The 72,089-nt window shown below is 39.5% G+C and overlaps 3 protein-coding genes across 6 annotated transcripts in view; all 3 read left to right on the plus strand.

Moving 5' to 3' along the window:
• tyro3 (TYRO3 protein tyrosine kinase) overlaps positions 1-1,817 on the plus strand; it is a 26,338-nt gene extending 24,521 nt beyond the window's left edge. The window contains exon 19 of the mRNA XM_008398721.2: positions 1-1,817. This exon is cut by the window's left edge and continues 1,849 nt beyond it. The gene's annotated coding sequence lies outside the window, so the exon portion shown is untranslated.
• A 9,031-nt stretch (positions 1,818-10,848) lies between these two features.
• Positions 10,849-48,662, plus strand: mgaa (MAX dimerization protein MGA a). Of its 3 annotated transcripts, none has more exons than XM_008398720.2 (29): positions 10,849-12,501; positions 17,122-18,274; positions 20,071-21,790; positions 22,526-22,643; positions 22,805-22,903; positions 23,383-23,511; positions 23,672-23,791; positions 24,742-25,475; positions 26,411-26,687; positions 26,801-26,928; positions 27,019-27,096; positions 27,693-27,807; positions 27,920-28,284; positions 29,211-29,915; positions 30,296-30,614; positions 32,321-32,599; positions 34,391-34,675; positions 35,367-35,974; positions 36,801-36,894; positions 37,799-37,890; positions 38,767-38,918; positions 39,076-39,130; positions 39,883-40,005; positions 40,115-40,226; positions 43,259-43,379; positions 43,563-43,617; positions 44,287-44,401; positions 46,306-46,605; positions 47,416-48,662. In XM_008398720.2, exons 2-29 carry the CDS (start codon positions 17,175-17,177, stop codon positions 48,045-48,047), a joined length of 9,030 nt encoding a protein of 3,009 aa, XP_008396942.1. In that variant the 5' UTR covers positions 10,849-12,501; positions 17,122-17,174; the 3' UTR covers positions 48,048-48,662. The 3 variants fall into 3 exon arrangements, with proteins under 3 accessions (XP_008396942.1, XP_017157946.1, XP_017157945.1); XM_017302457.1 differs by having other exon boundaries at positions 27,923-28,284; XM_017302456.1 differs by having other exon boundaries at positions 20,074-21,790.
• A 4,681-nt stretch (positions 48,663-53,343) lies between these two features.
• mapkbp1 (mitogen-activated protein kinase binding protein 1) overlaps positions 53,344-72,089 on the plus strand; it is a 38,277-nt gene continuing 19,531 nt past the window's right edge. Inside the window, exons 1-3 of one of the 2 annotated variants that reach the window (XM_008398725.2) lie at positions 53,344-53,844; positions 67,172-67,263; positions 71,559-71,621. In XM_008398725.2, coding sequence (XP_008396947.1) covers positions 53,728-53,844; positions 67,172-67,263; positions 71,559-71,621 — 272 coding nt within the window. In that variant the 5' untranslated portion in view covers positions 53,344-53,727. The remainder of the gene's footprint in view (positions 53,845-67,171; positions 67,264-71,558; positions 71,622-72,089) is intronic. The other variant, XM_008398726.2, reaches the window with a different exon arrangement.

Genomic DNA, 72,089 nt, shown 5'->3' on the forward strand with positions numbered 1-72,089 from the left:
AATACGGTTACTGGAGGAGAGGCTTGGAACAGGAGGACATACAGGGAGGCTGCACAGCTCTGCACCTGAGCTTCCTCATCAACAAGCAAACAAGCTGAGGAAATGGCAAGCGTCGGCATGTTTCTTATATTCTTCCTTGATAACCAGTGTACCAGCTAATCAGGCTGGAGTACGAGGCAACAGCTGCTGCCGTGGTGACACACTGCAGGACCTAGGCAATGAGAGAGATGGTATTAAATGCATAGTCAGTGATAACTCAGCAGTCAGAAGGGACGGCCCAGTTAGACATGCAGAACTTTAACAGGCAGGCATTAAACGTGCCTCAGTATCAGCAACAGGTGAAGAACGGTAATGTTGCTTTTCATTATTTTATTGATAACATTTCACACACTGTATTTCAATGAGTTGTCAGTAAAGCTATTTAATTATGGCAGCACTAAGAACTCTGGGTAAGCTTTTATTGTGTAGCAGAAGGCAATGAAGGTCTGACATGCCACTTTAAAACTAATAGTTTTTGTTTTGCAAACAGGTTATTTCACAATAATCAAAACGCTCTAGCTAGCTGTTAGCATCTTGTAAATCAACTTATTTGCATTCAAAAGCTCCCAAATCAGACCTTTTGTCCTGGGGACTAAACTGCTTTGGTCAAGTAGTCAAAGCCTCAGCAGGTGACTAGAAGATGAACCAGCAGCTGTTGCCTTGGTGAAAATGTGCTGCTCTATTTAACATGCTAATGTTAATATGCTGGTGTTGACTTTATTAGCCCCTCTGGGACATGATGTAGCACATGTGAATAGGCTTTAGACGTGTTTTTAACCTGAAGCGTGTTCAGTCTGCTGATCATGGTGAACTGAACACTTGCAGTTGAAACCAGGAGTTTACATAAATGAATAAAAAGACACATTTTAAATTTTCTCACTGTCTGAAGTTAAATCAGATCAAACTTCTCGTTTTAGCCTTATCAGAATCACTGCATGTCTACTTGATAATTGCCAGTAAACAAAGTGAGGAAAATGTTTTTAGAGATTATTTTGTAATGTTTTTCATTTTCAGAATTTTACATTTCTGTTGTAAGGGATACTTGTATTTTGAAGTGTATGACTTGGGTCAAACCTCTTAGGTTTCCTCTCAGATGTTTCTCACAGTAGTTTACTGGAGTTCTGATGGTCACACCAAAACATTGACTTTGTCGACTTAAGCCACTTTGGCCAGATGCTTTGGGTTATTGCCCATTTGGAGCTTTAGCTTCCTGGCTGATGTTTTTAAGGTTTCTACATCATGTTCTTTATTCATAATGCCACCAGTTCCTCCTTCATCAAAACGGCCCCACCACATGATGCTGCCTCCCCCATACATCAGTTAGAACGGTGAGGCTTCCAAGTGTCGGCCTTTACTTCCAAATAAAGTTTCCAAGGCGATGACATCATCATCTGGGCTTCCCCTTGTTGTTTGAAGAGATAATCATTCTGTATGTAAACATCTGATTTCAAAGATATAAATAAATAAATCTGTTTCATTCTCCTATTATTGTGGGATTTAGTTGTTAGAAATAATTTTGGTAATTCTAACTGACCTAAAGCAAAAGCAGGTCAGTCTGATTAAACTTCACACAGTGAGGGAAGAAAATGTGTTTTTATTCGGTGTATGTAAACTTTTGGCTTTAACTGTAGCAGCTTTAGGTTTTCCTAATGATGTGCTGGTTGCTGCATTGCAAGGTTTTAACTACCTTTTCTTAACCTTTCTGTAAATCACTGACTTCAGATCTGTGGGGAATACTGAGGTGGGCTGAACTTGTAAAAAATAAAGTGTTACTGGTGGCGCTGGTGTCTGAGGATTTATGCTGGCAGCAGCAGACTAACGATGTAAACCCTTACATCAGTACTGGACTGTAGGCGTGAAATGATAAGTGTGCCATAACACTAAAACATCCATATATAAAATAACTACAAATCATGTTATCACAGTATTCACACACTTCATCTTTTATTTGAAATGTACAACCAAAAATTGAAAGCAGTATGACGACTGCAGCAAAAGTCATCTTTACATTAATTACACTTAAAATATTGATTGTTTTAACTTTCATACAAATACATTAAATTCAGGTGAAGGTTTTAAAGTAGAAAGATTTTGGTAACACTTTATTTGAAGGGGTGTGCAAAAGACTGGCATAGTGCTCTCATAAACATGACATAGCATCTGTTATGAACATGAAGGAGCCTTTATGAATGTTTGACTTGTCATCAAGTGTCATTTGGTAAATGAGACTTTTAATGCAACGTTGTACTAAAAGTTGCATTAAAAGTGTAAACTCTGCACTAAAAGTGTCATTATTTACGAAAAGACACTTAATGACAACAGCCATAAACATTCATAAAGGCTCCATGTTCATAACAGGTGCTATGTTGTATATATATCTTGTATATATACATATATCTTTTTATGCTATGTTACGCACACCCCTTCAAATAGAATTACCAAGGTTTTTTTTTTAAACTTTTTTTTTTTTGCAAAATGCGTTGCTCCTTTTTGCCATTCCGATGCACATATCGTAAGTCTTGTTAAAAGCCAAATTTGTCTTATTTTTAAGCCAGGGAAAAGACCGTTCATTCAGCCAGCTGACCTGCAGTGTGCAGCAAATGGTGGGATTGAGGGGAAGCACAGGGTTACTTTATGCTTCAAAAATCTGAAGTCATTTCTGTTCATTCCGCCATTGTATTTTGTCTCACTGAAGCACATTTTGGTCTTGTATGTGGCCAGATGGTAGCAATGAGCAGACGCCTGGTGAGTCGGTGAAGGAACTGTTGGTATAGAGTACAACTTGATGTACCTGCTAGACTAGCGGTTCTCAACGTGGGCGGTACCGCACCCCAGGGGGCGCTGGCGGACATTTTTACAAAAGGGGGTTGCTGGGATGCCTTTGGGGGGCGTTTGGTCGAAAGTAAACTTTACACCTTAAATGCACAACAATGCCAGTTTAGACTTTGAGCAACTTGGTAAAACTATTGTGTAACATTAAACCATTCTTGGCTGCAGGTGTATCGATGGCAGCTCTTCTTCTATTCAGTGTTTGTTAGCTTCTTGGCGCAGCTCCATTCTGCTACTTTAGCTTCATCGCATCAGTTCAGCGTTAAACCGGCTGATGACGTTACTGATTCACTTTGTCTGGTATTTATATGTTTTGGCAGTTATGTGATCATGTCAAAGCAGCAACTTATATTAAAAGGTGTTTTATTTCCGTCTGGATGCTGCCCGCTTCCATGGAAGGCTAACAGACAATCGCTCTTACAAACATGTAATTACTAAAATCTCGATACCCTCACTGTGTGTCTCTGAAAAATGAACCCATATAAATCAAGAAATCCCTCCATGGGCGATACCACGATAGAGAGCGTTCATTTTATAGCGTTAACACCGGTGCTGTAAGAGGTCCGGTTTGAAACGGGGTGATAGTACAACACACACAGCACTTTTAAATTTCAATAATCAGAATGCAGAAATAGTTTCCGTTGTTTTAAAACGGAAAACGGAAACTATTTCCGTTTTAAAACAACATTTTTGCCTTTTCCCCATCGATATGACAATGACAGTGTAACTAAGTTATCACTTATTTATGTTTTTAATTAGATTTGATATATTTATTTCTTCAATATTATTTTTCATGTCAGTGTTAATGTCATGAGGCTGATGACTCCATGACACTTTCAATTTGACTCATTAGGATTTGATTAAGAACCAGATTTGTTCTTTGTAATTTCTGTCCAGTAAAACTATTAATCTATAACCAGTAGACGGGTCTATATAAAGATATAATCCATGTTTCTGTCTCATATTTGTATGGCATTAAAAGGAYCTGGAACTTTWGTTTTTCCACTGAAAGCTCTGGTTTACACAATAAATGCCATGTGGGTGAAATTTTATGGATGATACTCTGATGTCCCATTCTCCTGAAGGCAGCACAGAGCTGCACCACCAGAAACTGACAGAAACACTGAAGAGAAGAAGAGTTATGATTAATGTAGTTACAGTTCTATCCATGTTTTAATGTTGCAGAGCTCAGTCGTTTTGCAAATAGTTCAAAGTTTAAACTGGCATGTTGAACATCTTTTATCAGGTCATTTTGTGGAATATTTAAAATGGCAAAGAATAAGAATATTTTTTCCACTGACTGGCTGCTGTTAGGTCTACCAAGTTTAACTTGAATGTTCATTGTATTTTTCATAGACACCTGTGAAAATAATTTCTATTCACATGGCTCTTTTGTTCTCTGGGAAATAATTTTTGATGATAAATACAGAAACAAGCATAAAAATCAAAACATCTACAATAGTGATAGTAATATTAATGATAAAATAATGGTCAGTGCAAAGTAGCCTGCAAATTCTTTGGTGGGGGGCGGTGAGGGACCTGGATAAGAGCTGGGAGGGGGGGGGCGCTGGCCCAAAAAAGGTTGAGAAACACTGTGCTAGACCATAAGACAACCCAGTTTCTTTGGGAGACGTATATCTGTAAAGGTGTTGTGGCAACGTTTTAGCAAGGGATGCACTGATGGGAAAATTTGGGCTGATATTGATATCCAATATTGATATTGCTGTTACAGCTATTTATATTTCACTGCCCTTTTGACATCAAGAATAAACAACCACACCACTGATGCTGCTTTTCTGCTTCAGTTAAACACCCTCCAATTCACGTGACACCATGCCAAAACCTACTTATTACAATAGGATGGAAATTAATACTGGTAATTAACATCTACACAATCCTACTTATCGTACCCATATCGATATACTACATCATCCGATACGATGTTAATGTAAATGTATCGTGCATCCCTGGTTTTAGCAGTTTTGAAACTTTAATTTTAATAAATTTAAATACCTATTTACACAAACGTATTAATAGAAGACGTCAGTCTTTCTTTAGGATGAAATATTCATTTGTCAGCCTTGGCCAATGATTTTATTTAATTTAAAAATGACAATGACAGAAAATTTAAAAATGCCTCAAAGCAGAATATGGGAAACTCCTTATAAAAATTTACATATTGTGTACCACACTGAACATGGGCCACAGGAAGCCAAGGAGATGATGGTCATTAGGAGAATGTCCTTCGGACAGATGAGACAGAACTGGGGCTTTTTGTCAAGGCATGTTAGTTCTTTGTTCACTGATGCAACACTGAAGCATACCAAGAAATGAACTCTTGGTTCAAGAAATGAAACATGGAGGAGGCTCTGTTATACTCTGGGGCTGCTGTGCTACATCTGGTGCAGGGCGTCTCGATGCGGGGTATGATGAAATCTCAAGACTCTGGGTATTCTGGACAGAAATGTGCTGCTTTGTCAGAAAACCTGACCTCAGTCACAGGTCATGGGGTCTTTCAATAGGATTAAGACTCAAATGACCCAAGAATCACCAAGAGCAAAACATTGAACTATTCCGAACTGGCCTTCACAGCTACAGAAATTGTTCAATCGCAGAAGTGATTTTCACTGGTCTATTTTCAGTAAACATTTATTCATTAGTACTTTTGTCAGTTTCAAGTTATTTTAGAGACCACTTTGAGTTTTCAGTCATCAACAGGCACCATCTGCCTCCTCAACACAAGGTGTGTTCTTTCACTTTTTGTTGCTGTGCCTCCATCTGTAAGCGTGTTCATCTTGATCTGAGTTGAACATTGCTAATCGCTACTTCTGTTTGGTACTTTTATATTAATTACACTGGGTTACAAAAAAATTTTTTTTGTTGTCGTCTATGCTTTTTCAGCTGAATTAGGACTATTTTGCACCACTGAATCAAAAAATGACATTGATTTTTCTCAGGTCAGGTCCTTATTCTAAATTCATTTAGAGAAATCTTATCTTCTGACTAAATTACATTTTAGTGACATTATCAGTTCATTTCCATTCATATTTCTCATCCAAGAAAGGTTTTAGGACAAAAAATATTCTAAGAGTGTATTAATTAAATGTTACAAACTGGGATTTCTATAAATTGAATAATAAACACTAATAAGGGTAAGTACATATAAACTGAACATTGTGTAAAATTCTCCGTCTCTTTCCTGTCCTGATGGAATCTCTCCTCCTGCTCATCACTCATTGATCAGATTCTCAGGAAACGGATCCAGATGTCAGAACAAGTCATGATTTTGATACTCATGTTGCTCCATAGTTCAGAAAGTTGACCTGATTGAGCAAAACCAAAGTGATTTTTGGATTCAGCTCATCAACATGACCCTATAACAGTTGGAAACCCCCAGACTATTCTTTTGGCTGTTGACCAGTGTAACTTATGCTGCAATATTGTAATTCTTTTTAGGAGATTTTGTAGGATGTATTTTAATAGCTGTTGTGCTCATTAGAAAGAACGATAAACTCGGAAGTGAAAGAGGGTGTACATCATTAATATCAACTTGAAATATATTCTCACACTGCGATGGTGATGGTGTTGGTGTTGAGGTAGAGAAGCTGCCCATTTATGGCATCTATAAGTCCTTGATGCATTCAGTTCCTGAGTCTGGGACTTTACTTGCTCTTTACCCATTTCCTATTTTATGTCTTACTTGCTGCAAATAAAGGTCACCTGAGCCAGAAAAACCTTCAATTTTTTTCACTAAAGCTTGATTAAAAGTGACATCAATAAAACTGGAAGATACAGTTTACAGATACAAAAGCTAAGGATCTATTCTAAAACAGCCTATATATAAAACGTCTCTGTTGAGAGAGACTCTCTTCCCTATTGCCACCCTCTGTATCTCAATGTGCGAGTGTCATTTTAATAGAACACCCTTATAATTGTGAGCCTTACTGGTGAAGTTTGTTATTTTAACTATGTCAGTTTTACCCATTTTCACTTTAATATGTTTAGTGCTTAGGGGTGTAGCGATACAATAATTTCACGATACAATACGATATTCTGGTCACGATATGATATGTATCACAACATTTGTTGAACGATACAATTCGCTATGATTCAGTGCATTTTTACGATTTTCCTGAAAGATTTTAGAAGGACAGAGTGATTTTAGTGACATTTTGTGTTCCATAGACATGAATTTAGTTCACTGAAAACTGATTAAAAGCACCAACTACACAATACCAGACTCTGATTGGACAGTCTAACAGTCTGCAGCTGAACAAAATGAATCAAAGTTGCAGTGAGAGAATTAGTTTCTGTCATTTAATTCATGTGGATTTGACATAAAACTCAAAAGTTTAAACGGTAATCCAGGAGCAGAGTGGGGAGATTATCAGCCTCTGTAGACTCTCAATATGCAARTGATTGCATTTATGTTTTTTCTTTTGGACACTGTGGCTGCATTTTGGAGTAAAAATGCAGCATTTTGGAGTAAAAATGCAGCCACAAATGCAGTCTTTTGGACTATGGGGAAAAGGCTTTTCTACCTTGGTTCCCGGAGTTAGCCGTGGCCGTAAACTGTTTACTACTAGCTGCTAAAGTAGTGGCTCCGCCTCACCCCGTAGTGATCGACTCCCTGCAGCTACGCAGCGCCGCTTTTCCCCTGCTTGGATCTCTGAGTAGCTGCCTCTCAGACTGCCAGGATCTCATAGTTCTCTCAGTCTGATACTCTTTGTCTGTTGCTAATAAGAATGATCGATCAGCCATTGTTACCATGGAAATCCTCACTGCGCCGCGGATTCCGGCTGGGGTTTTTCCCTCGTCTTCCTGCTCAAAACACAGCGCCGCTGCGCGCCCGCTTCGGATGTTATCAACCCATGTTCATTCTTCAGGTCCTTTATATATAGAACAGAAACCGCCAAACTAAAAACTAATTATGAAGTGAATGCTACCAGTCGAAATTTGCATTAATTTCGCGATCTCACTGCTTTTGCAGCTGCTCCGTTCCGCTTCTCTTTCACGGTTACTTTCGCAACTTTACTTCGTTTCTCAGCAACAAAATACAGTCCATCGTTATTTATTGAAGATTTTACATTTCCACAAACACATGAATCTAATGTTTCGTACATTTGGAAGCTCATTCCCTCACATAATCGGAAAAGCCGGGGAATGGCGGCGCTTTTGACATTTCTCTGACTTTCGGGAAAAATATGGTTTACTAATTTTAGCATAACTCGGTTATACTTGGCCCATTAACACAATTTAAAAACTGGTGTGTAGTTTATAATGTGCACTTTAAGCTCAAGTTGAAAGTGAGACTGAGGGAGGCGGAGTCTTGCTGCTACGCCGTAACAAACTAGACGTTAAAAAGAGCTATAAGGCTATGGACCTGGTTTAACGGATCGATACTCGCGAATGAAAAAAAGATACTTTCCTAGGGCGGAAAAGTTCGATATATTGCCGAATCGATTTATTTATACAACCCTGTTAGTGCTGTAAGAACAATTTGCCCCCTTACAGATTTCTGTTTTTACCTTTTTGTCATGTTTCAGATCATTATCAGACCATTCGTCCCATCCCATCCATTTTCTTACACCTTTGTCCCTAGTGGGGTCAGGAGGGGTGCTGGTGCCAATCTCTAGCCAGACATTTGGGGCGAGTGGTGGGGTACACCCTGGACAGGTCGCCAGTCCGTCGCAGGACCATTATCAGAAAAGTAAAATCTACATATGTATAAAATTATTTCATTTAAGGGAGACATCCAAACCAAACTGGTCTAATGGGAAAAGTCGATCTACTTTATTAAATTATGAATACACTGTAATTAACCATATTGTTAAAGTTAATTTCCACAGGCCACACTCAGGTCTGATTATTGATCAGACTTGTAGAATCAAGAAATCACTGAACAAGAACCGAACTGACAACACGAGGTAGGCTCAAGGATTTGGAAAACCAACACGACTGATTCAAACTAAAGAAATTCAAGGCAAATGTTAAACAGCTCTACTGCCATCAGTTTTCAAAAAAGTAACAAAACTGTTTCTAAGGTTTTGGAACTTCTTCCCAGAATTAGCAGGCCTCCAAAAAGTGTTACAAGAGTTTAATTTATGTGGTTGATGCAAAACACACAGCTAGCCAGTTCAAAGGATGGCTTCAATCTGATTGGCTTGCACATCAGAATCAGCTTTATTGGCCAAGGTTCTGTAAAAACAAGGAATAAGAAATTTGACTTTAATTTTACATGCTCTTTGTGTACAGACATTACATATAGACAAATCATTTTGGCAGAGATAAAATTTAAAAGGAAACTAAATCAATAACCCAGAAGAACTTCTAAAGTTCTGCAGGCCTCACCTGTCTAAGCTAAGTTCTGAGTTGATGATTAATCAACAAGACAAACTGGACAAAATGGCCTCCAAGGGAGGGTCCAAACCAGACTCACAGCTCGTAAAGAAAAAAACATAAAGACAGGCCTCTTGTTTACCAAAACTTTAAAAAAAAATATACATTTTCATGGTCCACAAAACGTTAGAGAAAATATTGTTTGGACTGATGGGGCAAAACATTCTGGAAGACGTGTCGGTCAGGCTATATGATTGCATCTGATGCTGGATGAGCTTGGTGTTTCATTACTTTTAAAATTAAGAATTCTGACCATTAATGTTCCCATTTTAATATATTTTGATCTGAAAACAGAGAAAGACGGCGGCTCAAAGAGCATGCGTATTACTCCTTGGAACCATGATCTCACAAGCACAAGATCCCAGGTTTAAATCCTGCCTGAAGCCTTTCCATGCTGAACTTACACCGTTGTCCAGAGGAAAACTGGAGCTTTAAATTTATGACAAGAAATGTTGAAAAACAGAAACCAACTGCTTACCTGTATTCTATGTGCAAATGTTTTTTTTTAACACATAGTTGTTACCATAACTGTGATAAGAAGGATAGTAGTTGAGCTCAGGATCTAAGTTATTTTAACTGGACTTGAATGACAATGAGATCTTGAAAATCAATTCCTTGTTAAAACAATGAAATAAAACAGGATCAGCTCAGTGAAACTAAAAAAATACAAGCATTCAGCTGTTTGTGTTTTCTGGATCAAATATTGATCCAGAAACTAGCCTGGTTCATGGTTTAAAATCTAATTAAAGAATGCAAGCAGATTTGTATTTTTGGACACCTTCAGTATCTTTAAAAAAAAAATAAAGGTAGATGGAAATAAGCAGGGGAAACAAAAGAAAATCCAGATCGATAGAGTGGATCTGGACCAATTAGTTCCTTCATACCTCAACATTTACTTTTTCCTCTTGCACAAACCATCTCATACTTAAACATGGTCATTTTTGCTGGTTCAATATTTTAGAGAATTATGAGAGGTTATAAAAATGTTCAAATCAAATTTATGTTTTAATCAAATTTTGAGAATTTTAATTATTTCACAGGATGTATGATGTAATATTAGTGTCAGCCTATGTTTGTGGGTTCCATTTAAGAAAATATTGGTATCGGTCCATAAGTAAAACTGTGCTGATATTAACCGATTTCCATCTTGGTCGTGTGGCATTAATAGTGATGCAGTGCAGGATTGAATTGTGTTTAACTGAAGAAAGAAGCAATAGTTGTGTTTACACCAACCACTTATTTGTGCAGTTTGACATTTCAAAAATGACTTTGATAAAACTTGTTCTTTGATTAGTTTTGGCACTACGATGATTGGCCGAATAAAAATTGGTTTATTTCACAAAATGCAATGAAAAAATGTAAGCAAACACTGTTTTTCGCATCACGAGTCACAGGCTCAACAACTGGATGGTACCACTAGAACAAACCAAAGACGACAACAGGAAGTAGTTGAGGGACTGTGCTACGGCACGTTTTATGAAGACTTGGCGCATGAACAAACTTTTTCACATGTGATTTTGTGTTTCTTATTTAATGGAAACATTGTCAAATTGTTTTTTTCAGCAATAGCGGAATATTGACAAAGTATTGCACACAGTTGTATTGGAAACACAGCTAATGTGGTTGTTTTCTCAATGTGTTTTTTTGTTTGGTTATTGGTCGCAGCAGCAATATTTTCAGATATCGGCCCAAATGTTCACATCTGTGCATCCCCAGATATTTAAATTTGAATTATGTATTGATAAAATATGATGCTTGCTCAGATCAAAACAAACATGGTCAAAAAATACCTTAAGTCATCATTTGTTGAAGCTGGTTAAGCTTAGCCAAGATTATTGGCAGTATGAAACATTTTGTGGCAAGCAGCTTCATTCCATTCCTGACTTTTTAGATCAAGAAAGATTAAACAACAAAAATGGGATTAAGGACCTCAAACTTGTAAATTAACAAATAGTCAATTAATTCAATTGTCAATTTACGTGGAGGGAGATGGCGAGTCATATCTTTCATTTTAGCAATAGCTGTTAATTACATCACCAGTTACCTAATATAAAGACATGAACCAAATACAGCTCCATGTCAAAGAGCTCTGCCGGTGTTTAACGTGGCACATCTCGCGTGCAGTTCACGTTCGTACGACACAAAAGAATACATCAGAATATAACTTACCAGCGCCATTTGTGGGCATTGCTATCCTCTACAACAGCGCCCCCCGTGGCTAGGTGTCTCCCCCTCCCAACTACAGTACAATCAAACTGACGTCGAAGGGTTCTGGCCAACAGGCCACGCCCATACGGCAAGCTTCGACATCCCATCCTGAATATCTTCAATATACACACAAACACACTTGTTATCAAAATATATGATTCTTTAACATGCAGTATGATTTGCAAGCAGCTATGCGGTCTTCTTGGTTCCATCCTTCACGGTCCATTTGTCCGGTTGGGGTCTGTAAGGGAGATAACAAGAGTCGAGGCAAATAACTCCCCCGCCCCGTGTGTGTTACCATGCTCCTAATCTCCATCTGCGGCCGCCATGACGGGATGACGGTGTTTAAACCCGGCGCAAACAACATGGCGGAGGCTAAACATAAGACTCGGACAATATATTAAATGCAGAACAGACCGAGGAGATGTCCACATCTCAAAGACGGAGACTATTAAATTAACTGTGTTCACACAACCTACTGTTAAAAGAACTGTTGAATGTCAAACCACGGAAACAATAAAGAAAGCACTATAATATGAACAAATAACCCGTTACAATCCAGATGAGTGATGCTTCCGTCGCAATTTCTTTAAGCTTTACTTCTGTTCACAGAAGAAAACATGGATCCAGATGCCTGCTGGTACTGATCTGAGAGAGCTCACCCTCGAGCCTCGAGTAGCTAGTGACATGTGAACCCCGAGAGGAAGGCGTCAGAAGGAGAGCAGAACCGCCCTAGGGTCTCTTCCTGTGTGTATCCAGCGTCAAATCCTGTACTTCTCCGTTGTTTGCCTAGCACGAACACGTTTCACGCAGGTGGCTTTTGTAAGATGGCGTCTGAGTCTGCGCAGTTCCGGAAGAAGAGGACGGTGATGTTGGTGACGTAACAAAAAAAAAAAGCGTGTTATGTTTTTTTTTTTTGAACAGTGAATGGTCCTCATGTGCACGCCAGACCGATGGAGTTATCGACGACACGGACGGATTTGATGTGGCATCAGGACACACTCCGTGTGTTCCTATAGGCAGAAGGTAATGTGCGTGCAGATAGAAGAGCACGTGCTGGGATATGTTTGATGTTTGGTGGGCAGCCATTACTGGGCTGTGACTATGGCCTGCAGCTAGCTAGGTATTTCTGGCTTAACAGCACAGTGATATATTTACTATCCGACCTACTGAGAGCACAGAACAAAGACAATCTCACTAACGTACACAGCATTTCATTTGACTCTTTTTATCAACTGCATTCTTCACCATCTTGCAGTCGCTGGCTAATGGCAGCTTTTACATCTGAAACATAATCAACAGAATAGTTAATAACAGAATACACGTGCCTTAGCAGAATGGGTTTTAAACTGAGCATACATTTGACCAAGTCTTCTAGGTTATTCATTTGATTGTGAAGGACTAATCTTTAAATCATTGTCCTTAGTCAAACAAAAGAGCAGCTAGTAGCTGTTAGCATTGATTCCAATATGGAAGAACCACAAAATCTGTTAAAGGTTACCTTCTTGGTTTTTTCTTAAATGTTGATATGTTTATTCTCTTTTAATAACAAACCTTCCCAAAAGAAATCAAGTTCATAATCTTAAATCAATGTCTAAGGTAGAAGACTGAGAAGCTAACCGCTATTTTGTTTGAACTTCTCCAGAATTTGACACAGTACCTGAATCATACCAATATTTAAGCTTCCTGTTGTGTTTCATACTATCCAGTTTTGTACCCCTGATTGTTCCTTGGGGATTGGTGCATATCTCCAGCAATCAAAAAGCAAGTGGCGGGTTCAGATCACCAGTCCATCACAGGACAAACAACCAAGCTTACATTTAGTGGCTTATTCTTAATGTTAAGAAAATTAAACAAGAGGCAAGTTAACCTACTATACATCTTTTTGGACTGTGGGTGTAATACCCGGAGAGAAACCACAAATGCATATGGAGAAAATGCAAAGTCAATACATAAAGATTCTGATTTGGGTTTGAACCCAGGACCGACGTACTGCACAGCAACAGTGATAACTGCAGTAAAATGCAGCCCCAACCAAGATTGTTTGACTTTTTATTAACTGTGCCCAAAAGTTGTAGCCTTCAACAGAAGGGTATTGAGGAAAGTTTCCTTCTACTTTAAAAGCCAATGACTTACAATAACCTTCTGTGATCTTGACTGATTCTTGATGTTGAGATATTCCAATGTTGTGAAAAGCCAGATATACCATCCAGTTTAAGGTTCTATTAATAGGACACCTGGATTGGCCAGTTTTCTAAATATGTTTAGATCGTAGTGCCCCAGGCGGGGGTGAGGGCAAGGCTGTTGCTGTGCGCTGCTGATCAGCTAGCTGGGAACCGGCTAAAGTTGCTTTCAGTTAAATTTGCCTCTTGGGTATTACTCTTTCAGTTGGAAATCTATTTGGCAAACGTCAAGTTTTAGGAAAGTTTGATGGCAAATATGTTAGAAAGTTTGATGGCAACTGTAAGCACATAGCTTGACTTATTAACCGACGTATAGCAGCTTGTTGTAGTTGTTACTATTTAAAGAACAGAATGATAAGAAGACATAATAAATATCATCACAATGTCTCAAACCGGGCTGCACAGTGGCGCAGTTGGTAGAGCTGTTGCCTTGCAGCAAGAAGGTTCTGGGTTCGATTCCCGGCCCTGGTCTTTCTGCATGGAGTTTGCATGTTCTCCCTGTGCATGGTGGGTTTTCTCCAGGTACTCCAGTTTCCTCCCACAGTCCAAAAACATGACTGTCAGGTTAATTGGCCTCTCCAAATTGTCCATAGGTGTGAGTGTGTGTGTGCATGGTTGTGTGTCTCTGTGATGCTCTGCGACAGACTGGCGACCTGTCCAGAGTGACCCCGCCTCTCGCCCGGAACGTTAGCTGGAGATGGGCACCAGCAGCCCTCCCGACCCCACTGAGGGACGGCTTGAGACATGGTTTGGATGTCTCAAACCATCATATTTAGTGGTTTGTTTGCAATTTTGCTTAAGTAAAAATAGTTGGAATAAATATATTTTTAGGACAATTTACTGACATGAGTAGGTGTGTTCTGTATTTCTACCTATTGTGACGCTCTTGTTAATTTGTCATGACATTTATTTCTGGCTATCCCACATTTTCTTCAATCTTTCTTTCCTGTCCATCTCCTCTCTCCCTGAATATTAGCATCTTGGTCACTAAGATTCATATCAGTTGAGGGAATAAAATGAAGTCTTTCAAACTCTATATTGTATTTGCAAGTAGAGTTTGAATGCGATGCTCCCCGAATTTCAGCCAATTTAAACAGTTGTGATGTTGTGCTAATTATGACTCCACATATTGTACAACTTTAAACTCTTCTGTCATCAGAAGGTCGGCTATGGTTGTTTTATTTAAATAAGGGGTTTGTCATATATGGTGGATGTAGAACCTGATTTTTTTCACTGTTCTTTTCCACACAACATGACAGATTGCTGGCTGAAAGCTGAATTCAGCCACTGTTTCAGCAGTGGAGACAAAATTTAACTGCTTTCTTTTGTCTAATATTGCATATACAGACATATTCATTACTGAAAAGTAAATTTTTTTCAGTATCTAAATTTACCAAGTCAAATATATTAAATAAAATAACTCTGCTTTTTTGTTACTCATGATGATTTTCTGCTTCCAGATAATGAAAACATGACATTTAAGAATAAAGTATTACATCAAATCAATAAAAATACGTTTTTATAGAGAAATGTGGTCTCAAAAATTAGTTTTATGTCTGCTTAATTTTCAAAATAAACAAATGAGAGTGTAACTAATTGAAAATGACTGTAGAACCGGAAAATGAAGTGCAGCTGGAATGCCTTCTCACCAACACAGCCATGTTGAAATTACAAGTTTGACTAATTGGGGAACATTTGCTTTGTAATATAGAAGAGTGCTATTAATATTTTAGGATTTTAAACCTTCAAACATTTGCTATCATACATAATCAATCAACCAAATTTTATTTGTATAGCACTTTCCAGCAACAAGGCATTTCAAAGTGCTTTACATCAGAAAAACTTAAATACAAAGTCATAGAACACACAGTCAACAATAACACAGTACTATGTGTTACTAAGATCCAATAGGAAATGCTAATAAATGTATTCATACAACTGTAATTAGATGTGCTGGGTTTTACAAGCAGTGGCCAGTTTACCAATAGTTTTTCTGGACAATATGTTTGGGTTTTTCTCCCCTAAAAACTACAAGACATGCAATATTATTTGTTGTAAAATATTAAATTAACTACCAAACCCGTGCCTCAGGTTTCTGGGTGGAGACGGAAGTTAGGAATCTGTGTGTGCATCAAAACCTGTGTGTAATGTTAATTTAGCTGACTGTGGGGTGTGTCTGTTGTTGTCATGGTTTTAACTCTGCAACCAGATTATAATTTTACGTAACAAAATGCCTGACTTCATAAACTACAGGGGCAGTTTACACACTCACACTACTGTTGTGCCTAGAAAAATTCATAAATCAACAAAATTGGCTTGGTGTCCAACAGTGAATGAGTTGTTTTTTGTAGACTGATGTCACATTACAACTATTTTAAGAGGGAAACCCGTTTCCCGCTGCCCATAAACGCAGCCTGATGAGCCACATTCCAGGTTGGAAAATAAGAAACCTGTCCTTTTTCAGAATGTATAAAAGTAGGGCTGGACAAAATGGCTTAAAATAACATTTCTGGGGGGGGGGGGGGGTCATACCAAAACCAATTTCTGATTACATTTTTTTTTTTTCAAATTTTCTTAAAAGAAATTACAATTGACAGAAAATATTTTCAAAAAAGGGATTCAGTCTCTGGCCTGAATTCAAAGTCCAAATATATACAAGCCGTAAAGCAAGATGGTAGGCCCAGGCTGAGCTGATGTCACTCTGAACAATGGAACCCCAAGAAATGTAATGGAGGGGGGGGAAAATCCAGATTTTTTCTCCAAAAATGAAATCATCATACACAGAAAGTTTGATTAATTGATAAAAATTTGTTTATTGCCCAGCTCTGTTTAAAAGGAAACTGCATTCTCTGTGATATATGTAGCTTATTTAGGCTGCCAGAAAGTGAGAGAGAGCAATACTTTCCACAGATAATGGCTTTCATTGTCTTTCATAAAATATGTAACTTATTGTTACATGCCAGTAACATATAATATAGAATATTATATGCTAATATAAGTATATTTAGAATTCAATTGCTCATTTAAAACAGTGGTGATATTCTGATTTACAGTGGCAGCTTCCACAGTAGCATAATTGTTCTGTGTTCCCAATATTATAAATTAACAACAGAGAATGAAAAACATTATTTGAATTTTGTTCTATCTTCATCTGATATTACAGTCATTCAAGAGAGATCCAAATCAGCTAACGTTGTTGGGATGAAAATGAGCTACAAAGTTCTGATCAGTTCTTCTTAACTGTGCAGTGTTGAGTGGGGTGCCTCAGAGTTTTTAGGGAGACTTTTTAGGATCAGGAAAATGTACGGTCCAACTATGTTTAGATTAAGACTTAAGGTACAGTTCATCGTTTACTCTGCTGCTCTAAGCTACACATCTAAGATTTGAAATATCAGTTTGCTGTATGCAAAATCTCACATGTAATGTCATGCTGTACTGACACAGTATGGATCTTGTTTTTCAGGATGCCATCTTGAAATATTATGCCGAGAAGTGGGATCCTTCAGGGGTCGGTCCATGGCCTCTTCGAAGACTCGTCAAGGTATGGTGATCCTGAAGGAAGGGGCGACTGCCCCTACAGCAGCTCCAACGGCTGATCATTCATCTGCATGCCTTGTGGCTGTGAGAGCAGGAAAGGTGCAAAACAGTGGGATTGTCCAGGGCATCTGTGTGTCTACTGGTGAAGCAAATATTAGTGGGAAACACAAGATGTACCCAGCCAAGGAGGCCATCATAAAGATGGGTGAACTCAAGCATCCCACCTGTATAAACTCTCCTTCTGATGTCCTGTCATCTGACTGCATCTGTAAAGATGTCAAAGTGACACTAGACAACAACGGCATGTGGAATGAGTTCTATAAATGTAGAACAGAAATGATTCTGACCAAGCAAGGCAGCAGAATGTTCCCTTACTGTCGCTTCCGTGTCACTGGCTTGCAGTCATCGAGGAAGTACTCGCTGGTCATGGACATTGAGCCTGTAGACAACAGTCAGTACAGGTGGACGGGTGAGAGCTGGCAAGTTTGCCGAAAAGCAGAGCGTCACGTGAGGAGTAAGCCTTTCGTTCATCCAGACTCCCCAGCAACAGGTCAGCACTGGATGCAGAGTCCAGTGTCCTTTTACAGACTGAAACTCACAAACGACACCTCAGACCAGGAGGGGAACATTATCCTGCATCCGATGCACCGTTATTTACCGCAACTGCATATGGTCCAGGCAGACAAAGCCATAGAAGACTTTAGACTGAACGGTCCCAATGTTCTCACTTTCACTTTCCCCCAGACTGAATTTATAACAGTCACCACATACCAAAACCCCCAGTTTACCCAACTGAAGGTGAACTACAACCCGTTTGTTAAAAAACTGAAGGAGGACCGGGTCAATACATGTGGCTTAAGACTCAAAGGAAACGCGGGCAAAGATTCGAACAGTTATGAAGGTAAGACGAACACTGAGCAGCATCCCGTGAAGAAGAGCTTAAAGATTTTGCTAGCAAACCACAAACCCAGAAATTTAAAAGCATTGGACGTGAAACTTCCACCTTCAAAAGAGCCTCAGGAAAAATCCACAACGAGCAACACCCAGCCAGCCGCCACCACTCCAGTGGAAAGTCCCAGGTAAGTTCTGACAGTTCAATGTGAAAAATATTTTACTACCTTTTTGCCAAATATGCCATTTGCAACTGCAAGAAGTCTTTAGGTCCAAGTAAAGATGTTATTAAGGCAGTGTTCTTCAAGAAGTCTCTGTTTCCACAGACACTCAAAGCCCTGAAGGTCTTGGCTGGTATTTTGTATAGAATGAATGGCAAATTTTATCTCAGAAACAATTCGCAGATCAGTCTCACTTTCTAAAATGTTTTCTCTTTGATATCTGGTGGTTCTCAGTGTTTTGTAAACTCCCTCTGATAGCATACCAAAATGGATTCTGTTTCTTGAGAAGACCTTTCTTCCTGTAGAATGGATCTGTCAGTTATTAAGTACTGACATTTGTCCCATTGTTGCCTTGGTTTTTAGCAAAAAAGCATTCTCTAAGCCTTTGTGAAACCAACCTAACATCGCTTTAAATCACCTACCTGCATTTTTTAAATATAACTGTACATTCCTCCTATTTAAAAGTAAACCCTAGTTTTAAAATTTAAATGAAAGATCCTTAAATAAAACATTCCTGCTTATAAAACATATATTTTAATACCCATGCAACAATAATTGTAATGATTTAAAATGTGTTTTTTTTTTTTTATTACAATTTTTTTCAGTTTGTCTTGTTTAATGCATCAACTTGTACTGACACTGCAGGTACCTTTACATTCATTTATTAACCATTCTACACAAGAACTTTTACTTCGCATATTAATGTGTGTCGGACGTGTTAAGGGTGTCATGAGTAGGTTTTAAAATGAAAATATGTATTTTGAACTGATGCATAATACATTTGTTTTCCTTATCTTCATTTCACCTTTTTTGGTACTATTGTTTACCAGGTTGTTATTAATAGATATTAAATAGCTTTATTTACAGTCATAAATAATAAAATAAAGGAGAATATTATTGCAATGTTCATTTATTTTCATAACTCCATTCTGTTGGTGGATGGCGCAGTTTAGTTAATACTCATTTAATACTCATTTAGTAAATGCTAAACCAAGACGTATTACATTTACTAAAATACTAAAATAGATTAAATTCAATGTATTTATATTGCACCAATTTACAATAAATGCACATTCAAAGCAATTTAGAAAAACAAATTCATATTCTTTTGTGTAGAAATATTATAATAAATTTGAGCTATTTCATGCCCACTATGGTTCAGCTTAATCATAATTATACTGCAGCACACTCAAATTCAGTTAATGATGCATTGACAGATGGTAAACAGTTAATTATTTATCTCTTCTTTATAACAGTCCCCCATTCAGTACTAATTTCTGTATTTCTTTGAGGTGTGACTTATCTATTTAAATTTTGAGTGATTTTGGTTTTTCCCCAACACACCTGCTTTTTAAATAGTCGAATGTAACCAGCATTGTCAATATACTCAGATACTCAGCGTCCCTCCACCAGAAATTAGCAGATTTAGGTCCAGTTACTGATTGGTGTATCACTGTTGAAGATAAAGATATGAATTCTGGATCTTTTTGAACTGTGCCTTTACAGAAACAAAACAACTACAATGCTAGGGATTCTATTAGGGGCGCAAGTGGCTCCAAACAAACAATTAAAGTTGTGCTTTTTTCTACTGTATGTTTTTAAATGTTTCTTTACCTCACTTTTTGTTGTCAGTTGTGTAGCAAAATGGAAGCGTACTTATCCGGTGCCAGTTTGAGCAAATTGACACAAGTAGCATCAGTAAATATTTAACAATAAAGTGTGCCGGTGTCACTAATGTGTCATTTCTTTCTGGTTTCCTTCAGCAGCAGTTCACGTCCAGTTCCGAAGTTAATTTCTGAGCTAATTTGTGAGGCTCATGTCTCACTGCAGAGATGTCACAAAGAGCAACGTGGCAGCAACCACAGCAACTCCTCCGGAGCAGCACAAGGCAACACTACGTCCACAACTTTGACAGACAGACTGACTAAACAGGATATTGCTCATAAGAAAAACGGATCTGTCACTACATTCACCAGGAAAAGTTCAACTGTTGAAAAATCCAGAAATATCAAAGACAATGAACATCTGTCTAACTCTATTGCCGATGTCAGAACAGTCTGCTCCTCTGCTGCTCCTATAGAAGAGGACGGCTCCTTGAACAAATCACACCAACAATGTAACGTAGGTGCCGAGTCGGATGGTGTGAAGCAACAGAAACGACCAGCTCGACTGCCCCTACCAGCACTAGCACTTTTTTTAAAGCAACATTCAACAAAATCTAAGAAGGCAAACAACACACCGGAGTCTGCTCCTCAAGCACCTCTGCCTGAGTCCTGTGGTTCTCCGAGTCCTGCCGTAGCGCCTCATCAGGAAACCAGCGTCAAACCCGTCATGGAGGACTGTGGAGGAAACCATCTTCTGCCAGATGAAAAGCTTTTAAATGTTACTGAACAGGCAGCTGAAACGAATCCCTCCCGCCCATCCGGTCCAGACCTTTTCACTGCTTTAGATGCAGCCGTTCCAGATACAAAAGCTAAAGATCCCTTCATCACTATTTCTGAATGTTTAAGCTCAGAGTCGACAGTCCTTGACCATAAAGCTTCGATATCCAACTCTGAGAATACATTTGACTCGCTTGAGATGTCTGCACTCACCCTGTCCTCATCTTCTACCTCTGGATCACCTGATTTGTCCTTGCATCTCAGTACAGCGTTGTCTCTCCCGGACTCCCCCAAAGCAGCAGCAGAGTCCTCCACACTAACTTCAGGCTCCCGCTCCTTGAAGATCGACTCTTTGCTTCCAGACCCTCAGTGTTCCTCGTTCGACTTTGACCCTTTGTCACCAGCGAGCTCCCCAGAACCTTTACCTCCTCTTCCAGCCTCATTAGCTTTAGAACTTGACTCTGCAACATCTGCTGCAGCGAGTACTCCGGACCCTCAACACTGCAGAAACTCATCAGTCTTTAAGTGGCATACAGTGTTACCTCTGTCTGGGACATATGCAAACCCATCTTTCACAACATTACAGCCCCAGCAGCAGTCGACTCCTGTAATGTCAATCACTTCGCCTTTGTTGTCCTGCCTTCCTGAGCCACAGAGTGTTATATCTTCGACGCAGACCACTCCAAAAGACTCCATTCCATCATTTCAAGACAGCGAACAGTCTCTGCCTTTCCCCACAGAGCTGTCTCCCCTTGCTCTCCAGCTCCCACTGTCTCCAACCTTCTCTTCACTGGACGAAGACGGCTTGTCGCCCACAACTTCCCTCGCAGAACTGGTGCACTTTTTCTCCACCGACGACGACATCGGGGTAGAGTTTTCCAATACGGACACTGCGGCCGTGACCAGCCAACCTTTGCCAGTTTCGGAACCGGCGCGGCCATCTGTGCCGGTCCTGCCAGTCTCAAGCACCAAGCCCTGCAAGAGAAAGAAGTCAATGAAGCTGGCCAGGTTGGAGGTGGGTCAGACTGGGAACGAGTACAGGAGTAAGCAGCCCAAAGTTGAAGAGGTTGAGGAGCAGCTTTTTGTCTCTTTCACATCAAAGGTAAAGTGACATTAAATGTTTAGCGGAAAAATGTTTAAAAAGGATAGTTCCAGATTCTTGTATTTGTGCTACATATGCCCTTTGGCTTTACCTTTAGTAGTGCTATGGGCTCCTTATGTTTTGATCTGGGAGATCTCAACCATCCACTGAAGAGAATTCCCTCTTTTTCCTGTGTCAGTTAAATACATGGAATCCTGTCAGGAAGCATGAACCAAATCCTAAACTTCCTCTGAACATTCTTCGTTTTTACTGCGACTTACTGGTGATATAGACTTCCTACACAAATTGATTTATTTATTTTCCAGAGGTGGAGAAACATCCATCCATTCATTGATTTCATCAATCTATCTCCATCTCCTAACTGTTTCAGTTGATCAATCGATCAATCAAACCTCACCATGAACTCTGCATACAGATGGTGAAAACATCAGAATTTATTATAAAAATGTCAAATATAATATGAACAAATCTGCATGTGATTAAAAGCAATGCTTCAAGCAGTCATGTTTCCAAACATCTGTCACTGCATAAACATTTATTCACAACTCTGTTTACATCAGTGGTATTGATTCTAATTCATATCATCAACCAATCATTTGTGTACATGTTATTTTATAGACTTAATAGTCACTGTTTGTTGTCATTAACATGTGGATTAATAATTTTACAGTATTTTAAATATCTACCCATTGATGTATTTTGAGAATAAGAATAAAAAGATTCCTATCGTTTCAGGAGGCCCTAAAACTCCACACTGCTGAGTCATCTGAAGAGCTGCTCCCTGACCCTCAGCTGACCTCTGACCCCAAACCTGATGAAGAGGCAGATGACAGGAGCAGCAGCAGCAGTAGGGGTATCACAACAAGCATCATTCTTTATCAAACCAGTTTGATTAACAATGTTTTCATCTAGTAAAGTTGAGGTTGTGTACCAGATTCTGGTTATCAGATGTTTGTCAGCTTTGGGGGCTGGGGGTGAATTCAGGTCTGACATGAACCTTCACAATTTCAACAGAGAGTCTGGAGGAGACAATCGCAGTTCATGAGGAAAATCTTCTTCGAGACTTAAAGCTTATGAAACACAGGCAGGTCATCCACCCTGTGCTGCAGGAAGGTATGCATTACTGCCTTCTAGGGGTGCACCGATAAATATGCCGGTCCATAAATCTACCCATGATTTCCTGCATTTTATGTGATCGGGGTTTTGGCTGTAAAACTGAACTTATACACTGATCTTATTTATCTGTGCTAAGATCTGAAGACGAGCCACTGTCCTCTTTTGCTCTACCATGAGACTGACAGACCTGCCCATTAGGTCACATCTACGGTTAATAACAGTCATCACAATTTTGCTAACTCATTAACTTTGTCGCTATATTTGGCAACATTTCAGACAAAAAAAACAAAACAACAAAAAAAAAAACGGTATTGGCCAAAATCGGAATCAACAGGTCAAAAAAAGAAATCATTAAAAATCATTGATCGGCCAGAAAACTACAGTCGGTGCACCCCTACTGGATTCCAGTGAGTTGACTTAAAGCTGTCATTGACTCTAAGATAATACTTTGTGTCTGGTGATGTTTGTGGCCTCAGTTGGTCTTAAGATGACCCTCCTGGATCCGGCACTGTCCATTGACCTGCAGTACCTGGGAGTCTCTCTTCCCATCCCCCTTCCTGGAGTCGTTACGGAGCCACTGACCCAGACGACCCCAACCTCTCAGGGTAGGCATCCTTCCAGACTGGGTGCTTTTATTCTGAAAGAGTTTCTGTGTTTTGAGACAAACAGAACTAACCATAAAATGTTTAGAAATAAATAACATGCTAAAGTGCCACTGATCCAGAATCTAATTACCTTTTTTTCTTATTATTCTTTTGTCTTTAGGGGTTTTTGCTTCATTTCAGTCCAGAACTGGAAAAACTACAGATTTGACCCAGATTAAAGGCTGGAAAGAGAAGTTTACCTCGTCAGAAGTCGAATCAACCTCTGCTCCAAAACCTGAAGGTGCTTCACATTATGTCCTCAGCTTTAGTCAATACAGCACAGTGCAGAAGTGTCCATAACTCTGGAACCTCTCCATGTGTATAACTACAAACGGATGCATTTTCTGAGGATTTTATGTCAGACACACAGACTAATGCATAAACTGTCAAGTAGAGAAACAACATACGTTTCCTTTATTTTTTTTATTTTTTTTTTTTCATGCAGTCCATTTGGAAAGTATTCAAAACGAGTCATTTTTTTCAGATTCTATGATATGTTATAGCGTCATTTCAAATTGTATCAACATCTTAGCTGTCATGAGGACTCTGGTCTCCTCATGGACCCGTCGTCTAACACATGAGCGGCAGTAAAAGTTTTACACACCTGAAACTGCTGCTCAAGTTATTCAGGTTGTTGCTAGGTAACCAAAGAGTGAGTGAGTTAAGTTGATGTCACCCATCTTGCATAGCTGACCCTGAGAGGCTGAGCAGCTAAAGCCTTTCCCCTGCCTTCATCTCCCAGCAGGCTGTGCGGTTCTGGATCAGAGTTCAGTGAAATTATTGAATATTCTATTCTATCAATGAATATATATCTCTTCATATATATATATATATATATATATATATATATATATATCAACATAATATATCAGGATAGTGAACATAATATCCTGATATAATGCGCTGAAGTTTGTAGTTTTTGCAAAAAAATAAAAGAACACTTATTTTTTACACATCTCGTAATTGATTTTGAGTAAATAAATATGCCGACCTATTTACATGAACTTAAATTTGTGCTCAGACAAGAAACAGACACAAGGGAGGGAAAAAGAAAAAAAACCCCAGCAGACACACCAACAGTACCAATCACCAGTTTGCCTTCCCACATGTTGAATCGGATATCATTTTGAACTAGAAAATGAACACTTATGCTTTAAATCCTCCTTAAATGTCTCACTCTGTATTCTGTAGCTGGCCCCAGTGCCGACCTCCCAAAGAAGAACCTGTCTGCGTTCTGCAGCGACATGCTGGACGAGTATCTGGAGTCGGAGGGGAAGCTGATCGATGAGCGCGCCTCCAGTTTCTCCCAGCCGCCAGCCGAGGCGCCGTCCTACCGGCTCCCTGTGAGCAGCACCAGCTATGTCCGGACTCTGGACCACATCCTGAAGAAGCCCTCAGCCAGCTCGCCAGCCTCGGACATTATATCCGGGTTCATCCCGCCTTCGAAGAGATCGCGACTCAAAGAGAGCGCGGCCTGCCGGAGGGCAGAGAGGAAACCCAGAGGTCCCAAACCGAACAGAATCAAAGCTGCTTGTGCTGCTTCGGACTTTCCAGCAGCTGTACAGTTGCAGTACTCCGTGCCTGGTTCTCTGACCTCAGAACCTCTGAACGGACCCGCTTTTACAAAGAGAAGGAGGCTGAAACCCAGAGCGTCCTCTCAGACCCTCAGTATGTCCACGGTGCTCAACATGTCTGAGGAGATGGCTCCGCTTGAGTCTGACTCTGAGCTCAAACCAGACTCTGTGAGGAAGCAGCCTTCTGATCACTCTGTGGATGGCCAGAGAAAGGAGAGCAGAGTCACGGTGACCCGGGCCTACGCCAGGCTCAAGGAGCTGGAGGACAGCGTGATTCTGGAGGGCCGCTTCCAAACCAGCATCACCACAGAGAGGGCCACCGTCGCTCTGATGTCCCTCTTCACCCAAACTGTGAGTTCCAGTTTGTTTACCAGGATGGGTCTGTGTCTCTGTTGTCTCCTTTTAAAGATGAGACCTGCAGCATTCAATATGTCAGAGAAACTAATGAAGGCTCTCTCATTTCCAGCTTCAGGGTTAAAAATGGAGTATGTAACTTTTATAAAAATATGTTGTTTTTTTTACCCGTTTGTTAGAACTGTCTATGTCATGACAGTTTGGTATGAGTCAGGTGGCCAGGGTAACTAGCATTAACATCCACAACAGGCTCTGCTAAGGGGAAGAAGCTGTAGCATAGCAGAGAGTAAGGGGGTGCGATCAGTCAGCCACTCAGCTCCTTCAGACTAGCCAGCAGCAGTTAGCAAACATCTGATGGACCAGCGCATTAGCTGAGTTCATTATAGGAGCTACTTCTCAGAGCAACGCTGGTAAAAATATTGATGAAGGGTTAATAGAGGAGCCATGTTGTGATGACTCCCTGAAAGTGGAGTTTTAGAAAGAACAGAAGTTTCTTAAATAGACAGAGGCCCAATTTCAAGGTGTCAAATTTCTTTCAAGTTCTACTTGATACATACAGCGTATTTATAGCTACTGAAGGTGACATAGTTATTTGATAGTGCTATAAAATGATACAATGTGGGTAGAAAACACATAATACTGCCCCTTTCAAATGAACAATATCTACTTTCTTTAATGTGCTTGACCTCAAATCATGTATAATTTAGTTTATCTAATTAGAGATGAAATGAGGCAAGAAAGGGTTAAAACATGGAATACATTGATTAGTGGGACCAACCCATTCCAAGTGAGAGTTGATAAACATCCTTGTATGAAATCTTTCTGATCTGTTCTGTAAATTGTGTGTCAGTCATAAAAAAACGTATGCTTCTAGCTGCAGCGTAAGGTACCAACCTGTCGGCCCTGCTGACTGTTTTCCACTCCCCACTCAGGGTTTTGTGAGAGAAAACCCAACAGCGCCGATCAAGCTAAGGCAGAGACAAGCTGTGACCTGTCTGAACGAGTTCTGCAGGCTGGGATGCGTCTGCTCCAGTTTGTCTCACTGTTCCAGGATCAGCCACTGCGGCCGGCCGCTCTGCATGTTCGGCTGCAGCTGCCTTAAGCAGAAGGTGGTTCTGCTCAAGAACCTGGACAGCTCTGACGCCAGCCCCTCCCCCCTGCAATGCAAACTCAAGAAGAAGAGGAGAAGGATGATGAAGATGGCCTATGGTACATTTTTCAATTCTGCCTTCATTGTTTAACCAGAACAAATTATTTTAAGTAGAAGCAGGTTGTTGTTGAAAAGATGTAAGCGCACTCCATCCAACCTGTTGAACTTGCAGTCCTGAAAGAGGCAGAGACCGTGGCCCACCCTGCGGAGCGGGTCCGGACCCTGTGGAGGAAAATCGCTGACTCCTCTGATCCAGAGCCAATCCATGCGCCGGATGTTGCCCCCTTTCTCCAGCCACCTGTAATTATTCTTTACAGAATTGATACTGGCACAATACGAGTAAAGGGGGAAGATATGGGCTGAAGTGAATGTTGTGAATTTTTTTTAAAGACTGTCCAGGTGAGAAGGAAATATCGCAGCAGCTGTGCCAGAGTTCGAAGTTACATCAGGAAGACGCAGAAACAGAAGGTAATGATGCTCAGATCAGTGGTGGGGACCACCAGCCCTAAAACACTGACCCTAAAGCACTGGGCCTAAACCATTGGCCCTACAGCACTAATCATAAAAATTAGTTCTTCTAATGCTTAAAAGCGACACCAACGTTGGATTTGGAGGAAGCAAATGGCAAATTTAATCATGTTGACACCCAACATGTGTTGGAACAAAGTATATCACTCATCAGGATCAAATTTGTCATTGCACACCTACTTGGACGGTTTGTGCTTCAGGAAGTGATTGGTATAGAACAGACCTTTCACTCATGGTTTTGATTGAGTTTTGCTAACTCTGATTTGGCCTAATTGACCTCGTTAGGGCTTTGGGCAGAAAAGACTTACCTGTTTAGTGTCATTCTACAGCAATGCATTGTGAGTAGAGACTAGACATAATTTTCTGCACCACATCGGGAGTGAAGAACATGAGGACCGTCTGTTTTATAGTTGTTTTTATACAATAGCATTCTGTAAGGATATGACTAACGTTTTCCAAAAAGACAGATCCATATCTGAACTTCTCTTGACTCATTCCTGGACCATTTGACCTGTAGTCCAATATTTACCCAACAGGAGGAAGAATCCAAAGCACTGATGTCATCCAGGCATACAGCTGCAGGACATGTCCACAAACATGGAGAACAAGCCCCTACACAGACTAATGTTGCCACACCCAGACCTCCTTCTGGTAAGTTCATGACCAACCCATCATGGTGGATGTTTTCCCATCAGCTTTTAGTGCTAGTTGTATTTTCAGATTCATGTCCTGAGCGTAATGGAGAGCTTTTCTCGTTCTTCAGCAGCAGATGCAGGTGAATCACCCAGCGTTAGTCCTCCAGGTTCTTCAGAAGCACTCTGTTCCAAACCATCCAAACGCCTCATGATCCTGGCCGACTGCAAGTGGGTGAACGACAGCGACCGCAGCTACGTGTTGAAGAAGCTGTGTGAGGCGATGGCTCAGGATCAACTGGACAGACCTTTCTGGATCAAAAACTACCTCATCACTCCAATCGACGAGACGGTGGATGAAACTAACGGAAACAGGTGCATCGAGTATAAGGTCCAGATCTCAACACCCATTCTGGACAGGAAAAAGGCACCAGCCAAAAAACCAGGGACTCGTGGAAAGAAACGAGGCATCAAACCAGCAGCTCAACACAGACAGGTGAAGAACAAGTTGAATGCTGGTCCACATCTGGAATGCTATTTCTAAGCAACAGAATCTTATATGTCAACTTGAAGAAGATTGTAGAAATAACAATCCTGATAATACAGCTAATTGTCAAAAATCATTAATAGGAATTTATTGGTGTCACAATGACTCACAGTTTTCGGCATGACAAATTTTTTTTTTAATAATAACGATAAATGCCCAGCTCTATTGTTCATCTCTTGTATGGTGGATACAACAAACGGACTTATTAGCCCAAACACATCATGTCATTGTCAAGCACAGTTGTAGAAGGGTGATGATGTGGGCTTGTTTCGCATCACAAAACTTTGACACCTTACTGTCATTAAGTTGACCATAAACTTCTCTAAGCCAAGGTATTTTAGAGTCAGGCATGAAGCCATGTGTTCAGCAGTCCTTGTCCAAACTGAGTCAACGACTGGTCAGTGATCCCAAACTGGCAATGCAATGATCTAGTTTAAGTCCAGACCTCAGCCTTATTGAAAAGCCATGCTCAGGCCTGATTCAGAGGCTTGTGTTGGGAGATCTCACTGAATCATTTGGTAGACTCCGTTTTTCCCATGTGGTTATAATACAAAAATTAATTTCCAAATATTAAAATACTTTCTAATCATTATGATTGTCATCAATATTTCCAGGAATCTTAGCCACTTCTAGGACACTTCAACGTCCATGCAGAGATGGAAAAGTGTTGTATTTTCATATTAAGAGAAACTGATTATTCCAGTTTGTAGCTTCAAACTGTATGCCACTCAGGAGTGACTGTTCATCCATTTTGTAGTGGTTGCTGGTGACATGTTATGCGTCCTTTTTTCCACTGTAGTTTAAGTTGAATGGAATCGTTTGATTTTCTTGTTATAATGTGTCCTTGACCTTACCCAACATGTTTTGTCTTTTAGGACAACCGCTCTGATTTAATTTCAAAAAATGACAAGGCTCCTAAAAGCTCGAAGAATATGATGAATCAGTCTTTCACAGACTCTGTGTCCGTAGAGTCTGTGGAAGACTGGCAGAAGGAGGTGATGGAGGAGGAGCCCGTGGAGGAATGGCAGAAGGAAATGATGAAGGAGGAGGAGGAAGAGCTCACGGAGGACTGCCAGATGGAGGTGATGGTGAAGGACAAGCCCATGGAACCCTGGCAGAAGAAGTTAAAGGTGGAAATGGATCCTATGGAGCAATGCCAGAAAAAGGTGCTGGAGAAGAAGGAGCTTATGAATGACTGGCAGAAGATGTTAAAGGTGGAAGTGGAGGCTATGGAAGACTTTCAGAAGGAGGTGACGCCTACAAAGAACCATCTAAACGAGGCAGAGACCATAAAGGGGTTCCAAAAGAAGGTGGAGTCTATAAAGGACTTCCAAAAGGAGGTGGAGTATATAGATGACTGCCAGAAAGAAGGAAGGGAAGATTATATGGAGAAGGATGGAGAAGGCTTCAGACGTTATAAAGCCAGGCTTGAGCTGAAAAGAAGCACAGAGGGATTAAATTCACATAAGAAGAGGAGGACTGGCATGTCTCTGCCTTTCCCTTTACTGGTGGGACTATCACCTTCCGGCTTTCTCTCAGCCAATAAGAAAAAGCCAGGAGGATCAGATGATGTGATACAGGTAAAAGCTCATCACTTTTTTTCTTCTGCATTTATTCTAAGTGACACTCCTGGTTCTGGTTACCCTGCAACATGGTTTTCTAATAGGTCTTGTAATGACTTCACTTCATAGCTTCATCTTTTCTAGCTAACTCACACTACAGTAACAAAACAATCGCAATCTGTCAAAGGTTAATCTGAAGAATGATGTCTGTTGGAACCTTTTGGCTGATGGGGGGAATCTCGTCACATTGCTGTTTTTTATAGTCTGGGATCCATCTTAGCACAGATGACACTGTGGTTTATCTGTTCTCTGTTTTATTTTTCTTCTCTCTTTCTGCTGGTGTAGAAGCAGATTTCTATTGTGTTACTTTGAATTCTCATGTTTCTGTGGTCGTGCAGGTCAATGGGAAGCAATACCCTTTAGCAAAGATCAAGTTGGGCAGGATGGGGGCGCTTCATCCAGCCAATCGTCTGGCAGCTTATCTGACAGGCAGAGTGGGGTCTACGAAGCAGCAACAATCTTCTTCATCGTCCGAGCCGTCTTGCAATCTTCAGAGTATCCCCCACGTCACATCTTCAGCTTACTGTGTCCCACCTGCTCCTGCAGCCTCCACTGTTGCCCCAGCTGTGGTCCAGTCACAGCCGCCAGCCACTCAGCCCACTCTTGCCACCCCTCTTTCCTCCTCTCTTCCTACTCCTCTTTCCACCCCTTCTGCAGGTAAGCACATATATCTGCAAATAAGCATAATTGGATGATGAAATTATGAGTAGTGCTATTACTACTACTTGTATTACTAATAATAGTCACAGTATTAAATAATATTTTAACTTAAAAATTTACCAACAGAAATTACATCAAGAATTGTTAATACTAGAGATGTGCCGATCAGGTTTTTTCCTGCCGATACCGATACCGATCACCCATGAGGGCCGATCACCGATACCGATCACATAATTTTTTWAATTTTTTTATCATAAACACTACCGGTTACATTATGTGGAAAAAGGAACCACATGAATTCACCTTAATTTAGACAAACACTTGTTTTTAATAACTTTTTCCAAGAAGAAAACTAAACAAAACAGGCATTGTGCAAATTGTACTGCTATTGGTAATACTGTCTTTAACAGACTGAAAACATATGAAGGCTCTGAAGAGGCTAAATAATGCAAAGAGCCAAAATAAAACCTCTCAACATTGCCAAAAGATTCAAGTATAAAACTTAACATTCAAAGGCAAATACAGGTTCCATTACTATAAACAATCCCGAGTTACTGCATGAAAACTTCCTGATAGCATGGCGGCTAGCTGATTACTGCTAGTTCTGATTGGCTGTTTCTGACTGAGCAGCGTAATTATGCAGAACAGGGAGGAGATCGGTTATTTTTTCAGATATTATCTGTCTCATGTTAGGACAGCGAAAGTTTTAATACGTATGTAAAATGTATTTTTTTAGGTTAGATGCTGCAGCTTTAAGCAGAGGTTCAGTGTGAGAGTCRCTACCAGGTGGAGTAGAAGCGGCGCTCTGTCTGTGAAATATTACTACATGTAGCGCGTAGCAGCAGTTCAACAGCGAGAGCAGAAGCAGCGTCTTACATCGCAGCTCGAAGACTTAAATAATTTTCCAGGTTATTTGTTTAGCTTTCTGACCGTCATGCTAATCCGGGTGAGTGTTTGTAGCTGTGCGCTGCTTTACCTCCTATCTGATCCTCCGTATGTCTTTTTTACTGCAGTGAGCCTCGATGTAGCCAAACTCTGTCAAGTATGGCATTGTTTTTATGTCGTATTAGCTTTGTTGTGTTGATSCATTTTGACATGCTTCAATTTTCCGCTGCAACACGCAAACGTCCCCATTCACTCAGTGCGTTATAGTTCCACATAGCTTAGGATTTGTTGCTGCACGTTTGCACAGAGTGAAGGAAAGAGGAGACCAGCTGCACAGGCAGACTGAGAAATGAGATGCAGGTGATCGGTATCGGCAACATGAGCCAATGATCACCGATTATGCACTTTTTCACGAAAATCGGCCGATTATGATCGGTGACCGATCGATCGGCATACCTCTAGTTAATACTGTTTCATCTTGTCTGTCATTCCGAACTCTTTCCCATTCAGTTTTGGTCTTAAACACACAAAAAAAAGTTTTCGGCAATAAAATTTCTTTTCGACGTTTTAATGATGTAATGTTTTTTTTTTATTTTTTTTTATTTTTTTTTATCTCTCTCTTTCTCACTGATTATTTCTGTTTTTATTTTAATTATGTAAAGCACTTTGAAATGCCTTGCTGCTGAAATGTGCTATACAAATAAAATTTGATTGATTGAAAATTCATTTATAAACATTTCTTAAACTTAGGTTTCTAAGAACTGCGGTGTGTTTTCTCAACCTTTGAATCAACCGTCTGTTGTTTCATGCACATCTAGACTCTGAGCCACACAACATGGTTATTGGACCTCCAAATCCACCTCAGAACTCGACCCCTCCTCAGCCGCTGCTGATTCAGGTTCCAAATCCTCCTAACGTGGCTGCTCCTTTGCTCCCGCCCCGGATCACTCAGTTCCCAGCTCAAAGGATGGTCCTGAAGCCAGTCCAGTCATCAGCGGGTGTCCAGTATTACCGAAAACCTGACGGAACCTTGGTCCAGCTGATTCCCACCAGCCAGCTGAGGCCTGGCAATCCATCAACAACCATCCATGGAGGAAGTGAGTGTTGAAACATGATGAGGATTTGTTGAATTCTGTCAAAATATTATTATAGAGCAGTGGTTCTTAACCTTTTTTGAGGTACCAAACCCACCAGTTTCATATGTGCATTCACTGAACCCTTCTGCAGTGATAAATAAAATATGATTTTTTCCCCCCCAAATTCAAGACATAGGGGTGACCCAACTAGAGTCTAGTTGGGTCACCCCAAGATCACCAAGTCTTCTTAAAAGGTAGAGTCTCTGAGAACAGTTCTTCAAAATATAATCAGTGTTTTCAGCAAAGTTGAGCTGACTGTCCAGGAACGACCCAATGTATTTAAAATTTGCCACAGTTTCAACAGGTTGGCCATCGAGAGAAACTGGAACCACTTTAAGGTCTTGTTTAGATAATTTAATTAGCTCTACATTCTTAAGAGAATGAAAAAATAATAAAGACTTGTGTTATTCTTATTTAGTAATGTAATTATATTAGTTGTGTTACCACCCCCACGCCACTAGAGGCAGTAGCAATCCCGAAAAGATGCGACTAAGGAGCAGATTTAGAAGTTCACCGAAAGCTACAGAATTTGGTAAAAACTGTGAACTTTGCTGAAGTAATTAAAGACACAAGTTCAAATCCATGCTGAGAGTGGAKCTCCTTCAATCAGGGCTCCTCCGCAGCTCTGATTGGCTAAGCAATGTAACGTGATCCTCTGCAGCAAGTGAGGGCAAAGCGGGGCGTCATCACGACTTTACACAAGTGTGTCTTTACCTCTGCGGCAGAGGCTCCGCCGAACCCCTGGGGTTCGATCGTACCCAGGTTAAGAACCACTGTTATAGAGTATTAATAGTGTTATATTAGTGCAGTTCAGCTCAGTAGGATGAACATCACTCTGTGTAGAATAAGATGCTGGTGTTGCAAAGAGTTACAGCGTCATGTTTAACTTTACCTTTAATTTAGTTTTAATCAGTGTTTTGACTAAAATGCTAGTTTGAGTGGCATTCAAGACATCTGTAGTCATTTTGGCTTTATTTAAATAAAATAAGTCATAAAGAAATGCTTAAAAATACCCCTCTCGTCTTTAAGGAGATGTATGTTTTTTTTGTCTTAATTTGCTTATATAGGAATAAATAGGGTTATTGTATTTTGAAATGCACATATTATCATTTATTTAAAAAAAATGGATTTGCTTTTCCCATCTGAAATACGACGTGCATTTGCTGTTGAATACATTCAAAACTGCTTATTAAATAAAAAATGTGAAGGAAGTGCGACAGTTTTAAAAGCATTCTAACTTTATATTTTTCTAATGGAGACGATGAAAGGATGTATAAACATTATTGAATTAAAAAATTATGTAGAAAGATGAGGAGCAAATCTAATGATACAAGTTTTTAAAAACAAATAAGTTAATCTTTGTTAGGATCTTAAGAAAAAGCTTGTTTGAACGTCTTCAGCTTCAACAATGTGAAATCAGAGGGAACCTGTTCCATAGAGGTCCAACAGTGAGGACAGAGCAGAGGTCAGACCACCTGAACCCAGTTAGACCGTGGAGTTTTAACAGTTCAGTAAAACGGAGAGGAGCTTTTTCATGTAGGGCCCTGAAAGTTACATATACTAAAATGAACAGGTAACCAGTATATTAATAACCAGAATATTAATTCAAATTTTTAAAAATGAAACATTTTTTAACCCCTTACAGAAATCTCTCTGCTGGCCGGGGTGCTCCAATCAACACATACTGAGAAAATAACTTTGTTGTCTTTTCCAAACCTTTAATCAACTGTCTGTTGTTTCATGTACCTCTAGACTCTGAGCCACAAAACTTGGTTGGTGGACCTCCAAACCCACCTCAGAACTCGACGACACCTAAGGACCCCCAGCCGCTGCTGATTCAGCTTCCAAATCCTCCTAAGGTGGTTAATTTGCTCCAGCCCCGGATCACTCAGTTCCCAGGCCAAAGGATGGTCCTGAAGCCAGTCCGGTCATCAGCGGGTGTCCAGTATTACCGAAAACCTGACGGAGCCTTGGTCCAGCTGATTACCTCTAACCTGCCAAGGTCTGACAATCCTCCAGCAACCGTTCACGGAGGAGGTAAGTGTTGAAACCCTGACAGGGCTGAATACTGTCAAAATATTGGTTGCAATATTGGTATGGGATATTATATCAACAAAGATCTGATCATACCCAGTTAAGTCCATTTGTTATTTGACTCGGTAAATAAGAAATTGTTCACATCCTAAACCCAAACCGTTCCAGATTCAGTCTGGACACTTTGCTACTAATGAAAGGAAATGTGAACAAGATAGTTGATCTTCATGGTTCTGGAATAGATTTCATCCATCCATCCATCCATCCATTTTCTTGCACCCTTGTCCCTCAGTGGGGTCGGGAGGGTTGCTGGTGCCCATTTCCAGCTAACGTTCCAGACGAGAGGCGGGGTCACTCTGGACAGGTCTCCAGTCTGTCGCAGGGCAACACAGAGACACACAGGACACACAACCATGCACACACACACACTCACACCTAGGGGCAATTTAGACAGACCAATTAACCTGACAGTCATGTTTTTGGACTGTGGGAGGAAACCGGAGTACCCGGAGAAAACCCACGCATGCACAGGGAGAACATGCAAACTCCATGCAGAAAGACCGGGGCTGGGAATCGAACCCAGAACCTTCTTGCTGCAAGGCAACAGCTCTACCAACTGCGCCAGTGTAAAGTAAATTTTTTTTAGCCCAATGAAGTTTTTCCCATCTTCTTCCTCCTCCTTCCTCTTCCTCAGGCCATTCTGCTTCCTGCGCCCAGCTGCCTCCTGTAGCGGGGGTGAAGAGGTCGGCTCTGACCAACCTGTCCTCTTCGTCCTCTGTGGTTTTACCTTCACCGTCTCCAGGAACCTCGTCTTCCTCCTCCAACCCCTCCATGCCACCATCCGTTTTTCTGTCCCCGCAGAGCACCTGCACGTTTAGGATCGTCCCCCCCCACCAGGTCAAGGACCCCATCTTTATCCAGCTCCCTTTCCTGCCCCCCACCCAAATAGTGGGATCAGAACGCGGCCTCATACGACTCCAGGGCCCCAGCCAACCTGTGAACTACACCCCCCTGGACCCCCCAATGTGTGAAAAAAAGGACACTCCAGTTGAGCGCCACGGCGATTCACCACAAACCCTGCTGACCGTCCAGACTGCCGCTCACAGGGGGCCCTCACCTCCGGCGCGGTCCCCCCTGTCCGAGTCCACCCCGGACTGTCACGGCCCTAAAGAGGAGTTTGCCTTTGACCCCATGGACCTGAACGTCGTGTTTGTGGACGAAGTGGTGGACTTGGTGTCCAGCAGCGAGACAGAGGACTCGTCCGACTTCAGGGAGTCTGACAGTGAGGACGAGAAGAATCAGGTGATTACAGACCAACGCAATGTTTTCATTTTGAAAGTTTCTTTTTTCTCTCATTAAAACAACATGAAGTTCTTATTAGTTCAGTGAACATTATTTAGATTTGCCCCCAGATGGATGAATCAGTCAGGAACAACTGGTCAGCTGGGGAAGTAAAAGTTACATCATTCTGTGATGAGCAGATTTAGATTCTGGTTAAAAAAATAAATTAAAAAGCTGTGATGCATTGATCAAAGGTTTTGTTACCGATTTCATTTTTGTGATGGTAATCTCACCTACTTCCTGGTTTTTTTTTTTGTTAGTTTGTTTTAAAGTGTTAAGATTAATAATGTTCATAAACTATATTTTTCTACTTAATTCTTTCATCCAACCATAACATAAATGTGCGATATCGCAAGATTACTATTTTACTCCAAAAAAATGAATTGACAGAGTCGATGAGGATATATTTGACTGGTGAGATTGATCCATTTATTTATTGTAAGACCAGAGGTGAATATCTGTGAGGGAGAGCAGTAGGTGCTACAAAGCTCTGCAGTAATCACATTATTACAGTGACATTTCAAGCATTATTTTCACAGATTATCTGTCTCATCACAAACTGTCACGACATGCTGACAGTTTTAACAAACATGGGGAAAAACCTTTCTGTAAAAGTTACATACTTAAGCTTTAGGACCTGATATTTGCAATTATTAGGATTAGCACAGCTAGCATTAAGACAGCATTATTTCTTTTTTTATTTTCACAAACCAGCTGGCTGTGTGTGGAATTTTTTTTGTTTCTTTTTTTTGCTCTGGTGACGATCACAGCATGTATTTTTCTGCAGAATGCAAAGCGCTGTAAAGGAGACCTGAAGAAGAAGAAGAAAAAGCGGCTGAGAAGTCGTGATGAAAACCAGTCAGTTCTGCCTCCATCAGCAGGTCTGAACACACATTTTATTATCCATAAATCAGAGTCTAAAAGCAGCTTTACTGCTGTAGATTACATCATTTGAATCAAACTGTGGGATCTAATGGGACCTTTATGGCAGCGGTGTCTCTTTCATGTTTCTGTGCAGAAAAGGTTGCAGTGAAAAATATTTTTCTTTCAGATTTTCATTTAGCTTTAAGCCAAATAAGACAGGCAGCAAAATTAGTTTTGTAAAAAAAGATCTCTGCTGAGAAATACAAAGTGAACAGAGGCACAAATACTCAGTCAGTGTTTTGTCCTTCATTTGTCTCAAAGCTGATGAATTGGTTCAGTTGCTCAGTCTTTGGTGTTTTTATGCAACTTAAAAAGTCTTAATACCCATTTGCAACTAAGTGTTTCCATCATATATCATTTCTGAACTTTTTCCCACCTTTTTTACGTGACCTCTGACCTCCAAAACACAAAGACAAACGTCAGTCTCTTAGAGAATAAGTGATCAGAGGCTGTGGCTGAACCCACCCCAGGTATAAGAGGTGATGGGAGGTCAAGCAGAGTTGTTCTGTTTCTTCCTCTTGAATGATTACAGTTTGGTTTCCACTGCAGGAAAAAGTTCTGAAAGGATTTTTATTTTCTTCTATACAAACCAGGCAGTCTGAGAGGACTGTGCAGACTTTTCATATCAACTTTAAGGTGAACGAATCACCAAATATTTATGTCCAAATGTGAAGCAAGGTTTTTTTTTGTTGTTGTTTTTTTTTAGTTTAAGTGCTTTTGCATAATTGGAAACAAACATTTTTCTGCTTAAATAATCTAAACACATTTAGCAGGTCTGTCGGTAGCAGGTGTGTGTTGGAACACCAACACACACCTGGCTGACCTGACCAGTTCTGGGTGTGTTCTCTGGTTCTGTGACAGTGGGTCAGGCTGCAGCTGCCAGGATGGAGGTCCAGGGTCTGATTTACGTCTCATCTGAGGAGGAAAGCCCCAAGAGGAAAACGATCACTAATGTAAGACATGTTTACACAACTAGAGTCAGGTTATCTGCAAAGAGTCGCATCTCCACAGCACTTCTACTTCCTACTTTAAATTTGTTTTATTTCATCTGTTAACCTGTTGACTATGATGCTTTCATCATTAAAGTTCCATAAAAATGTTTGATCCACTTAAAGATATGTTTTTGTTTTGGTTTTTTACTGTAAAATGTTTCACCAAAATTATTTTCATAACAATCAAAGAGAACCAGAGTGAATATAAAAAGCAGTTTTCTGATAAAGACTTTATTAAGAAAAAAAGCAATCTATACCTTATAGAATCTCACTTGATATTTGAAATGTTTTGAAAATTGTCCTGATTTTTCACATTTCTAGGCAATCAAGGCAAAGTCAGTCAAATTTGTTACATCCCAATTTTTTGTGCAAGAATAAAAATGTCTACTAATAGAATAAAATAAAAATAAAAAAACTTGAAAATATTTTAATATTTAGTTTTTATTTGCAGATAACTTCTAAAATTATAAGTAAAAGAAAATTTTGTCAGACTAAAGAACAGGCCTTGAAACAACTTATTTTTCTTTTCTTTTTCTTCTTTTTTCTTTTTTGCCTTCCTGTACATTTTTCTAGTTCCAGACACATATTTTTCTCTCTGCTGTCTTTACATCTTTCTTGTCATGATGGCCTTTTCACTGAATCAGATACACTACATTATTCAGTTCATTTAGTAAAGCAACTCGTGCCAGAAGTTCCGTTCAAAATATTTGCACGGTCACAGAATCCTCCTCTGACAAACAAATGTGTGCAGCCACATAAATACAGATGCCAGACTGCTCTGAAGCTGCAAAATGGCTGCTGACTTGACTGGGCTTCATCTGTTTCTTGGTGTGGCAGGGCGCTGCTGCAGCTGCAGCTGGTGAGCTAACAGGTGATGGCCAGCTGGGAACCGGTCAGCAGGAGGCTTGGAGCAGTACTTTGGAAAACCTGGAGGGGAACAGTGGATGTGGAGCGGCTCAGCAGCAGATAGAGATGGCCATTAATTCAGAGTAAGAAGTGAAGCCACATCACTGTGAGCTAACCAGACTGGTAACTAGTTGGTTAGTTGGTGTTTGACAGGTTCAGCAGGTTCTCAATACTTGATATGTAACATTTCTAAGACCTAAACTCGTCTTCGTGTGTAATCTGGGATTTTCTGTTTTTCAGCTTGGAAGCTGAAGTGGACTCCGGAAATTCTCAAAGGACCCAGATTAACGTTCAGGTGTGTAATACTGTAACCGTGGGAGACCAGCAGGTTCTGTGATGCATCTATTTTTAGTGAATCAGTTATCAGATGTAAAAAATATTGGAATTTAGTTTATTTGTGCAAAATAAAGGAAGATGACCATTTGCAGTTGCTGAAAGTTCTGGTTAGGAAACATGATTAATATATGTAACGTGATTTTTTTTTTCCCTTTCTCTCTTTATGTTGGTGTTGGATACCATTAGTGGTGAAACGATTAATATGATTAATTGATAACTGAAATGATTAACTAATTTAGTAATCGATTACTTGTTAAATGGAGTATATAGACTCTTATAAAGAAAAAGTCATTTTCTCAAAGAACAACAATATTGAACAAAAAATCTATGCATTTTGCAATTAAAATAAAAAAGCCTTTTTCTGTAAATATGTTCTACCCAGAACTAAAAGCAACTTTTAAGTTTTTCTTATTTAAGAAATGAATTGAAATATTGATTGGTGTTTTTAATATTGTCTATAATAACAATTTTATATCCAATTTAATTGTCAGAATAATCAATAAAATAATTGATTAGTAAAATAGTTGTTAATTGCAGCCATAAAAATGATAGGAAAAAACAGCTAAACAAAAAAAAAGAAGAAAGCTAGAAAAATCCCATCTGCAGCAACTTTGATACATTTCACTTTTCATTTAAAGACTTGTGAAGCTTACGGGTGTGTGTGCGTGTGTGTGTGCGTGTGTGTGTGTGTGTGTGTGTATTTGTGTGCAGCACCACAAATCCAATGCAAGTTGCAGAAAGCATCGAGCCCAGATGAAGCAGACGTTCCTCCAGTTGAGGAGGGAAGTGTTACCAGCTGATGACAGCATGTCCAGAACCTCCCTGCTGGAAAAGGTGTGCAATCAGTTCTCCAACCACCTTTGTGCATGGGTGCGCGCATGTGTGTGTGCGTGCACTCGTGTGTGTGTTGGTCTGAAGACGTTCACAGTGTGTTCTGCTGCAGGCCGTACAGGTGATCCAGGAGCTGAGGAGCTGTGAGGAAGACCTGAAGAGGAAGAAAAGGAGCCTGGTGCGGAGACGGGATGAGTTCCTGTCCATTCTGGCTCCCTCAGCAGGTGGAAAGACTTCTTATCTGAGTCTAAACACAACCTGGGGATTGATCTGGATTACATCATTTAGACTAGCGGTTCTCAACGTGGGTGGTACCGCCCCCCAGGGGGCGTTCAGAGGACGACGGGGCGCTGGCGGACATTTTTACAAAAGGGGGGCGCTGGAATTCCTCTGGGGGGCGTTTGGTCGAAGGTAAACTTTACACCTTAAATGCACAACAATGCCAGTTTAGACTTTGAGCAACTTGGTAAAACTGTATTGTGTAACATTAAATCATGCTTGGCTGCAACKRTATMGATGGCAGCTCTTCTTCTATTCAGTGTTTGTAGCTTTTGGCACAGCTCTGCTCCTGCTAGTAACTTCTCCTAGCGTTACAGTTCAGCGTTACACCGGCTGATGACGTTGCTGAGATTCACTATGTCTGGTATTTTTGCCAGTACTATGATCATGTTAAGCAGCAACTTATATTAAAAAGTGCTTTATTTCCGTTTGAAGGCTGCACGCTTCCATGGAAGAACAACAGAAAATCGCTCTTGTAAACATGCAATTACTATAATCACGATACCCTGACTTTGTATCCCACTGAAAAATGAACCCATTTAAATAAAGAAATCCCTCCATGGCTGATACGACGATAGAGAGCGTTCATTTTATAGCGTTAACATCGGTGCTGTCACGGTGTAAAACGGTGTGATGGAACAACGGTACCACAGCACTTTAAAATTTCAATAATCAAAATACCGAAATTGTTTCCGTTGTTTTAAAAGGTTTATTTCAGACTGCCTTTTCCCCATAGATACGTTTCACGACGGCCCTGCACCTTAGGGGGTTAAAAAAAAAATGACGCGCACATTGCGCAAAACTCTGAAACAGGAGAAGCGGGACATAAAACGGAGCGACGAACTAGATGTGAATTATGGCATAAAAACAGAGAATCCGACACTGAACAGTGAAAAATCAACACATGATGTGAAACACATGACGATTAGGCGGCGCAGCAGCTGATGAGTGAAGATTACTGATGGTGAGCGTCAATAAATGATCAAATAAATGTAGCAACAGGAAAGAAACTAAAACGGACATAGCAATAAACCAAGAGAGGATAAAACTAATCAAAGGAAACTAAATGGAACTGAAGGAAGAACAAAATGCAAGAATAAACTAAGAAACTAAAGTAAATACAGAGGAATAAACTGGTATGGCAAGACCTTTCACGCAATTATTAATACAGAGGACTGTCTGGCAAGAATAAACGGACACCATTTCCAGATAAAAGGCAAAATAATATGTTGAAATGTCATGGGTTTGTTGAGACCACATCTAGTACTGAGAATAAATATATTTTATAGACCATAACAGTAAAGAACTTATCACTTATTTATGTTTTTAATTAGATTTGATATATTTATTTCTTCAATATTATTTTTCATGTCAGTGTTAATGTCATGAGGCTGATGACTCCATGACATTTTCAATTTGACTCATTAGGATTTGATTAAGAACCAGATTTGTTCTTTGTAATTTCTGTCCAGTAAAACTATTAATCTATAAATCAATAGGCAGGTCTATATAAAGATATAATCCATGTTTCTATCTCATATTTGTATGGCATTAAAAGGACCTGGAACTTTTGTTTTTCCACTGAAAGCTCTGGTTTGCACAATAAATGCCATGTGGGTGAAATTTTATGGATGATACTCTGATGTCCCATTCTCCTGAAGGCAGCACAGAGCTRCACCACCAGAAWCWGACAGAAACACTAAAGAGAAGAAGAGCTATGATTAATGTAGTTACAGTTCTATCCATGTTTTAATGTTGCAGAGCTCAGTCGTTTTGCAAATAGTTCAGTTTAAACTGGCATGTTGAACATCTTTTATCTGGTCATTTTGTGGAATATTTAACAACTAGAAAATGACACAGAACAAGAATATTTCTTCCACTCTGATTGGCTGCTGTTAGGTCTACCAATTTTAACTTGAATGTTCATTGCATTTTTCATAGACGCCTGTGAAAATAATTTCTATTCTCATGGCTTTTTTGTTCTCTGGGAAATTATTGTTGATGATAAATACAGAAACAAGCATAAAACTCAAAATATCTACAATAGTGATAATTATATTAATAAAATAATAGTCAGTTCAAAGTAGCCTACAGATTCTTTGGTGGGGGGCAGTGAGGGACCTGGATAAAGACTGGTAAAGACAACCAAAAAAGGTTGAGAAACACTGATTTAGACGGAACTGTCAAATCTGATAGAGGTGCAGGAAAAAAAATGTATTCAATAGAGAATCGCAATTCCAAGTACTGGGAATTCTGAATCAATTCAAAAATCAATTTTAGCCTGCTTGATTTTCTGTAAAATAGTAAAATTGTATTTGTAATTTTTAGATTTTTTTTTTTTTTAAGAGAAAGTCAACCAGCTAAGCTAACCTCATACTGGTAATTTGAGTGACAGATTTTTACACACAAACTTCTGTTTTGTTTAAATATAAACTGATGGAATTTGATACAGTATGGAACTTCTTAGAATTGTTTTAACTAGATGGTTTATTTGTTTACAGTGTCTTTCCTCTTAACACTCAGATGGTTTAAACAGGATCTCCAGACCGTTTGAACAGAAAAGTCGTTTCTTAATCAAAAATTGTTTCAGATCTGAATATAGTTTCTGAATCAAATCATGACCATAAAAATCAGAAACGAATCTCTAGACGGTGACAGATTTGCATTTCTAGAATCTGGCATATCTCCTAGAATAAGCTGCCATATCTGTAAATGATGCCAGTTTGTCAGATTAAGTTAAAGGAGAATTGCGGAATGTCGCTTTATTTGCACTTTTACCACAAACCTGCATCATATCAGTCCACATCCTTTTAAAATGGAACAAACAAGATAAATCTTTAAGTAGTAACTAAACCACAAATCAACCTCCCCCCGATAAACTGTCTTAAATTGGTCCAAAAGGGCGCCATCTTTATTTCTGTGCAAATTTTGACATTCTTGTGTAAAAAAGTTTAATTATGAAATGTATTGACATCAGGTGATGGCCAGCTGGGAACCGGTCTGGATTGGAGCGGAAGTTTGGAAAACCTGGAGGGGAACAGTGGATGTGGAGCGGCTCAGCAGCAGATAGAGAAGATAGAGATGACCACGAATTCAGAGTAAGAAGTGAAGCTACATCACTGTGTGCTGACCAGACTGGTAACTAGTTGGTTACTGGTAACTAGTGGGTTATTTGGTGCTCGACAGCTTCATGTCTTCAGCAGGTTCTCAATACTTGATATATAACATTTCTAAGATCTAAATGTGTCCTCCTGTGTAATCTTGGATGTTCTGTTTTTCAGCCTGGAAGCTGAAGTGGACTCTCCAATCTCTCCAGGAACCGAGCAGCTTGGTCAGGTGTGTATTACCGTAACCTTGGGAAACCAGCAGGTCCAGTAGATAGGTTATAATGTTATTCCCTCATCAAAAACATACCTGGAGTTTTGTTTTGATTCTTTCATGCATGTTTGGGAAATCATTTAATCTCCATGGCAACCATTCAGTTGTGCAAAACACCTGAGTGGGCCTAGCCCCGCCTTTGAGACACAGCTCCTCCTCAGAGCTGCAGTTTTCAAGCTTCTGCGCCTCACAGAGCAGCCCTCCCTCACTCAGCTCCTTCAGACTAGCCAGCTGCAATTAGCAAACACCTGGAGGAACTGCACATCTACTGGGTTCAGTATAGGAGCTACTTCTCAGTACAGTGCTTGTAAAAATGTTGCTAAATGGTTAATAGAGGAACTTATCATGTTGTGAAGACTTCCTGAAGGCGCAGCTTCAAAAAGAGCAGAAGCTTTTAAAGAGACAGGTTTCAAGATGTTAAATCAAAARTAAAATTTTTAAGTCATATAGCATTTTTATAATAACTCAACATAGTAATTTGATTGTGCTATAAAATTGTACTGTGTGCCTGGAAAATGCATAAAACTGCCACTTTAACGATTAAAAAAAAAAAAAAAAGAAATTATATGAGCTCATGAGACGGCTGCTTTGTGGACTAAATGAACTTGGAGTGTTTGTGGGTTTTAGGCTCCTCAGGAGGTCCAGAAGCTTCCAACAGAGGCGGAGAGCCTGTTGTCCAATCAAAGCTTGAAGAAGGGAGATGATAAAGACGCACACACTGAGGACGACTGCAGCACACCAGGTCTGACACTAACCTTTTTTTACTTTACTTTGGCCTCTTAGAATGAATTAGAATCAGGGAAATCACAAACAATGATTGAGTTTTTATCTCTGCACAACTTCAGGATCATGCTGCATTCACTGTACCTCCAAAGTGTGAAATCAAACTACTTTTCTGCTCACCAGTCAGACTCGGTGCTTGACCACCAAACATGCTTGATTGTACAGTTGCATTTTAATTAGGACTGATCCACTTTTTAACTTCCAGTACCGATACAGAGAAACAGCTGAAACATTAGGTTTTTTTAAACACAGACATAAATTTACTGAATTACCGATTAATGTGCTAACTCTGCACCAGTACATCACACTGAAATACACCAACAGCTTCACTGGAAAAACAACTTTAGTTTAGTTAGTGCAATTAGGAGTAGAACAACCAATGGAAAATAAATAATAAAGAAACTGAAACTGACTAAAACAATAGATTGATTACTTTGGTCAAGCATGTAAAATAAATTTTAAAGAGGTTCAGAAAGTCCAATTAAGAATACTAAGTATGATGTAGAATAAATAATTAAGCATGATGGAGTTCAGAGCACAACACATAGAATTAGACTGAATGGATCTGGCTTTATGGATTGGGAACATTTTGGGCACAAAGCTCCTCCTCTGAGCTGCAGTCTCCAAGCTTCTGCTCACAGAGCTGCCCTCCTTCACTCAGCTCCTCCAGACTAGCTGGCATTAATTGGCAAACACCTGAGCTCATAATGCAAGCTACTTCTCAGTGCAACACTCCTAACAATGATTGTAAGCAGCATAATGGAATCGTGATGTTATGATGTTATGCTGAAGGAGGAGTGGCAGAAAAAGGAGGAGCTTCTTAAAGAGACAAAGGACCGATTTCAAGACATCAAATTACAAAGTCTAATTTCTTTTAAGTTATTTTTGATAAACAGCATTTAGATATTAATTAAGATAATAAGTCACCACATGTAATTTATGTTTGATGAAAAGCTGTGATTGTCTGTTAAGCAGTTTCTGCTTGGCTCCTCTGTGAGCAAGTGACATTTACAGAACCTGAGAGTTGGGCCAGTCAAGGATTTTTTTTTTTTTTTGTTTTTCTTCACCAAAGTAGTTTCAGTGTTAAACTGTTTTCATTTCTGCTGGTGATCGCTTTGCAACAATTCTTTCTTTTTCCCATTGCTGCAACCTCCGGGCCTGGTCAACTGAATCCAGCTCTGAGCCGGGTCATAGAGTAACAGCCGCTCTCATCAGCAGCTGGTGGCGTCCGATCAAAATGTTTGAAGTTTCTGACTTGTTTTTGATTTTTGATCTGCCTAATCAAATCAGTAAAAACACACCAGAGCCTCGCTGTGCAGGGCCGCTGGAGTCATTCATTAGATTTCCGTCATCAAACTGTCTCGGTTCACTGTGATCCTGTGAGACTGTTCTGGAAAACCAAACTGGTTCTTTCATAAAACCAGTAAAGAACAGAACCAGAAGCCGCCTGCCGGCCATGACTCGTGGATAGATACTTTTAAACTCTGGATGGGTAAACTGTGAAGGAGGAGAAGTGTAAATATTTATGGATCAGCTTGTCTGTCATGCCATCAGTGTGGTATTTGCTAATGTAAGCTCTCTCACTGGATGATGTGGTTCAGAGGACTTTTATAGTCCTGCATATTGCAAAAACAAGGCAGATTAGAAAAATCCTCTGTGGAGAAGCTGTTTTGATTTTGGTAGTTTTCATTTCCACACATTTACTTTGTAAACCTTCCTAAAGGCAGAACATTTTAGATGTTATGAGCGAAAACCTCCATAAATCACTTGGAAATATGTTCTTTATTATGGAAACATGTCAAGTAAATGTGATATGTCACATGTTTGGTGGTTTTCTTGAATCTGTTGTGTTTTTGGCTGCAGGGACGGAGACGCTGCAGCACCTGCTGACCAATCAAAAGCAGCCTGAGATGGAGAGGAGGCAACAAACAACCAATGACGTCTCAGTGGAGGACGTCCTCTGTGTAGCCATCCCTACAGGAGACGCTGGCCCCCTGCAGGCCCCGCCCGCAGCCATCCAGCTGAAGCCTCTCCGTCAGCCTGTCTTGCATGTGTCCGACGGCGCGCCGGCTCCTCCAGACACCAAACGGATAAAGACCGTTCCAAACATTCTGTCTCGCAGCAGGAACCGAGACCTGCCTCAGAAAACGTCAGCTGAGAAGAGTAAGACGGCAGCAGCAACATAACACGTAGACAAAACCACTTAACTGGGTCAGGAAGCGGATGAATGTAGCTGCGTTTCCATTAATGGTAAAATGGAAACGACGAAAATACATTCATTTGATGGAAACACACCAATGATGTGAAAATCTTTTTTGGAAAAAAACTCACGTTTTTTGGGCAAAAAGCTTTAGCGACAGGATGAGGTGGTTCCTCTGCCATATTGACATAGATGTATTTTGCAAAACTGCAATGGAAACATTTTTTTGTGATCAACATCTGGATGTTACTACTGGCGGAAACAACAAAGAGACAGGAAGTTGTAGGATATTTGATATGATATCATTTTTCTTTGGTACAAGCTTCAGTGAGACTTCAGAGGTTACACATGCCTTACGTTATTGATGTAGAAGGAAAATGATGGATAGGTTATAGAAATGAGGAGGAATGTAGTCTGGATAACTCCAATGTAAAAAAGGGGAGAGGTAAATGGGAATAACCAACACCAAAAATGTACAAAGGTTTTTAACGTGCACAAAAAAGAGCACATTTCAGCTACTGTACATGCTGAGCAAGCAATGTGAAAGATGAAAGGATGTCTAAACCAGTCAGAGTGAAGCTGGGTAATCAGTCCTGAAACACATCAAACCAAATCTCCAGTCAGTTCTCACCATGTTAGAGCATATCACTTTCTCCAATTTTTAAAAAATTTTTTGTTTTGACTGTAATTTTCCAAAATGGAACTAAGCTGTTATTTTTGTCTACCCTAAAAACCTCTAGTTTCCTGCTGCTGATTACTGTGTTTCTCCACAGCACCACCCATGGATAAAGTGCTGTTTGCCGCTCCTCCAGGAAGTACACCGCACCGAACCCAGGAGCTTCAGCCGCTGCTGGCTGCAGCTCCGCCTGCGTTTCTGCTGGTGTCTGCCGAACCCAGCCAGATGGGAGTCCCCCTCCCCAGGCTGGCCCTGCCCCCTCAGGCTCTGGCCCTGCCTCCTCAGGGTCCAGCTCCGCCCCCTCATGCTCTGGTCCCGCCCCCTGGTCTTCCTTACCCTCCCTTAGACGTCGGACAATCTGATCCTGCTGGACTGATGGCCCGACAGGACTCGGACAATGAGAGCCTGTCGTCCCTCCTTAACGAAATTGTTTTTCTTAACCAGCAGACTGTTGCCACGGCTACTACAGCAGTGATTGATCCTTCGATGGCGGGCAGATCCGAGGAACAGAAGCATGCCTCCGAGCACCCAGGGCCAATTTTAGGGAACGCTAATGAAGGTGTGCTGGCCCCACCCCCTCTGCTGCACATGAAGGTGGGAGGAGCCAAAGAGGCGGGACTAGGCAGTAATAACGAAGCAACAGTGGGAGGGGCTGGGACCGCGGGCGTGGCCTGGAGGCCCATGCCTAGGCTGGTTCCTCTGGGGCTGAGGGGAAACTCCCCCAGCTGACTTCACGTCACCTGAGCAGCGACCGGGAATGACTAGAAATGGATTTTCTTTCTACTCCCGAAGCCGAATCAGATGGATTTATTCAACACGGCTCTGATTTTTCTGTTTGATCTCTCACAATCGCCGAGTTCTGCGGCAAAGCTGCAACTTTTCTGCTTTAGACTTTGTGGACTGAGATGACGTCAGCCGCCTTGGAGCAGAGCAGAGAAGAGCTGATCTGCTGATCTCCACACATTTTGGTTTTCATCCTTCGATAGACAGAGAAATCCACATGAACTATTCAACAACCTTTCATCGTGCAGATGTTGCCACCCAAGAAAGTCTCAGCATAACCAGGCGCAGCAACCTTTGTTAACAGAATGAAAGGTGTTAAAGGAAAAAGATGGATGCTTCAAAATCAGACAGCAGAAACCTGGACTGGTTCAGAATCATCAGACTCTCATTAAAAGAAAAACTCAAACCAAGTTATGAATAACTCCCACTCCATAGTTACAATATCTGAGAGAATATAAGTTAATTTCCCTTAAAGAATATCTTTTTTTTCTTTTTTTTTCTCCTAAATTTTGACTCGATAAAGTTTGGTGTAAAATAATAAAAATTCCACTTTCTCCTAAATATTGTTTGCTGCTAAAGTTTCTACTTCTATCAGTCAGAGGTTTGTTGACATGCAGTATTCACTTCCTTCACACTGACCCACTCGTCATGTCGAGTCTTCTCCTGTCACCACCTGGGATGATTCCGGTGAACGTCTCCGGAGTAAGATGGTTCAGTTCGGTTTCTTTGTTTGGAAGTTCAAATAAGTGCAAATCGTTGTTCTTTAAGAATTCTGCCTCGTGTCGCTTAAGTTTGGAATTTATTTTTATTTGTGTTAAAAACTTTTGAAGTAGGTGATGTTACTTGTTTAACACTTTAATATTAATAAAGATTTTTTTTTAATAAACTTGTGTTTTTGGCTTTGATCTCCATCCATTTTCTTCCGCTTATCCGGGGTCGGGTCGCGGGGGCAGCAGCTTCAGAAGGGAGGCCCAGACTTCCCTCTCCCCAGCCACTTCTTCCAGCTCCTCCGGGGGAATCCCAAGGCGTTTCCAGGCCAGCCGAGAGACATAGTCCTTCCAACGTGTCCTGGGTCTTCCCCGAGGCCTCCTTCCGGTGGGACGTGCCCGGAACACCTCACCAGGGAGGCGTCCAGGAGGCATCCTGACCAGATGTCCGAGCCACCTCAACTGGCTCCTCTCAACGTGGAGGAGCAGCGGCTCTACTCTGAGTCCCTCCCGGATGACCGAGCTTCTCACTCTATGTCGAAGGGAGAGTCCAGCCACCCTGCGGAGGAAACCCACACAGCAAATTCAAAAGTGTTAAATGTTTTGGTGTTGGTAGACTTTATGCAAAAGCAGAGTTAATTTTACACTTATAGAGTCACATTCTGTTTATGTAASTCTGGGGTGTAAATTATTAGTAGTTAAAATCCAGTGTTAAAACAAAGTGTTTCCGTATCAAATCTAGAGGTGTTAAAATAGAGTCAATAACTCTTTACTTCTTAACTCTAAACTCCACCAGCGGCTCTAACACTGAAGGAGTTAATTATTTCACTGACTCCGCCCCAGAATCACAGATTCCCACCTAAGGAAGCGACAGAAGCCAAGTTATTTCAGGATTATTTACTTTCCACCTGTCTTGAGTTATTTACTGCGCTTGGTAAGTCATTTTTTTCTGAGATGGTTTATAACTATTATTTTGAGTTGAGCTCAACCTGTATGATAGACGTCACGTTCGCCACACGGCTCGGTGTTAGCATATTTAGCTTAGCATGCCGAATGTTAGCGGAGTATAAGTGTTGGAAAAAATCGAGTCGGTGAACATTTAATCAAATTATTGGCTAATTTGAACAGATCCGTAATAATCTGGAGTATGTTTTTTCATGATGTTGAACGTTTACATGCATGTTGGTCAGATTTATCAACCTTTCTGATCTTTTTTTTTTCCTTTGATAAAATGTAAAAGGCTTTTTCATGTTGAGAGCGTTATTCCCGCTGTTGTGTCTTCTTATATACGTTTTGCAGCATGTTTTAATCCTTTTATTGCCTTTTTGTATATATTAGATCCAGTCTGGTTGAGGATGAATCTCCAGTCGTCAGCCTAACCTCCCCCTCCCGATCCCTCCATGGATTCTTCGAAGATTCAAGCTCCAAAAATAATTATGTAAGTGTTAATATCTCTGAAACTCTACATTTCTGTAATGGAGGCTTGTTGTTAGAGTTGTAGTAAAAATGTATTCCTTCGYTCCATTCCTCATTGTTATGTTTTTTGTTTGTTATGATCCAGAGACCGACACTGACTGTCCTACTCAGAGACTGAAGACTGTCTGATGCAGTAGAGGAGAATGTTGGTGTCTCCGACCAAACTTCACGAACAGCCCAACAACCTGAAGACAATCTGTTAGTGAGTGGACATCTCTGGTGGAGTGCAGAGAAGAACTGTCTCTTATCAACAGAAACAGAAACTGGATAAGAAATGATGGATATGAATATCAGGTTGGTCTGTTATGTACTGTAATATCCAGTAATCTACCTGTTAAAAGAAAATGCACTCTATCATATTACATGAACTGCATGCATTGATAGTCTTTACTTTCTCCACCTTGTACTTTGAACAATTTCATGCAATGAAGAAAAAATAAAATTTTCTTCATTGTTATTGAAGAAAAATGTCTTAAGCATACTGCATTTTGTATTGAACAGCTGATATGTCAGACCTTTTAATAAGCAATATGTGAATGAAAGTTACATGTGAAACATGCACATTATTCCACATTGTAATATGTTTTGCAATTATGGTGCACGTTTTGAAATAAATGCATTTGAGAAAATCATTGCCTCTTTATTAAATGTTTATTTTACAAATAATTTTTTAAAGTTCAAAACAATAAAATACCTATTTAATATTAATTACAAATAACTCTTAAGAAGTTGAAGAAGAGTTAATATGTGAGAGTTAATATTAAGATCTAACACTGTATTAGTGTTAGTAAGTGTTAAATTATTAACTCCAGCAGATTTGATATTTGACACTTTATAAGAGTTCAGGTACCAACTCTCCAAAAAGAGTTAAATTAACGCTTTCTGGTGTGGACCCATATAGACACTTTAAAAGTGTTGAAATCAAATCTGACAGTGTCAATCTGGGCCTCCTGGATTTGCTGTGCATTTCGGCCGCTTGTATCCGTGATCTCGTTCTTTCGGTCATGACCCAAAGCTCATGACCATAGATGAGGGTCGGAACGTAGATCGACCGGTAAATCGAGAGCTTCGCTTTTTGACTCAGCTCTCTCTTTACCACGACAGAACGGTACACTTTAATATTAATAAAGTTTTTTTTAAAATAAACTTGTGTTTTTGGCTTTGATCTGCAGAATGAAAATGGGAAGATGCTTGGATGGAGTAACATTTAGCAGGGTGTCTGCACATCCTTAAAACATCTTAAATTTATGTATCTAATATAAAGGCCTTAAAATGTCTTAATTTCCATTTTTAATGTAAATTGGTCTTAAATTTTTGTCATGGCTGGACTATTTAATCTTTTATATTGGCGTTTATTTTTTTGTTCTCATGTCAGGCAAAGGTTTGAGTCATGCGCAGATATCTTCATATCGTTCTGTGACTTGAGGTGGTTATGATTACTGCTAAGTAGTTGCTAATATATCTAGCTAGCTTTTTCATGTCTATCATGGATAAGTGTAAATTTATCACCAGTTGACTAGAGGAAGTTTCTTAGCCACTGACTCACTTCTGTTGCCAACCCATACGATTTCTTTGTGATTTTATAGGTCTTAAGGTTCCATAGATGGTGGTTATAAAAAGGTCTTAATAGAACTGAAATTGGAGTTTTATGAAACCTGCACAAACCCTGCTTAAGTTATCATGCTGGATGTTTTGCATCCATCTGTTCAGCTCCATGGAGAAATTCTAGTTTGAAGTCTTTGGGTATGTCTCTGGACTTTGACTAGACCATTCTTATCACATTAATAGGCGTTTAAGTTGATATTTAGGGTGGTTGTCCTGCTGGAAGGTAAACCTCTACACCAGTCTTTAGTCTTCTGCAGAAACCAACAGGTTTTCTTCTGTATTTAACTCTTGTCATCTTCCAATTCACTCTGACCAGCTGCCCTGTCCCTGCTGCGTGATGCTGCCCCACCTTCTATCATTCTTAGATTATTGTACAAAATCATCAGATTTAGATTAATTCATTAAAAAGAGCTTAATTAGCTTACATCCAAAATGTCATTAGCTGCGTTTCCATTGACCATGTAATTGCCCAAATTGAATTCACAAAAAGGTACTTGCTTAATGGAAACACAAAGTGATTAAATGTTTTTGTACTTGGATGAGGTGGTTTATTGGCTGCCACGAAATGATTGTATTTTACAAAGTTACAATGGAAACACTTTTATTGGCATCACACTTACGATGTGATCAACAACAGGATGTTACTACTGACGGAAACCACAAAGAAGACAAAAGGAAATTATATTTATGAATAAATATAATTCAGTATTATCAGCATTACAATCCTCTGATCATTTCAACAATTGTTATATATAGCAAAGAGAATAGGGCCGAGAACAGAACCTTGTTACCACAAGGTTTTGTTCTTGGCCCTATTCTCCACAAGTAACCCTGGAGGGTGAAGATTTATCATTTACATAAACAAACTGGAATCCTAATATTCCAGTTTGTCCTAACAAACCAGCACCATGCTTCCTCCCTACAGCATGTTCAAGCATTTCTAAGAGAATACATATCCATTCAGTAAATTAGAAAATTCTTGAAAAGCCTACTTTATTTTAAATACTTTATCACTAAGAGAGAAACATTAAACACATTAATTATACAGAGATTGATGCTTGAAAGCCTTTTCTTACTGTGAATTATTTTTCATTTTCCAGTTATAATTAATAAAAACACATCACATTTAAAATTAGAATTTAACATCAGGCCAATAAATAGATTATTTTCAAAAACAAAAAATGTGGACTTAACGAAAAGTACAATGGTCTAAAGGTGGGAATTTTCAAAAAGTACTTTTAATCTGTACTTGCATACTAATTTATTGACTATCACTGTTGTGATCGACAGTGTCAAAAGCAACACTGAGATGTAACAAACAAAACTGATATGACAATATAATAAAAGTCTTATTGATTGTTAACAAAGTTCAACCAGAATATGCAGTTCGATGTTTTTTTTTTTGTTTTGTTTTGTTTTTTTTTTTAAGAAAAAAGAAAAATTTAAAGCAAAACAAAAATCTAACTGTAAACCGTTTGACATCCAGAGCGTACGTTAGTCATCTTATCGTGAAAAGCACTACCGGAAGTAGGTTGCACGTGCCGCATGCGAACTTAACGCTGTCGGAGAGTGGGTCGTCTCACTCCAGCCTGACTGGATTTACCTTTTACTGCAGCAGGAGACAAACAGGCTAATATGGTGAGCGCATTCGGACCGAATGAGCTTCAACCGAACCAGGCCCAGGCTCTCTGAAAGGCTCTGGTCCACCTCGGACTCTAGACAAGATGACCGCACCAACGGACGCTGGGGCAGAGCATAGGGCGATTTACGCTTGACCGTGAGCTACGTGAGAGCTGCCCGGCGCTGACAGACTCAACTAGCCGGCAGCTAACGTCGAGATGTCCGCGGAGGGAAGCGGAACGATCCGCACGCGCATCAAGAACCTGCTGCGCTCCCCGTCCATCAAGCTGAGACGGAGCGGAACCGCGCGGCACAAAAACGACCTAAGCAGCAAGGTGCGTACATGCCCACCACAGACCCTACACACACACACACACACACACGCACGCAGACTGTATAACGGTGTGTCTGCTGACCCGGTTACTGTGACGGCTGCTCGACGTGCTGCTACTCCTCCAGTAGTGTGTCTTCGTTTCTTTTCTTTATTAATAACCGTGGTATTACACAGTTTTAACAGATTATCCGACTGTCATTTGAGACTGTGAACCTTAAAGTGACATTCCAACGCTTTCAGGAATGTTTCACTCTAAAAGCAACATGTTTCCTCTGTCCCATTGTTCCACAGGCTCAGTTATTCACTTCCAAAACACATTCTCAATCCATTCTCTCTCTAAGAAAGTCTTTGGTTTGAACTTTTCTTGACCAAACGTTAGAGAGGCACCAATAAGGTTCTTTGCATTTATCCAATTATCCTGGAGATCTAAACAGCAGATTCAGATTTAAAGTGGTTGTATTTGTTTAATAAAGACACATAAAAATAGAAAACTGCTCCAGGAACCTTGATTAAGTTAGTAGCTTTGGATCCAATTAAAAATGAAGGAACTGCAGCCAAGCATATGAGCCATTTATTTCATTTTTATTCAACAGTAAAAGTGTGTTTCCATTACAAATGTGTTCAAAACTTTCTCTATATTCTGCTAATGTCAAAAAAGCACAATTTCGCAATTGCAGTGTTTCCATTATATAAGAAAGGCAATTTAAATCACACATGAATAAGCTTATTGAGGGATAAATGTCATTAAAAGCACATCATGCCATCATCCTATAAATACTTCCTGTCATCTTCTTCGTGGTTTGCGTAAGTAGTAACATCTGGTTATTGATCATGTGACTCATGCAATGTGGAAAAAATGTTTCCATTTCAATTTTGTGAAATAATCTTATTTCGATATGGCCGAAGCCCCCCGCCCACACCTCATCCTTGCACCAAAACGTTTGATCGAAAAGAGTTAGTTTTTTAAATTAACGTGTTTCCAGTCAGCAAATTTATTTTCAAAATGTCAAACTGATCAATGAATGGAAACACTGCTAATGCTCATGCTGCTAGTAGTTTAGCATACTGCTATAGGATGGTGTAATGTAATGTTTATATCCTGAAAATATGAGTTCTGAGATACTGTTAATCACTTGACAGATTGCCACTAACCCAATTACTGATCAGAAATGGCTGAGTAAATATTGGCCGGTTCCAAACTATGGCCTATCGCTGCAAAATATTTGTTAATCTTTTGCTTTTCAGAATCAAGTTATTGTTATATTTAAGCATAAAAAATATTCAGTGCTTTGCTATCCAGGACTCGGCTGATTAACCAAAATGCTTGTTCCCTCTCATTATTCCATTAACCACTCTACCAAGCTTCAGCTGCGCTCTGCACTCCTCTGAGCTCCTCTGAGGCTCACCAGACCTGTTTTACTGGTGTTGCGGGGACAAACATCTGGTCACACATAGCTGTGGGGAGAATTCAGCTTCCATGTGGGTACATAGCAGTCTTCAGGAAGTCATCCTTCCGTCTGTGCGTGGCATTGTTTTTTTAAACGAAGAAGCCGTTTGTCGTGAACATTCCTGCCTTCTGGAAACATTTGCGTGCTCATCCCTGCAGAAAACCTGTTAGACTGCTGAGATCAGATGTGCTGCAAGAGTTCAGCTTTCAGCCAGAATCAGTAGATCCTGCAATAAACAACTTCAGCATTCTATGCAGGTTTAGATGTGATTAAAAACATTTTTATCTGCAACGTTTATGTCATAAAGAGAGAAGGGCATCTCCTGATCTATTTAGGCCACTGTAAGTGTTTAATGATCTGTTTGTCAGTTGTCACTACAACTAATTGCAGTGTTTATGAGCTACACACATGTGGAAATCAGTCAAATTAATAACTGCACAGGACTATGGGCAGATTAAATCCGTTTAGGTTCTGTGGATGATTTTTGTCCTGATCAATTGTTGTTTTCAGTCTCTGCTGCCGCGTTGCCGTCCATCATGGCTCAGAGATGATCAGACAGATTCTGGTTCAGGAAGATCTGCTCTCAGCAGGAAGCTTCTTCTGTGGAAGTGGACGAAATACTTCAGACATCTGAAACTGTCGGGTACAACGAAGTATTAAGGCCATTGTATTTCAAAGGAAATAAAGAACATGAACATTGAGGAGTGCATTTCCATCAAAAAATCCCTCTAGATTAACAAGGAAGAAATTTTAATATTTCTAGATTAATTTCACACATTTACAAGAAACAAATTGGATATTTTGCATGTTGAAAAGTTCTAAATTTGCAAGAAATTTTTTTATTTTTTTTCATTATTGAGTGCATACATTTTAAATATTAAAAGTGAAATATTCTCTGACATTCTAAAGTCAGAAATTTGGATAAAAAAAAAAAAACTTCAGACATTTGCAACAAAAAATGCCAGAGGTCCTCTGAGGCTTAAGTAATAAATTCATGAGATGCACATCTGGATATTTTCCAAAGTGCAAGTTGCACATCCTGACTCAGAACATGTCCTGGGGGCAGACTCGTCATGAGCTCATCGAGATCTGGAATATAACATGGCCCATGGAGTCTGCTCCTGGGAAATGTTCTGATATCCAGATTGTACCTGAACTCACCACTTCAACCGGGCGTCTTCAACTCCCTGAGGGATGGTGTCCCGTTGCTTTTAGATTTTAGACTTCTTACAAATTTCTGACTTAACAATGAAAAATTGTCTGGTTTTTTTTCAGAATGTACAACTTGTACAACAAATACCAGATAATGTGCTTTTGTGGAATTAATATAAAACTTTTAAGGTTTATTTTTGGTGTATATGTCCTCCTCTGTGGCCACAAAATATTTTTTATTTGACTTACCATGGGCCTCACGCTCTATCAGTTGTCAGGAGTGTAGAGTTAACAAAACCAGCAAATTCTGATCTTCTGCTTGTTTGGCCATCTGCGCCTGACCTTATGATCCCGTGTGAAAACGGGTGACCTGGATGTTCACTATGCAGAAACATTGTATTCGTTTGTTCTTTTTACAAAAATGTGTGACGAAATCCTGCATTAAAAATGTACTGTTACATTACAAACTGTTGAAAAGTTAAATGCGTCTCTGGTCGTTTGCTTGAAGTTAAAGCAAAGCTATAAAATGGGGCTAATTCAGAAATCAGAGGAGGTAAATCTAGGATAATACAACTGAAGAGCTTACAAAATAAGATTAAAGAAGTAATTTTTTTTGTCTTAATACGTTGACAAATAGTAACAGCTGCTGTAAATATATCTTATGAACTAGCTCTTGAAAAGACAAAAGATTTCAGTGTTGAGTATACGTAAGGATATATAGATTTTAAGGTTGTTTTATGTATTTATTATTTTGTAGTGCTATTTTTATTTTTTTATCCCTTTATTTATTATTGTGCTTTAATATCAACCTGCTAATGAGACTAGAGATTAGACACCTGACTATAATCTATTGTATTTACCTGTAAATTATTAATGCCTATTCTCTCATTTTTTAAAATAAAATAGGACTTAAAAAAAAAAAAAGGGAAAAAAAAAATATATATATATATAACCAATTCCCTGATAGAGGTAGCAATGTTTTATTCATTCTAATGTTTTTCCCATTTCTGTATCACAGTCATTCACTAGAAATGCACTGATCAGAGATTTTGTGGCCAATATCTGATCTCTGATTTAGTAGATGTCTGGACTCGCTAATACCAATTTTTGTCATCTCTGTGTAACAAAACACACTTAAAAAAATAATCAAACCTTGAAAACTCCCTAGTAAATAAGTTGAGCAGATCTGACTGGTAAACAAAGAAAATCACATTCCACATTCAAACACATCTCTGAAGGAGGAGCTAGTTACCTGCTTTTCATTCTTTGTATGAAGAGATTTTATCAGAAATTACGCCTTTTAAGATCATTAGAGTGATAATTTTGTTTCCTTATGACCTCACTGGAAAATGGAAACAAAACAACTTTTTTTATTTACATGATTCATTTTCTCAGATAACAGCTTCCTCCTGAGACTATTTTCTTTTTCATCTCATTCACACACATTTCCTTCTAATGACTGCTGTATTCATATCAGATAAAAATGAGCAGTAGAATTAAACTGTCTCATTTGTGAACACCAGAGCTACAGGGATCTTTTTTTTTTTACCTCTACACTCAGCATCTTTTTCAAAATACAAAACAATAAATAAGAACATTATAACTGTAGGGAATAACACACTCATTCAGCAGGAGGAATGACTGTTGGTTTTCTATTAAGACAAATCAGTTAGCTGATGTGAATCTAATTTATATTATTGATTGTCATGTAAACGCAGTGAAACTGTGATATTTCCACTCAGGATTATCATACCAGGAGGATTTTATACATGCCTGGTTAGTACTGGAGCAAATGTGACCTTTCAGCACTGTCCCTTGTGAGAAACATTAGCGTTTTTTTGTTGTTTTTTTTTCATCTTATGATTCTCTGAAGTACAAACAAATCTAATGTACAGTATGAATGAAACTTCAAGTCAAATCTTTTTGTTACAAATGTCATCACAAGAATACTTGAAACCCATTGTAAATCCACCTATTTTAATAATTCAAACACCAAACACACCACAAAATGCATGAAAACACACACTGGATACAGTCTCAGGACTACCGCAGAAGCTAACATCTACAATATTCCACATGTCCACTCTCGGGGAACAGCCAATCAGCCGCAAGGAAAATAAATGGCGTAAGGGCTGGATTTACGGCTTTGAACATGCCAGCCACTGCGACTAAATATTTCAGTTCTCTAAGCTCTATTTTCTCACAAATACAAACCGGATTCCCAAAAAGTTGGGACACTAAACAAATTGTGAATAAAAACTGAATGCAATGATGTGGAGGTGCCAACATCTAATATTTTATTCACAATAGAACACAAATCATAGATCAAAAGTTTAAACTGAGAGAATGTATCATTTTAAGGGAAAAATATGTTGTTTCAAAATTTCATGACGTCAACAAATCCCAAAAAAGTTGGGACAAGGCCATTTTTACCACTGTCGCATCTCCCCTTCTTCTTACAACACTCAACAGACGTCTGGGGACAGAGGAGACAAGTTTCTCAAGTTTAGAAATAGGAATGCTCTCCCATTCATGTCTAATACAGGCCTCTAACTGTTCAATCATCTTGGGCCTTCTTAGGTGAAAGATCTGGACTGCAGGCTGGCCATTTCAGTACCCAGATCGTTCTCCTACATAGCCATGATGTTGAGATTGCTGCAGAATGTGGTCTGGCATTATCTTGTTAAAAAATGCAGGGTCTTCCCTGAAGGGGATGATGTCTAGATGGGAGCATATGTTTTTCTAGAACCTGAACATAGTTCTCTGCATTAATGGAGCCTTTCCAGACATGCAAGCTGCCCAGGCCACAAGCACTCATGCAACCCCAGACCATCCGTGATGCAGGCTTCTGAACGGAGCGTTGATAACAACTTGGGTTATCCTTGTCCTCCCTGGTCCGGATGACATGGCGTCCCAGTGTTCCATAAAGAACTTCAAATCGTGACTCATCTGACCACAGAACAGTCTTCCATTTTGCCTCACTCCATTTTAAATGACTCCTGGCCCAGTGAAACGGCTGAGCTTGTGGAGCTTAGTCAGTGGAATTGGTGATCCTCTTACCATCTTGGCTTCAGAGAGACACTGACACTCTAAGAAGCTCTTTTTATACCCAATCATGTTGTCAATTGACCTAATTAGTGTTAGTTTTTCTTCCAGCTGTTTGTTATATGTTCAATTTCCTTTTTCCAGCCACTGATTGCTACTTGTCCCAACTTTTTTGGGATTTGTAGACACTGTGAAATTTTGAATCAACATATTTTTCCTTTAAAATGTTACATTTACTCAGATTAAACTTTTGATCTGCCATCTATGTTCTATTACGAATAAAATATTGACATTTGCCATCTCCACATCATTGCATTCAGTTTTTATTCACTATTTGTTTAGTGTCCCAACTTTTTTGGAATCCGGTTTGTATTTTAGATATGATCTATGGAAAAAATACGGCAATAGTTACATTTTCTACATATAATTTGGAACAAATACTGAACCACTGAACCAGAAATATGAGGAGGTCCACTGTATGCATCATGTGAATCTGTAACCAAATACAATTAAAGATATAATTGAATTGTCATTCAATTATATATTTAAAATGTACATATTGAAATTTTGTTGCAAGGCTATTATTATTCATTCTGCATCACTTGCAAACGATCTAAACGTTGTAAAAGGCAATCAGAGTTTTTTTTGTCAGTTAATTACATATGCTGCTAGCTTCCTAGCATATTAGCTGATATTGTGTGGCAAAGACACAACAGCAGCCTTTGTTACCATGACAGTCCCCATCTATAGACTAACTACTTACTGTGTGGTATATAAATATATATATAGAAAGAAAGAGGATTGGTGTGTCTGCGTTTGGCTGACACACCAACAAGCATGTGTGCCGTTTCTTCCACTGTGTCCGGTCTTTGGACAATCGGTGCATTTTTGAAAAGAAAAGATCTTTCAGAGCTTCTTTTGACCCAAAAATGTGATTCAGACAAGAGAAGGGATCAGCATGTGACTTGTCTCTAAAACAAAGACTCTTTCCAACAGAGACAGGTAACACATGGCTAGGGTATTGTTTAGACAGAGCACCTTATATAGTGCTATATACTAGGCCTGTAGAGTATACTCTCTAGTATTCAAGAGGCTTATAAATCAGGACATGATAAAAAAAAAAGTGGGCCAGTTCTTTCCAGATTTTCACACTGTGTACATAGAACCACAGAGGAACCACTCAACATGACATAATTTTTTTTTCTCAAAACTAAACCAAAGTACAGAGTTAGTATATGAAATGTTCATACTAACCACAATAACACAGTGGTTTTTATGTTATTTTTGTCCTTTCTTGTTTACAACATGCAGCCATTCGTTTATTCAAGGTTTTTTTTAAAGGTCTCACTGCTAGTTTTTTCATTGAAATTATTTGGGAAAAATTGCTTGGAATTTCTTTCATATTCACAAGTTAATCCATGCCCTCTGTATGAACAAATAAATGATTATTCAGATAACTTTATTTTGTTGCACCAAGGCCAGCTGATAGGATTATTTGTTTAGGTTCTACCTTAAAGCAATAATCCTGAATTATTTAGCTGTGATAACAGAAGAACAGCTTTTAATAGAAATATCTTTTATTGTTCCACAGTGGTAAAAATTTAAAGTGTAACAGCAGTAAAGTGACAGGCAATCGCATGAGGTTCACACAAAGATAAAAGTGTAAAAAGTTATTTAAAAAATCCCAAAACTAAGTAATATACTGTACAGTAAGGGAAAAATTAAAACATAAAATACTGTGTGATTATCAAGAGTCGACTAAATTTGTGCATGTGTATTTGCGTATTAAAAACAACTGGCTATTTACAACATGTGAAAATAAAACCGTGCAGAGATGTGCAAATATCAGCAGAAATGTAAACCACTGTCACAGACTTTAACTGGGAGGAAGGATCACTGATGACGCTCCTTTGTGCGCTTAAGATCCAACTAAGATGCACTGAGTAAATTCTGTATGATTTTATTATGGACGGACACCAGGTGTAGTTTACAGTTTCTCATAATCTTCAGGGTTTTTTTTTCCAATCTTCCAAACAGAGCAGGACGATAGTCAAACAGGATTATGGGATGTTTCATTTATAAAGCATTTCCTGGGGGTGTTTGTGGTCACTGTTGCATTTAAAAAAAAAGAATACATAACTAAGCAATTTAATAATATCATAATTTAATGACAGCTGTAATAATAGGCAGATGTTCTTACGTCAACTCATTGTCTGTCATCTTGCTGTGGTTTTTAAATGATTAGTGGTTGTTTGTCTTGTAGAAGGAGCTTCCAGTAAAACACCCGGGGGAGAAACTCCTCTGTTGGGGTTTTGCTAAAGCTCTTGTGCTGTCTGTCGTTTTGACATGAGTTTATTTTGAGTCATTTGAAAGTTTAGATCCCCCCCTAAGATTTTTGGATTGGCACAGTAAATGCTTGTATTTTTGCGCAGTACACTTTAACTTGCTTGGTAGTAATAACTAAAATCCAGCTATGGCTGAAGCCTTAAGTCCATGACTCTTCCGTCCAACACTTGGCCAAATAATAAGAACTGGGGAAAAAATGGTTTCTATTTGTTTTGTTGAAAATATGCCAAAACCTTCTGCTACTGAGTTTTGCAGGAACAATAAAGAAAAGTGTAAATATGTAGAAACCACTCAGTATCATCTCCTGCAGCAAGCCCACATCATCACAAATCTAACACTGTGCTGTAGTTGGTTTTCTCTAACCATTGTGTTGGGTGGCACGGCCAGACATCTCCTAACTTTGTTCTCATTTGTACAGAGTACATGCATTCCAGAAATCTTTTGTTTTGTTCCAAAGTTTGTCTGCAAACCTGCACTGTGGCAGGAACGACTTTTCCTGACGCATCCTGCCTTGAACTCTGACATTTGCCCTGCTAAGGTTAGTTTCACGCCAGCAGCAGGTTGTGTGCATTGTGAATGTGGAACAGCGTGGTTTACATTTTCTGTCCAGTGTTAAACAGATTAGAGGTTAGTCATGCATGTCTCAACGGCGTGCCTTCAAGCGTTCCAGCATGTTGACATTTGTCACGTTGAGATAAGCATCAGGCATGTTATTCCAAGGAAAACACTGAGCAAAAAAATATTTGTCCATCACCACATTGAGCTAATATCAGCCATAACATTGGATCACACTAGCAGCTGAGTGATTCAGTAGTTTTTTTCTTTTATTTAGTTTGCTTATTCTTTCATTCATATCCAACATGTTTATGAACAGCTGAGCAAATATGCGCTGGCACGACATCCCATAAACAACGCGGAAACAGTAAGCAGCATTTTAAAGCCTCCAATCAAAGATTTTACCAGTGGTGGTGGGTTAACATGTGATTCAGCCATACAACAGAGGAATCCCTGCTGATGTTTTCGCAGAATTCAAAATACTTCAGGAAAACGTGGTGGGATTAGCTCCACTTTTTCCCATTAGTCTGGATTCAGTGAGGATAAAGATGTGATGTGTGAACAGAAAAGATTAGGAAGCACCTCTAAAACTGCTGTGCTGTGTTCCTCACAGCATTGAAAAGAGCCTCTCTCATTCACCCTGAAGTTTTGTTTTAAAAATATATTTTAGATATATTTTAAAATATGTTGTGTAGAACCGGGACTTTAATACATTAATTTTGATTAATTAAACACAAAAATTTTAATGCAATTGTCATTTTCTTTTTTGTCATTTTCTTTTTTCCCCCCACAAATATTTGGGCGTAATAGATTGGTGGTTTGTTTGTTTATCTGCAAACAAATACGATGGATGATGAAGCTGCTTCTTTTGTTCCACTTTGGGTTAATTTTTGTTTCAGAAATACGATCTAATGGGACGCTGGAAAAGACCGTTGTGTTCAGGTTGTGCTAAAAGTAGTTAGCCTATCAGTGAAGCTAATCAAGCCTAAACTAACATCTCAATGTTAAACCTGTTGCAGCAGCACACACACAGACGTCCCTAATGTCAGAGCCCACAGTCAATATGTCTAAAGAAGTTCTGTGAATAATTAATTTTTATTCAACAATTTTGCAAAAAAATTGGTTTTTGATTTCAAAATCTTGCTTAGTTGATCAATAGCTTTTGATTAAAATGTGATTAATTGTGATCAATTAATTTCAGACATAGCAATTAACTCGATTAAAATTTTTTTTATTGAGTCCCACTGCAAATTTTGTAACACTTGTACAACCCAAAATCTTGATGTTTCACTTGGATTGTATGTCACAGACCAACATATGGTGGCACAAAAGAAAATCCTCCCTAGGGTGCTACCATCTGCCTTGAGATGTGTTGTTACTGCATGTCAGTACATCTGAATTTGAACATGCCCATAACAGAAATATATTTTTTAGTGAGCCTTGATATCCTCTGTTGTGTGTGTTTATTCAAACCATAAGGTCATTCTGGCTCTTTGCATATCCTCTCAACCTGAACTCCCACTAACCGTCTGTCACCCCGCCTCTGACCTCAACCTGTTCGCAAAGACAGAATAGGTCACTGGGGCTAAAGCAGCCTTGTTGTGTTCCACCCAAAGCACCACTGTTAAATTACAAAAATACTATGTTTTGCACTTGATCATCTTTGGTAAATTTACAACACAGCAACACAGCCTACTGACATTTCTATTCAGACTTAACAGAGCTACACCCAAACTCACCACTTCCAGTTTGTTATCTAAGCAAATGACTGACAAATGTAGCTATTAGTTCCAGTGCATGCTTAACAAATTGTTGACAGTCTGTAACCTTCTCCACTTGTTTCTAAAGAATGGTTGGATACAAGTACATATAAAATACAAGGATCTATAAACCAAATGTTAAACTGAGTCAAAGCATTCAAAGAAATGGATAGAGCTCTCAAAAACTCATCAGACTATCTTTCCCCTGTCATACAGGAACCACACAACCTTACCAGATATCAGAATAGAACCAATAGGAAAAGAGCCTACATCAACCATGTGCAACCTGCAAGCTGCCAAATAGCCAGCTAGCATAGAAAGCAGCTGCTCAGCTGAGGGAGACTCTAGTCTGCTGTCCCAAACTTAACTGCAGGAGGTCTGTCATCTACACTAGTGAGCCTGACTGAAATGCTGGTGTAAAACCTAAGAGAAGGCATATATGTCCATTTAGATTAAAGCTGCAGTATGTTACTTTTAATTAAAAGTATGTTTTACAACTGTCATAATGTCGTGTGACAGTATGGTATGAGACAGTTAATATGTGAAAAAAATTAAGCTCCTCTACCTTCTCCAGTGCTCTGAGTACTAACTAGAAACAACCAATACTAACTAGAAACAACCAATCAGAATTAGGAGGGTCTTAACGCTGTCAATCAGCTCTCCCTGTGGCACTGCCCATTCTCTTTGTCCCCCATGCTCTCTGCTAGAGCTAACAAAGCCTGTCATGAATGCTATTGGCCATGGACACTTATTAGCTGAAGCTTTTTTTGTGCAGTTCTTCAGCTAATCTGAAGGTCACATGAACTTTGAAGATCTGTAGATACTGACTGCAGAATGTTGGTGACCTTTGCTCACTGTGTGCCTCAGCACATTTTTTGAGTTTCAAAGCAGTCAGTCACTGGTCAGGCACTATCAAACTCATTCTGATCATCAACCAAATCTGCACTTGTTGCTGTTGCTCACTGTCTTGCTAATGACTTGCTACATTACATCCGTTGTCATTGGGTCAATGAGTGTGCCCTGCAGCTATTAAGAACATACCCACTAGCTTAAATTCCAAATATGATTGGCTGAACAAATTGATGATTCATGTGGTTCAGTGTCTTGGTTATTCTAACTAGGATACAGAATCCCTGGAGAAATAAAACTCTGCCAGGAGACTGAACATAACTGGCTAGTACATTTCCGTACATCAAAGTATTGCCAACATTCTTATACTTTTGACAATTAGCCTATTTATCAATTAATTTGATGTATATACTTCCTTTCAGTCATTAGACCCAAACAGGCTGGGTGGAAGCCTGTTTGGGCATCCCTAGACATCCCTTTATTATGTCCAGTAGTTTATTCACTTGTTGGACACTGCGACTTTATATTTAGAAAGAACGATGTGGTTTCTGTTTTTGATTTAAATTGCTTGACCACCATCAATAGCCTGACATATAAGAATAAGAATAAGTGGCAGCTGCTGAATCAAACAGATGGCCTTTTTCAGTCTCTTCTCACACTGAAGTCAGAGCAGAATGGGTAAAAATATAAATAGAGTTTGGTGCAGAAGGAGGAGAGTCATGTGAGAGGAGGACGGACTGAGTCAGAGCTGAAGTTTTCTGCTGTTAGCTTAGCACTGAGCTTCACAACAAACAGCTTTAAGTTCAGGCTGATAAACAGTTTTAACGGCTGATAAGCTGAGCATCTTCCTAACACTTTGGTCAGATCACATCAGGACACTTAAAAGAAGCATGGAGCATGAAGTAAGTGTTTGTTTGATCAAAGTCAGTTACTGTACTCCCTCAGTAGATAGACTATTTTAAGTGAAGACTAGTTTGTCTCGGAGACAAAATGGAAAGCAGTTTGTTGCGTAAGGGAACTGTTACATCTGTACTTGGAGCTCTAAAGATCTGAATTTATGACTTTCATACTGGTATAAACTTGGCTAGATCAGCTCACAGGATGACTTCATCCACAGTCAGACAGGGAGGCATCCATCCATATGTCCCTTCTTCTGTCCATCTGTCCCTCCATTCATGCTTCCATACACAAATGTACATGTATTTGCACTGTGAAGTGAAACTGATGTAATCTGAAGAACACCTACTTAGTACCTCTGCACCAAGAGATTATGCAAACTCTTCAAACAGAGAGAGATCCAAACCCAAGATGGCAGGAGCGCCAACTGCAGCTACACTGTGCTGGAAATGTATCCAAATTTGATTCTTAAGAATTCCCTCTGGAAGCATACATAAAGTAAAAAAGTAGCTCAAACACTGAACCCTGTGGTACTCCTTAGCATTCTCATCAACATGAACAACCTGAAACCTGTCAGACGTGGTTCCCTTCATTCAAACAAAATGTTTCAAACACAGTCAGTTGTAAAGAAAAAAAAAATCAATAATAATATAAATCATTTTAACTTCCACTGTCTCCCATTTTCCTCTGGCTTGTCTCAGCGCTGCCAGTTGCTTTGTGAATTGATTGGTGGGTCAGAGGTCACCATCATGTGTCCATAGGTTCTGCTTTAAAGGCAATGTATAACCTGTGGCATCTACTATAAATACTGGTTAACATTGTTTGTATAGCAATGTGATCCTCTACCACAGAAATCCAGAATAGAACAGAGGGAGGATCAAACCTTTGCTCAAAGAGTGATGTAATGAAAACTGTGGAAGAGCAGACCTGTTCCAAAGTTCTGTAGTTGCTTTTGTGTGTAACACCTCTAAATTTATACAAATTCTTGTTTTTCCTATGCCAAAGTATTTTGGGAATTGTAGTTTTTATCTCTAGTGCAAAGTTGGTCGCTGTTGTTTGGAGGAATGAGGAGAGATGAGAAGGTATGTCTCTCATTGTCAGAGGATCAGTCTCAATCTAAAGAGATGAGACAAACCTGAGTTTGGCACTTTTACTGATCAGGGGAAGTTCTGGCTGGGGTCTCAGTCTATCTCTGTTGGAGTTGTTGTTGAGACTAACTGGAGAATAAATATATTATGAAGCTACACCAAAATAACGTCTGACCTTTGCATTGCAGGTGACGTTGGAGAAGGTTCTTGGGATCACATCTCCAGGAAACCGAGCGCTGGCCTGTGACCCACGTACTGGACTGCTGGCGTATCCTGCTGGGTGAGTATTCACAGTGTGTGGATGGGATGTGGGCGGGGCCTGTGTGATGATGGTAAAAGTTGCTGGGATGTGATGTAGCAGCAGTAAATAATATTAAGAAGTTGAAATAAACCAAACCATATTAAAAACATTAGGAATGGGCATTATTTTTCACATTTTTAAAATAGTTTTATGATAAAGATGCACTGGGCCGATCTCTGATCTGCCGATAAAAGTTTTATCTAGTTATTGATGTCTTTTAAATACTATGTTTAAAAATTAAAGATTTTTTTGAATACTTTTTGAATAAATTTAAAATGTAACTTTTTTCTTAGCACTAAGAGTTACAAAGTTGACACTCTCTGCCTCACTAATATCTAGAAATCCAGTATGATGCTCCACATATCTGTTCAAATAAACTCACAACTACAATAACRTTTCACTCTTTTGTTAGAGATCTTAAATTTTAGAAATTTCCTGTATCATAAAATATAGGTGTGGAATTCCAAACACAGAAATCCAGTATAGAATCACAAATAGTAATTCTGCTAATTCCAAAGCAGTACAACAGCACGGTATTTCAGAAAGCTAAATTTTCATAATACTTTACATTATAATTTATATGCTGAATAATGTTGTATTTATGTTTATATCTTCTTCTCTACTATCTATATTTTATTTTGTTCCTGGGTGTTTCTTGTTCAAAATAAAGTTATAGGGCAAAGAAAACGTGGGGAGAGGAAACGGAACTGCTGCTTAAACAGTCTTAACCTCCTTCAAAATAAGAGCATAAATATAAACATCCACTTCAAGAATGCTTAGCTGTCGATAATCAAAACCTCAACTCATGGGTCAAATTTAATTCAACTGAAAGTTTAAAAACAACCAGGTAAATTAGTGCTTTAAAATTTATCAGGAAAAATTTAATTAAGGTAAGCTAAGTGCGCTACATGTTCTCAAAGTTGGCTAAAGGGCTAAACAAAAAATGAGCTCCTCTCTTAGCGCTTTAACAGATTAACTGATTAGCAGATGTGTGTCCAGTGTCCACCAAGATATCTTCTGTGAAATCAATTAAGAAAAAAATATCTGAGAGCAAAAAAATTCTGATTTGCATTTTATGTAGTAGAAATTAAATTATGTATTAATTTGTTGCAACTATAAATAAGCCTTAGGTGCAGCATACATTCATTTGGCACGCATTTAAAACGTGGAAAAGAACCATTGTTTTTTAGAAGAATGCCGGTGTCCACGGATCAGTCGCGTTAACTGCTGTACCTCAACACTGCAAAACTGAATTTTCCAATCAGTTGCAGATATGGGAGGCTATGGAGATTATGATTGGTCGATATGTGTTCAGGTTCCACATCAGCTCGACGGCAAAGACTTCAGCTTACTGAGAGTGAAGACTAGAGAGTGGGTTAGTGGAACGGTGTAGGGGGGCAGCAGGGGTGAATCTAGGTCATTCTGGGGAAAAATAAAGAGACATTCATGCAATACTGTAAATGTGATGTTTTAAGCAGAGCAGAAGGATTTAATGAGGCTGGGCTTTTCCTCATCGGTTTGATTCTGCAGACATGCTGCACAGTCTGTGTCTGATTGTGTTATGTCACTACTGTCTACATCATGGGTTTTACGACTAGGTTGCAATTACAGGCATCAGCTTTAGCAATCTGTCTAGAAAATACATCAAACTGTTTTTAAACTTGTTTTTTTTTACTCATCTGAAAAGGGGATATGATAACAGCAAAGACTAAATCAGCTGCAGCTGTGTTGTACCATGGGTCCAGTAGCATTCAGGAGTAACAGAAGGAGCCGACAGAGCAGAGGCCCCTCCTCCTGCAGCCCCAACCCTCTGCTGCATTGCAGATGTGCTGCAGGACCGTCCAGTTCACAGTCAGGCAAAGAAAATGCTGACTGGATCTTCTTCATCACGTGATAAAGTCCTTTAATACTTCAGCTCTGCATGGTTTCATACAGCAGCCACACAGGCTGCTTTCAGGACAATCAGCTGGAACCTTTTTCAGATCGTCAGCAAACACAGACTTACAGACTTTCTGTTTGAACCCAGAAAGTTTGACCTGAGCTTCAGTCCTAACTTCCTCAGACCCAAAGCAGTCTACACATTTACATCCACAAAGCTGTAGTTTAGCTTTCACCTTTATTTCCCCTTTTATGTCTTTTACTTTAGTATCTATTGGTGTAACACAGTGACAAAATTCAGGGCAAATTTGTATAGAGGAATAAGCTCTCCTTCCTGAGAACTTTATTCACTCAGAACTTTGAAAACGTTTAGTGCACTTAGCTTCCCATGAATTAATTTAGTGAACATTCAGTTCAATAAACTTCATTATATTCATGCTTTTATTTTGAACACACAACAGTTTGTATCCATTTAGTGAAAAGAGTATCTTAAGAATATTGATTTATACTATTGATACTATCAAATTATTATTTTTAAAACCTACGTGTTAAGTGGACAGATAAACTGGGTCTGATTTATCCATATTAAACATTTTCTCCAGCTGGAGCCCTTAGTTTTTAGAAAAGTTAGATAGATAATACGCTATTGGTCCCAAAAGGGGAAATTTTGTCTGTCCAACCATAGCTCACAATAATAATAATAATAATAATAAAAAAGAATAACATTTTTGATTAACCTTTGGCCAAAAAGATGGAAGCTTTTCTTAAGCCTTTTTCAGAAAACAAACCAAACCCTTTCACCCCTCTACCTCCCTGACTTCTCCCCCGCGATGAGGTTCTTCTCCAGTCTCACCCCAATAACATCCTCAAGCTTCCACAAACATACACACAATAAAATCAGGTGTACTAGGTGTAATACTCCGTTTTACACCTAGTACCAAGTTTGAATGGAAATAAAAACAGAAAACCATTCAACTGTGTTAAAAACAAGCACCAGTCTTACACAAAGCACCATAAAGACGCCTGGCGGTGAAGCCCACCGTCTCCAGAGTACATGAGGCTGTAGAAGATAATTGCAGTGAGGAATGTTGGTTTATAGAAACAGTGTGAAAGAAAGGTGACTATAATGCTGCTGATGTTGCAGCTTTCACACCTCCAGTCAGACTCGACATAACTTTGCTTCACACAGCCTGCTGACTCTGACAAGGTTTCTCTGTGTGTGTGTTTTAGCATTTCTCACCTTGGGAGGCCACAAGGCTTTCCAAGGTTAGAATAGAAATAGGTCTTTCTATTTTCACATTGACTTCCATTCATTTTTCATTTATTTTATAGCCTAACCATTGTCCTAATCGTAACCATTACATGATTAACCCAAGACAACTTCAACTCAGTTTAGACCTTAGTCCTAAACCTAATCTAAAAACAGCAGTTTTCCTTATGGGGCCCAAAGCCTGAGCCCCATAAGGAGCAGTGAATCTTGTCAGCATAGTACTTGTTGGAAAAATGGTTTGTGTAACTTTTTGCACCACAACATTGAGCCTGTGGGCGTTGGAGCATAAGCTGCAGCAGATTCACTCTAACTTGATTCAGACGTGCTCAGCCAGGAGCCAGGGCTGCTTAGAAAACTCTTAACTAGCTTTGGAAGGGAAGCCCAGCCCCGATTCCCAGCACCAGGTCATAATTAAGCTCAGTGTGTGTCTAGAGAGTTGTGGTTGAGCAATGAAATGGAAATAACAATGCAATGTCAGGCTTATTCATCAGGCATATCATTATGACTTCAGAACATCTGTTATCATCCATATGTCAAAACAGCTGGAAACTGGTCATACATTCCACGAAGAGTCATCCCTCATCTTCTCTGTCAACCTTTTTACACTAGGGCCTTGTGGGAAAGTCTGAAAGGACGTGACCTACAAGCTCCACAGATAATCTGATTTGATTTGAAGGTATCAATTTAAAAGAAGCCAAATCTACTTAAGTCTCGTCCCAAAATTCACAGGGGCCAGAAGTTCTGTTGGTAACGTCTTATCCTGTGTAGTCCTAAACACCCACAAATGTATTTGTTTGCAAGTCAGTGGGTTACATCCAGTCTTCACCTCCAAAGCAGTCTATCGTCAGGAGCGAGCACTGGGCAACAGCGCTAGGCAACAGTGCTAGGCAACAGTGCTAGTGTTCGCTCCTAGCACTAGTACTGGATCACTAGCACTGGCACTAGGAAGGATTCTTCTTAAGGGAATTCCTTAAGAAAAAAATCGATTAAAATAAAGAGGGTTTTTTTTTTGTTGTTCTGCTGCTTCCTTTGCCTGCCAGCGTGTTTTCATTTTTCTCTCTCACTCACCTCCTTTCTGTTTGTCTCGCTCAGCCTTTGAACTCTGTGTGATCCTGTGTTTCTCCAGGTGTGTCATCATCCTGCTGAATCCTCGCAAGAACAAACAGCAGCACATCTTGAACAGTTCTAGGTAAAATGACCCCTGACCTCTACATCTGCAGCCCAAACTAACATATCCAACTGTCTACAGTACTATTAACACGTTATCCTAAAGGAAGTCACCTTTCTGTGTACAGTGACAGAGAAAGGTTTACATCCACTCAATTACGGCATTAATCACCTTATTTATTTGTGCTTGTAATGGAACTTTTCTGTTTTTTCCAACAAAATGATGATCCAATAAAATATTTATTTCCTTTAAATAATTTAGCATTTTGATGTTCTCAGAAATGTTTGTGTGAAGCAGTTGAATCTGAAACTGCTCCTCCTATTAGTTTATCCAGAGAAACTGCTTCTAACGTATAAATGATGGAGTACTTATACTTATCTAGAAACTCAAAACAGGAGCATCTAGTTTATATACTTCACTCAACCCAGAACAGGAATCAAACCTATTAGTTAGAGCAAAAAGATTCCAAGAATCTTTTAGTTAATACAG

This window comes from Poecilia reticulata, linkage group LG22 (genome assembly GCF_000633615.1).
Source record: "Poecilia reticulata strain Guanapo linkage group LG22, Guppy_female_1.0+MT, whole genome shotgun sequence".
NCBI lineage: Eukaryota > Metazoa > Chordata > Actinopteri > Cyprinodontiformes > Poeciliidae > Poecilia > Poecilia reticulata.

What these genes read in the sequence shown, in the direction of transcription:
- mgaa (XM_008398720.2), top strand. Translation starts at nt 17,175, where the DNA reads ATGGCCTCTTCGAAGACTCGTCAAGGTATGGTGATCCTGAAGGAAGGG. An exon ending in GGAAGACGCAGAAACAGAAG is followed by an intron (nt 27,097 to 27,692) that starts GTAATGATGCTC and finishes TTTACCCAACAG; the next exon opens with GAGGAAGAATCCAAAGCACT. An exon ending in AACAACCATCCATGGAGGAA is followed by an intron (nt 32,600 to 34,390) that starts GTGAGTGTTGAA and finishes ATGTACCTCTAG; the next exon opens with ACTCTGAGCCACAAAACTTG.